We start from the raw sequence: 56080 nt of genomic DNA on the forward strand, positions 1-56080 counted from the left end.
AAGCCCAATGTGTGGGAGTTTACCTTAGATTAGTTAAATCCACGTGGTGTAATCTTCACTAAGTTTGCGAACAATAGTTGGCATCTTTGATTACTAAAGTGTTTGGTATTGCCAATAACCTTTGGGTGTGGTATAGATCGAGCACAATGATCAGTATCACTGATTTTATACTAGATAGTATGGGTCAGGCAATATATAACACTTTAAAATTTGAGTCAAGAAAACTCATGGTCTGAGATTAAGTGTGGGAGTTTTTGGCCAGGTGATCCCTCACAATTAGAGAGTGAGTCTAGCTTTAGTCACATGAATTGGACTCGTATATTTTAAATAGCTCATGGGTTTAGTCTAATGATATAAGAAGGGATACAAAGTGGTTGCATTACTTACAAGCATTTATATATTAGAATTGAGCTATGTGGCATTTTGGTTGTAAGGTTATTGCCTACTTTATTATGTAATTGCCACACTTTAATATGTTTTTTTAAGTTTCTTGGTTATTAAGATTATTTAATCTCACTCCAGTTAGGTAATATTTTCTAGAAGACAATAAGGTAAAGGGAAAGGATAAGGCATTGACGCCAAAGAGCTAAAGATATACTTGTAATGTATCTAGTCAGCATTTGTGTATTTAAGTGTTATTTTTCCAACTTTAGGACAAGTTCTATGTACTTATTGATTAGAAGATTTATAATTCATTTACATATGAGCCTAATTGTTAACTTAGGCAATTTAGTTGGTTGTTACCCTTATGGTTTGATTGAGAGGCTAGTCATGCAAATGCTTAGTTTTTGATGATTAACTAGTTAACTTTATGTGAAAGTAATTACATTCATGTTTTGAATCTTCAAGCATGATTTGAGTATTGATGTATGATTAAAATTGCTAGACTTGGTTTGACGAATGATGGGAGGTAGTTGTATTTGAACACAGAGTCTAAAGGCTCAAATTGTCCCATCGTGTCCCAGGATCCTTAAGTAGTATTAGATTGGATTATATAGTGTACTATTGTTAGATTGTTTTAATTGTTGTATAAGATGTAACATCTTGAATTTTAATCCCTAGATTGATTAAGCTTAATGATGATAATTAAGTAAATTAACGTAGTGTGTGATTATGGAGGTCTAATGATTGATTTGGGTTGTGTTTCAACCCTAATTATGGGTCTAGTATGAAGCCGGGCCAATCAGGCATTGAAAGGAGAAGAAAACAAGAAAGAAGTGCTTTTGTGCCACATGCTACAATATGTAATACGTCTTTCATGGTGCACAAACACAATTGAAGCAAGAAGGGACCTTTCTATGCCATGAATCGCAGTACGTGTAGCAGTCACAAATTAAGGCATAAAAAAGAAAGCAAAGAAAGAGAAAATAAAGAACCAACAAGGAGCTCTGTTAGAATTTATACTTAGGTAATATTTGGGACATTTTGGAGTTAGAAACACTTAAGGTAAGTGCCTTAAATTTTATTTTTTCTAATCTCTTTCACATTTATAAAGTTTGTGGGTAGGGTTTAATGGTGGAAGATGATTTTTGATCTATATAGATTATAAGTCCAAATCCATTGACTCAAATGAAGTTAATGAGAGTATATTTAAGTATTTAAACCTAAAACTAATGATTTTTTAGATTTTTTGTTGTTGTACTGTTGTACATTGTTAATATGTGAATTTAGCATTAATGAGAGTTGTTGCAAGAGTTGTAATGCCATTAATAAAAGTTTAATTGTTCATTAAGATTATTGGGGACTGAAGAAAGTTAATAAATCCAATGGGTAAGCCTAGAGGTGAAAATTGGGGATGTTGGGTATTGTAGAAGTGATAGTGTGAGAGTTGATAGTGTGCTCTTATCATGTTAATGAATTTAAAAATTTGTAAATTATAGATTGAATTCTTAAATCACCATTGTGATTTAGGAAGTCAAGTTTGGAAATTAGAATATTGAGAGGTAAATATTTGACCTCTCAAAAATTTGAAATAACCAGGAGACTTTATTTTAAGTAGTTCTTTATTAATTGCAATACAATGTGAAATGTGTGTTTAGCATGTGATTTGTGACTTGTGAAATGTGTAACATGCTATAAAACTATGTGTTTGCATAATTTCTTAAAAATGAATTTTAAAATTGCAAAAGTGATTTTGAAATGAGTTGCAATTTGTAATATGGTATGAAATTGAATAGTTGATGATGAATTTGACAAAAAGGAATGTGTTGCGTTTGAAAATGAGTATAGTTTATGTGATAAATGTTAAAATGAGTATTGTTGTTCACTTTAGTAGCGCATGATTGTGAGCCCATTGTGTTGATTCCAATAATGAATAAACGAAATTTGTAAAAATAAGTGAGCAATGTACATGGTATAATCAGTAGGCAGGAGTTCGCCTAGAGATTAGAAGTAGTTAAAATCCATATGATATTTCAATCGTCCTTCAATACACGGGATATAGCCTCGTTTTATAGTTTATTGAGGGACTAAAATCCAACTATCTCCACCAATTTATCAAGGAAAGTAGCCTAAGGTATATGACACCCTAGGGATTTGAGAGAAGGGAAAATCATGGTCCAAAAGTGAGTATTGTGATCTTTGTCCAAATGACACCTTACAATTAGTGAGCTTGGATGATCCAATCACACTAATGAAGTCCTATTTGATATTATAACCTATAGTTTCAGTTGGAAAAAATAAGGATGGTTGATCATTGCCTATGTAAATCTATGACATGTCGCATGATTGAGTTATGGCAAGTCATATTGATATCGGGTCATGGTCATATGTCTAAATCTCTCATGACCATGTACCTTGTGATTTAAAAAGGAAGAGAATTAGTTGAGAAGTGATGTGTTGTGTAATATGTGAAACAATATAATGTATGTTTTCAAGGAAATCTATTTCTCATACTCTTATGTTTATTTTAATTAATATATAATTGCATAAAGTAGGTTTTACCTTAGTTATTGAAAAGTTAGACTCACCTTTTTCATTTAATATTTTACAAGTTTTAGCTTTAGTGTTGAGAGGGACAAAGCTCCTGAGGCTTAAAAATTTGTGCATTTCTTTTTGTATGCCTTTAATATTCACTTACTTTGTGTAATAGTATATTATTGTCAATTTAGGATGCATTTGGTCACACTTACACTACATAATTTATTATGTTGTTTAGATTGTATTTTGGACCTTAAGAAATTGTGTTTGATAAGTTATATATATTGATAGGGCCAAAATACTAGTGCAAATGTAGAATTGTTGTTTTAAACATGATATGGTTGATTTGGAAAGCAATGCAATGAAATTACCTCCCCCTTTTATGTTGGTATTAAAGGGGTTAACGAGTAATTTTATGTTATTCAGATATTTGAGCGTATGTGATGTATTGTACTAATAGTCGCAGGTCTAATGAATATGGTTTGGGTGTTAGGAATGGTTTTTGACACTTGTGTTAGATTTTGGACACATTTTATTTGTGAAAAATGGTAAAAATATATTGAGTGTCTAACTTTTTAATGTGACTTGTTTTAGAAGTAAAACCTATGTTATTAACTAGTTATGAAAAAAGCTTTCCATCAACACCTAGATTAGTCATTTGGACGTCGGACAAAGATTTAGTGCTCGTCAAAAGTTCTTGATTCTGCTGTCAAATAATAATAGAATCTGCTATCAAAAACGTGCAATAGCGCATTGGTGCTTGAGCCACGATGCATGGCACAAAATGTAACAAGTTACAGCGTAAAGTGTACGAGCTGTGACACATTACTCTGTTTTTCAGCAAGCTTGATGTTTTTCAACTTCTTTCACTTCTCTGAGATATCTTATGCATCTATAACTTGTTTTTACTCTGATTAAAGAGTTAATGAATGGATTTAACTTATTTCAACTTATAAAAACTTGAGATCCTTTTATTTTGAAAGTACAACTTGGTAATCTCTTTATGGGTTTAACCCCTTGATTACCTTAGTTTATTGTCTTAATGGTGATTAAATAAAGGCGTATTATATAAGAAGGCTTGGATAGCTTTAGTTGGAGGTCTGAGTGATTAATTAGGAAGGTTTAAAGCTAGGTAATGCTTATTATTTTCTGTCGTGTCCACGTAGGGTTCCCCATGTCAAACAATGAGTTTAGCCGCTGCGAGCGAGCAACTTTGAGTTAGTAGTAGCAAGTGAGCACGTGGGAGCTAGCCACAATGAGTGAGTATTTCACTGCGACAATCATGTCAAACCGCAATTAGCCACAACAAACAAGTTCAATAAGACTATAAATAATTGTTTACCTTTCTTGTGTCCTTTTTAAATGCTATGCATTGTAATTCCATGTTTCTGGGTATTTCCAATATACGCTGATCTTTGGAAAAGAGTTTTAATTAACCTTGATTGATTCTTTAAGATCCCAAATTCCTAGTTACTCTTTAATAAATAATTTAATTAATTACTATGTGGTTGATCCATTTGTCAAGTCATTGACTTGTAGAGTTAATATAGACTAATGATGAAGGTCATTTTATTGTGGTCAAGTGTACATCTTAAAGTAAATTTTGGACGAATCATGGTATTAAAGTGGGAAAAGCATTGTTTGGACCCATTTTAGATATTGATGACTAACCTTATGTTTGAAAAGTATGGTCGTCCAACTAGAGTTTAATGTACTTGTTAGAGGTGTATATTTGAATCATTTTGTTGACTATTATATGTATTTGACATAATGTTTAGGATTAAACTACCTTAGGAACAACACTTTTTGCCTATTTATGTTTTTCCAATCAAATGGTAAATTTTTAAATATTTGTTTGCAATGGGATCCCATTGGGTACCTTTATTTGATATCAATTCCATTAATATCTATTTAATTACATTATTTAATTTCTAAATTATCATGATAGGCTTCTTTTGTTGTGTTTAAACATTTTCTACCATAATAGTTCATTTATAAAATATTTCATTGTAATGGAAGCTCTTTCTACCATGCTAGGGTTTAAAAAAAATAATATTTGAAGTTCTTTCTAACATGATAAATCATGGTTTACCATGGTAGTATTTTGAAAAATTTAGTTCCACTCTTTATTATAATGATAGACACTTTCCTATTATGGTTAATATTTTTAATAGTTAAGGTTGAATATTAAATTGTATTTTCATGAAAAATTAATGTAAATTTTTAGAGTGTTACACTGAGACAGTGGACAATGAATGACGAGCTTGGCTAAGAAGATGACAAGGAAGAAGGTTGATCTTCGAAGAATGATGAGGGCGACCACAATTGCAAAATAGTGGTAAAAAGAGCATAGGGAAATTTGGAATTAGGGCACTGAGTGATGAACGTGTGCAATTTGAGAGTTGAGAATAATTAAAAGAGGGGCCAAGATCCTTTCATGTTCAAAAAAAAAATAATTTTCCCTAGTTCAAGGCTGATTTGGGTAGTTCACTAAAAGTTCTTCCTCCCCTTCGTTTTGCCTTGCTTCTGGACCAATTGCCTGGTCGATTGTCAATTAAACCAGTTTAATAGGCTAGCTTGGATAACTTTGTTTAATATAGTGTTTCAATTTAAAATAAATGTAAAGTAATTTATTTATCATCGGCACTTTTGAAAAAAAAAACACATTAATTTCATTTTAAAACACTAAAAATATTTTATATTTTTGAACGCTAACCTTTCAAAAAATATCTTATATTTTTTAACGAAAAGAGTATCTAAAAATCATTTTAAGTTATCCAAAAAATATTTAAGGGATATATATTTTTTTATCTTTTTATTCATATTTTAAATTTTTTTAGTTATGAAAACTTATTTGTTTAGCATTTCTAAAGAATAAAATATATAAGTTGGCTAAAATAGTATTCCAACATATATGCACAACTTACTGAAATAGATATTTAATATAATAAGATATAAATTATTCAATATAATTTACGTTTATTTTCATATAAATTTTATAATTTTAATGTAATTTTTTAAAATTATTGTTTTAAATATTATTATACTTAATTATTTAAATTTATTTAAATTGGAGTTAGCAAGTGGACAATTAGATTGTAAAAAAATAATTTTAAAAATTTTAACATAATTACAAATAAAAAATTAAATACTTTAGAATCTTTAATAAAATATTCTTTACGGTGTTTATGTTTTGAAAACATAAGAAAGGCCTTTGTAATTTTAGTAATATAAAAGGGAAGTTAGTGTATTTTATTTCAAGATTTATTATAAAATAAATAATATATAAAAGATTTACATATATTAATTTGATTTGAAACAATTATCTTAAATACACAGAGCTAAATATATACTCCCTTCGTCTAAAAATATAAAACATTTTTTGAGAGATTTGATATTAAAAAATGTAAGGCATTTTTAGTCTTTCAAAGGTAATCATTAGTTTTCTTCAAAGTGTCCATATGAAATAAGTTATTTTATATTTATTTTAAGGTGAAATACTTTTTTAAATAAAGGTAAATATAAAAAAATATAATTAATTTGAAGACAAGTAATTACTTAATTAGAGGGTGAGATTCAATTAAAAATATCTTATATTTGTGAACGGAGGGGGTAAATTTTTTTTTTAATGTAAAATAAGTTATCCATGGTTAAGCCACGACAATCTACTGGTCACTTGGTTGTCTAATTTTTAGTTACATAATGCACAATTAAATAAAGTTTAGATTAAAGATAGTTAAATTAATAAAAATATAATAGAGTTTGAATTTTAAACTCTGGTTATGCATGTTCTCGTCCTAGCTATTGACACTCTAAATAAAGTGTCAAAAGGTTAGAGGTCCAATTGATCAATTTTTTAGTTAGTTTTTTTTTAATCAAAAAGTTGATCAAAATCCAATCTAAACATATGGAAATTAGATTAGATTCGATTCTTTTCACAAATAAAATCACGCGATTTGTTTAAACTGATCATTTTGCGCACGCACCTTGTTTTCATCCTACATGCACAGCGTCTAGCTATTGCGAAACACATGAACCCCAACCAAAGGACCAAACCGTGTTTTATATAGCTGGCAATTATATGGTCTTGATTGAAAACGTTGGAAAAGTATAAAAACCAAGTTGCTTAATGATACAAATTATAAGGAGTGATTTAACAGATTTAAACCTATAGGAATAGGAAATCCAATTAAAAACTTGTATACATAATACATTATAAGGATCAAATCATTGCTCTCTTCTTGGCCAAATAAATTATGATTTTCCCCCAAATATATCGATGGGTATGAATAACAAAATCAAATAAACATGTTAAGTTGCATGAGCATCATATCATATAAAATGAAAAACACGAACTTGATTGTTTGTGCGTAGCTCGTGCCATCACTGAAAACTCGAACTTCCACTCAACACCCCGTAAAGCTTCTCTTTCTCTATTCCTCCCGCTTCCCAACGGCTGCAACACTCCCGGAGATCCCGCCGGCGGCATTTTCACTCGGGAATTCCGTTCACGGCAAGTATCTGTTCTCTCATCATATCATAATCAGTTCAAGGTTGGTAATTCACGACGTTCTGAATTGAATTGAATCTCGTCTCTTCCCTTTTGTTTGGGAAAAAAAAAATCTTTGTAATTAGGAGTAAAACAGCACGCGGATCTTGTCATTTTCTACTACTTCTCAATGTTACCCTTCTGGATCTGAGAACCCTTTTTGGATCTCTCTCTGATGGATGTGAAAAATAAAGTTGGATTAGAGTTTTGTTTACATTGAGCTTAGAGTTGTTTTGCCTTTTCAAATCCTTATGGAATCAGCTTTGGACTCTTCAAGGTATCTTGGAGTTTAATGAATTTGGAATGGTTTCGGTTGGTATAATGGATCGAGTTGGACACATGGTTGCTTCCAAACGCGGTCGTTCAGTAAATCCACAATCTTTCTTTCTCAATGAATCCAAATTCTAATTGGAATTGGCATTTCATTCAAATGTGTGGTGTGTGCTGCCCTCGTTTTCCCTTTGTTGTGCAGCTTACAAGCTAAAATGATGCATCGCTCAGGGGGCTGTTTGCGGTAGAATAACATAGAAATGTGGTTATATGATGAGTGTTTTGGTCTGCGATCTATTTGGTTCAGTGATCTTTCGTTCCATTGTTTCTCAGTCGAATTCAATATAACATTAGTAGTAGCAATTAATGAGGCATGAGTAAGGGATTCACCATATAATTTATTAGATCTGTTGGTTCCTTGCTGAAACAGCTTTATAGCAGACAACGAAGTCTCATTTCGATGCTTGTTGAATATTCAATTAATTGTTTTAGAAGTACGATGGTGGCCTGAATTGTAGGCCACTCAAGCCTTGCTTTGCGAACTAATTTTTAAAGAAGTTACAGTATGATTCTGGAGATAACTAACCCCTACATCTCTTTATTCTTTTATAATTTGAAGTTTGTCAATTCATGACTAAACTTGTTTAATGGTGATAAATATATTTGAGGATATCAGTGAAAGGATCTTACATAGAAGTAGAATTTTACCATGGTCTTTGAATTGCAGCTGTAGTTGTGTTGTAGTGGCTGGTGATTGCATGTAAATGTGGTTAGCAAAAGTGAGTGTGGAACTCACATCACAGATCATCAATAGTGTGTGCGCATTTGCAATTGTTGACTGCTTTTGATTTGATTTACAGAGGGTAGAGTGACTGGTAGATGAGAAAATGGGAGAGTGTGCATTTGCAATTGTGGATTGCTTTTTATTTGATTTACAGAGGGTAGGGTGATTGACAGATGAGAAAATGAGAGTGTGTTGCTAGGGAAAAATCTCTTAAGGGTTGGTATTGGGCTGTTAAATTCTTAAATTAAGAGTATAAAGTGTTTTATTTCTTGACTGTATTTTAGGCTTGTGAATTTTTCATTCTGTAGTTCATGTTTTATTTGTTGTTGTTGTTGTTGTTGTTGTAGTTCATATTTTATCAGTGGGCAAAATTTTGACTATTGTGGACACTTTCCACAAATAAGAGGAAAGAATGAGGGAGATGCTAGATTTCAAAGCATTGATTAATTATTTCAAAACTCAAAATTTATCAATAAAAACATTACCAGTGGTTTATTGTTGAATTCACATATCTTAATATGGATTCTGACCCTTTTGATGGCCCTAAGATGAATTCAGATAATAATTGTTTTGACAGAGACTGTTGATATCGGTTTTTTAATGCTAGTGTTTTAAAGTGATTAAATGGCCCGATTCTCCATATATTCCAATTTATCTTAAATTTGCAAATCTCATGACCATCTTCATCTATTTTAGATTGCATTCTGCTAAGTGGGTTGGTTCTCAAGACTGGATCATCATAAGAATGTGGATTGAATGTTATGGCGGCTGTTAGAATAGACCAGTAGCAAGTTGTGAGAAACAAAAAGAAAATGGCTCCACCCACTAAGGCTGATAAGAAGGCGGCAGTTGATGCAGCTGCATGGATGTTCAATGTTGTCACTTCCGTTGGAATAATCATAGTAAACAAAGCCCTGATGGCCTCTTATGGCTTCAGTTTTGGTAAATTTCTTTTTTCTGACATTCCTTTTGTTGATCTATTATTCTGTTTCTTGGTTGATGCATTGGCATGCCTATATATTAAACTATTTTCTTTTAATTGCCTATACCATCTGCAGCTACAACATTAACAGGGATGCACTTTGTCACTACAACTTTGATGACGACCATACTAAGGTGTCTGGGATATGTCCAAGCCTCTCATTTACCACTCCCTGATCTTCTGAAATTTGTTCTCTTTGCTAACTTCTCCATTGTTGGAATGAACGTTAGTCTTATGTGGAACTCAGTTGGATTTTATCAAGTGAGTTGGCCTGTGTTTTAGCTAGTGGTCCATTCATGTGTGGCAGTTATTTATAATTTTTGACCATTGGCAGATTGCAAAGTTGAGCATGATTCCTGTATCCTGCTTATTGGAAGTTGTCTTTGACAAGATTCGCTACTCAAGAGACACAAAACTAAGCATATGTCTTGTTCTTTTGGGTGTTGGTGTTTGCACTGTTACGGATGTGAGCGTTAATGCAAAAGGATTCATCGCTGCCTTTATAGCAGTATGGAGCACTGCTCTGCAACAATACGTAAGCAGTACATTACATGACTTAGATTGTATCTGTTGAAACGTGAAACCTAATTGTTGGAATCAACTCATAAACAGATTCATGCACCAATTTACATGGAAGAGCAAAGGAAGAGGAAAAAAAGAGACCAACAAATCTGTGCAATATGATCTCTGTCTAAATATAGCAGCAATATTAACTCACAAAGTAGTTTCATGCACCAATTTCTGGTTCATATTGCATTATATACTGCAATATTCTGCTATGTCGTAATAAATATACCAAGCTCATGATGTTTCAAATTGGTGAGACTGACGCTAAACGGTCTGAGAAGTCTGGGTCTTAACTTGTATATTTACTGTTCACATCTTCACGACTCATGGAATCTCAAATATGTTATGTGCAGTACGTTCATTTTCTTCAACGGAAGTATTCATTGAGTTCTTTCAACCTTTTGGGGCATACAGCGCCTGCACAAGCAGCATCACTATTGTTAGTGGGCCCTTTACTAGATTATTTTTTGACGAACAAAAGAGTAGACAGATATGATTATAGCATTGGCTCTGTGGTAAGTACTGGCTCAAAAGCCATCCTACATATTTAAGTACATTCAATATTTGTTATGTGAAGATGAGAGGACGTATATGCAAATTTCAGAGATGCGTGTGCTTCTAGCTTCTTCCCGCATGCTGCAGAAACCGGAACCGGAATATGAGTGCGGAAAAAAATGAGAATTCTTTTTCGCTGCAATGATTATAATACCTTCGTTTTCATTCATCGACTGTAATTCCTTTTCATTTTTTTAGCACGAGAATCAATGTCATTTTCATTCACATGTTTATTTCCATTATACTGAACATAACTTGCTCTTTGCCATTGTCTAATATTGGTTGCCAATTGCTCAATGTTCACTAACCACCTCTTTTATGTGCTGGTTTTGGCAGATTTTCATATTCCTGTCATGCAGTATTGCAGTTGGGACCAATCTCAGCCAATTCATCTGCATCGGCCGATTTACCGCAGTTTCTTTCCAAGTTCTAGGTCACATGAAGACAATTCTTGTTTTGATTCTGGGGTTCTTCTTCTTTGGAAAGGAGGGTCTGAATCTGCAGGTGGTATTGGGGATGATAATAGCTGTTGCTGGAATGATCTGGTACGGCAATGCCTCTTCAAAGCCAGGAGGAAAAGAACGCCGTAGCCACTCTCTCCCCACCATGAAAACTGATACGCGATAGTTTCTTTTCATAGAATCCCACTGATATTTTGTGTTTATTAGGTGTTCTTGGTTTTCTTTGCATGAGTTGATGAGGATACAGAGGTAGCTGATTCTAGGAGAAGTGTTTAAATTAAAAACCACTTTTCGGTTCCAATTACTTTTAGTCAAATTCGGTAATTCATAAAATTTGAATTCTTGTTTTGGATCCCGAGAGGCTTTGGGTATTTCTTGTAGTTTTAGGTTCCATGAAAAAATTGATCTTTTCCCCATAGGATATATTCTTATTTTTTCTTGGCTCATTATACCCTGCATTGTGTGTGCTTGGAATTGATAAGACTAAAATTGACTGGTTCAATTCACCGGTTGTTGCCATGATTCTTTCAATTCACAGGTTTATATACATTTTTAATTTAGTCTTTATACTTCAATTTTGTGCAATTCACTTCTAATTTCAAATTACTTTATATATAGCATGTGGATGGATTACTCATTTCTCAACTCTATGTTAATGGTTTCGTGAATTTTTTTTCCCCCTCTCATGAGAATTCGCTAGATATTTAAATGAATTTTAATTTAATATAGTTTTTTGTACATTTTTCTTTGTTGTAAATTTATTCTGTTTGAGAGTAATGGAAGATTTAAATGACAAACTTAAACGCATAAAAAATTGATAAGTAATCCTAACACCTGCACATGATCGATTAATGCATGTGGATGCTAGATAAAAGAGAAAGAAAAAATGACATTACTACAAATTCTCTAGCTCATTCCCAAAACAGAGGGATTGAAAGGCAGTTATTAGTAAAAATTATCAAAATCCACAACACAATTATTACTTACTGACATGAATTACACTACAAATCATGCCTTAAAATATCATATTCATGATGAAATGCATGCTAGGCTCAACTTCACCGTTCCAATAAAGTAAGCTTTTTAAGCCAGTACTGCTGAAACCTCTGCCTTGCATACTCCTTGTAGTCAAAGTCAATCTTGTTGACATAACTCTGCAATTGCATGTGAGAATAATTGATTAATTCTTCAGCTCTTCAATTATATTCGCATAGCATAGTGATTAATTTTAAGAAATACTCCCTCTATTTATATTTATAGGAAAAACTATTATCTTTTACTTGTTTTTTTATATAAGTAAAATCATGTATTTCAATAAATATTTATTACACATTTTTTAAATCGTCCCTCGTAATATACATTAATGAGAAATAATTAATGCATGCTTATATTAATTAACATAGGGTATTTTAGTCTAATTTTTTTATTTTTCAGACATAATTATTATGGTTAACAAAGTTTTTTAAATTGTATGATGCAGTTTTTTTTTTCCTCATATATAAAAACATAAAGAGTAAAAATGAAACTTACAGAAATAAGTCCCCATAATCCCCAAAACAGGTGATTTGCGAGGGTGTACTTCTCTGAATTGTTCACTAATTGCTCCACTTCTGCATTGCTTGGCTTCTTGCCTACATGCAGTTCTACTTTTTATACCCTAAGTAACAGAGTGCAGAAAATGAAGATGAGGTTTGATGAGTGGACTCACTAACCTTCAGCACTGAGATAAATCTTCACAAACCCTTGACGCTCTTCAAAATCTGTCATGTTAATCTCGAAAGTGAAATTCATGTGATATTATCCAACAACAATAATAATAAAGGTAGGAATAATGGATTCACCTGGATATTTAGTGTAGTCAAGAAGATGAGGCGTGTCAGAGTGATAATCTGCTGTCATTTCACAGAAATGGTTTGCTAGGTCATATGCAATGGGATTGTAACTTGCATATTCATAATCCTATGTCATGAATAACAGAACTGGTAAGCATGGTAACATAATATTTATAATTACAAATTTTTATTAGGACATGAACAATTTTTGTAACGTTTGATTACTTACAATGATGGTGATGCTTCTGGAGTCTTTGTCCATCATAATGTTACCATATTGGAGGTCATTGTGACAAAAACCAATCTCTTGATGATACCCTTCAGAATCAGATATCAGATTCTCTAGCTTGTTTATTTCTTCATCCATTTCCTCCAACCCAAAATTCTTTGCGTCCTTTGTGCTACTTAAACTTTTTGCCAAATTAAGCCATTTCCTAGCGTATCAATAAATCTCCAAATTAACACTCAATATTTTCATTTCATTCATTAATCATCCGGATTTTTCATGGTGTCTATGTGAAAAGAGGTTTCTCCCTGAGTTTAGGGCCAAATAAATGGAGAAAGAAAAAACAAGGGACTTTAGGCATGTTTGATTTCTGTTTTCAAAAATTGTTCTCGGATTTTAAAAATAAAAAAAAATTAAAAACTTAAATAAATGTTTTTAATTTAATTGTTTTCAAAAATGTTGTGATCACACTAAATTTGATTATAGGAAATATACTTAGTTTAACAAAATTCTATCATAAACCATTATCATTAACCACCAACCATCATCATTATTAGCTTATTTTTTAATTTTAAGATTATTTTTAAATTAATACAGCTAAACAAATTTTTATTTTACTTTGTTTTGAAAAGCAATTCTAAAACTTGTATTGCAAAACAATTTTTAAAAATACAAAATGAGAATAAAAATTAAACAGACAATTTTAATTTTTTTAAAAATATAAAATATTTTTTTAATGTTAGATGTTAAAAAATATAAGACAATTTTAACTTTTAAATATATAATTAATGAGTTTTTTTAAAATATCTTTAATAAATAAATTATTTAATTTTTATTTTTAAATGAAATATTCTATTAAATGAAGTCAAATATAAAAATCATTTATATCTTTCTAACAGAGGAGTATATATAATACTCATACGTCTATTTTTCTCTCTCTATTTATAGTTTAGAAATCAATTATCTAAGTTTGTGCCAAATCTGGACTTTTCGGTCACCAGGCATACGAAGCTTATGAAACTCTCTCATCTTCGATGCAATGAGAGCAGATATTTCTGGATCACGGATGTCAGCTGCTGATAATGTCTAATCAACATAAAAAGTCCAATTAATTTATTTTCTAAGCATTTCGTTATATACATTTAGTTGGTGAGAATATACGACGTGATGTGCCGTCTTTAGATAACATTATTTGAGTTACCATTTTGTTACAACTTCCATGTGTGTGGCCAAAATTCTATCATTTTATCAGCTTTCTTAGTTAGAAAATTCAGTTCCGGATCAATGTAACATCTTTTGTGAGAAAGAGACGTGATTCCACCACACCCTCTAATCATTCAAATCTTAAAAGAGTTTGAAATGACTTTATGGTAAATATGCTAGTTGCTGACTACAAATTGTTCTATTCACACGTCAAAATTCACTTGAATTTATTAAAAAGATGTATATCAATCAGATTAATTATATAGAGCTTTTAAACTTTATTAAAATGGCAATTCGTTTGTTTACTCCAAAAAAATTTAAAAAAAAATCTTTTTTAAATCTAATTTTCAGTATCTGGCAATTCCAACCCTTCAGTCCTTGAAAGGAAAAAGGGAGTCACTCATTAGTAGAGCATATATTCGCCAAAGCTCTTAAACGCATGAATTTAATCATCACTTTGGATATGCATTCTCTCACTTTAGTGTTTAGCATTTTTCTTGAAGCTAATTATAAAGAGGAGAAAGAGGAGGGAAAAAAAAGTTTTCAAAGATAAACAAAAAGGTCAAAAGCGGAGACGAAAACAAAAAGGGGAACCAATCAGACCTTTCAACAAAAATTCAGACAACGAAATTCATATCCCATCTGGCCTTGAATCATTTGCCCATCCTTAATTTATTTTATGTGCAGATCCAAATATCTAATAAGAATATATAATCCATTAAATTAATATAAATAACTAAAGGAGAATTTTAATTAAGGACCACTATAGAAAATTAATTTGATATGGGTCCAAAAAAATTTTAAAATTTTAGTTCATGCTAAGAGAGAAAAATCAAAAGAATATCAATATTGAAAAGATTAAAATACCCTTAACTTATTATGCAGAATCACTAATTAATTTTCTTACCGCACTTGTTGATTTATCAATATCAATTATAAATTATATCTATTTGTCAGTAAATCAATAACATTAGTTGTTAATTTATTAATTTTATTTATTAATTTACTAGCATCAGTTATAAATTATAAAATCTGTCAATAATTTATAATTAATATTAGTAAATTACAAGACTTGTTTGTAATTTATAATTAATATAAGTAAATTAACAAGTAAAATTAACAATTTAACAATTGATACCGCTATTTATGATTGAAAAACTGATATCAGGTCTTATATAATTATTGACATATCAACTCATATTCCTAAATTAACAAGTAAAGTAATAAAATTAATAATTAGTGATTTTCTATAATAAGTAAAGGGTATTTTGATCATTTTATAATCAAAATTTTTTTAATTTTTTTCTCTGAACTGAATTGAAATTTTAATTTTTTTTTTAAATCCATCTAAAATTAATTCTCTACAATAATTTTTAACTAAAATTCTCCCAATAACTAAATATGGGTTATTATATAACATAAATTCTCATGAATTAATAGCACTCACTCTCTGTTTAATGAAAAGTATAGAATGTAGAATTGGGAGAACGACAATTAAGTCTTATAGCAGAGAACTTATGACAATTAATTTTTTATCAATTTTTTATAAAATAAGTTATAAATATTAATTGAAATGTTGAAAATAAGAATCTTAGCTATAAAGTAACAATTATATTTAGAATTTAGATGTATGATCTATAATTATAACTCTTAAATTTATTATTATTTAAATTAACATTTATAATTAGTTTTTTTAAAATTTTATTCGAGATTTAACTGTCATAAATTTATTAATAAAACTTATCTATTTTTTTTGAAAATAAACATAAAATAATTTCTATATTACAACTAAAAAATAATTTACTGAAAATTGAAACTTCAATCCTATTCAATTTCAATATTCATTTTATCATTTAAAGAGAGTTAAAGGAAAATTATTCAATTTTATATGAAACATATTAAAACATAAATAAACTAGTAGCTAGTAACACCAGCAACATAAATATAACTGTAGAGGTAAGAAAAGTGTGGTACAGTGAATACATACAGTGGCGTTGATGAACTCTTCAACTCTGCCGGCGGCAAAGCAGGCGAGAAGGCGGGGGCCCTGGCCGTGCTCCGCCACGCACTGAAACGTCCTGATCTCTTCCTCTCGGTTGAAGAAGATCTCTACTCCTCTTCCGTACAGCCTCACCAGCACTCTCCTCAATACGCAGTCGTTTTGGGACCACCACTTGATCTGAAACACCTCGTTCGTCATCGCACCCTTCAGCGGTATAACCTGCATCGTCTCCTCTGCCTCTTCTATGGCGTCCCCCAACTCCGCCGGCACCGTCGCCAGAACCTCCATTATCTCCTCCCCTGTCACCCCTCCTCCTTTCAACAGTTCCATCGTCTTTATCGCCATTTCAAGCTGATTTGATGCAGAGAAAACAGAGTCAGTAGAGTAAAGCTTTCGCGAATGGCTAAACCCAGAAAGAAGCGTCAGGAAAGATGGACACTTTTTAGACTGAAGTGCTATTTGGATTTTCAATTAAGGATTATTTGATCTTAAACGGATAAATGAAATGCAGAATTTTTAGTTTCCAAGCTAGTTAGATGGACAGAGCAAACTGAAACAGACGTTATAGAGCAGAGCTGTGCTTTGATGATTGAAAGAATCCAAAAGGATGCACCAGGAAAGAAGAAATTTTTCGGGAAGAGTACTGTTTAGACAATCAAATTTGCTTGTAAAGGTAGATGATCCTAAACTTTAGAAAATAATAATCATTTCAAAACATCAATACAGAGCATACCGACAAAGATGAAGTAAAATTCTAGAGACCAGAAAAACTGGAATAAATTCAATCATCCATACTTTCAATAACTCAGAAAGATTACTAGCTTCAGGAAACAGGTTGCAGAATTGCAATGCAATACAAACCCCTGTGTAGTGAAATGTTGATTCGGTGTTCAATCGAATCTGAAGAACAGAGGGAGACAAACAGAGCAAAGCCAAGCGTTCATGAAGGAACAACAGACAGACCCACTGAAACAAAGAAGAAAATTTCAACAGCCCAGCTGTGAATCCAATGAGAAAAAAGTCTAAAGGTTGAATTGGTGTTTTAGAAGCACGCCAAAGAATGAGAAAATAATATCAGGAACATAACTGGTTTGACTGAGATATTTTCAAGTCAAAGAAGAAACAGAGAAGTGCAGATATCAGAAGTGAAAAACATGAACAAAAGTGAGATGATTAGGGAACACAATTGTAATAGAAATCATCAAAAGTTGACAAAACATAAACTAAGAGAGAAAAACGGGAGAGGGAAATGGCGAACGGACCAAAGAAAGCAGAGAAAAGAGAAGAGTCGGAGCTGCGGAAGAAAGATTTTAGTATTTTCGCAGAGGGATGAGGACGGTGACGATCTCTATGGGAAAAGTCAGAAAATGGAACCAACAAATGCTTGAAAATAGGGAAGTCTGGACCAATCAGAACACACACACTCTAATTCTTTATTTACTGTACCTTCCTGTCATCATAACGATCAAAACATTGGTTTAAAAATCGATAACCAAAATGGTGGTTAAATTATGGTCAAACCTGGACAAATTATTTCATTAAATCAGATAAAATATTTTGGCCTGAAAAAAAAAATATCAGATTAAGTATTGGTCCAACTGGTTGGATTGAGTTGACTTTCAATAGTATGCTTTTACCAACAGAACAAGAAAATCACATTGCATTAAAAATGTTCCAATTTTTTTTTGGATTCCCCTGCACTTCTCCTCCTTTGTATTTAACTATTTTCTTTTTATATTTGAATAATATATGAGCTACCATTTATCTTATCAGATTTCCAATTTGAATTGTGGTATATAGTTTAAATCTACAAATAATAATGAGCATGGCATGTTTTTTTTTTTTTTGGTTTGATTAAACGGACCTTGTACAACTTTCAAAGGGAATTCCAATATTATATAAAAAAATTAGAGACTACCCAGATACCTTCTGATAATCATGAAAGTTGCTTACACTTTTGAAACTGAAAAGTAGAAATTTTAATTGAGAGGATCTCTGCTCAAAGAATGGATTGTGAAGCTCCTTTCATTCAAAATATAAATAGTTTTTAAACAAAATTTATATATCAATAAAGCACTCATTTTCATAAAAATACGTAATTTTTTTATCCTTAATTTTAATTACCAATGTAGTTTATGAATGAGAGATACATCTACACAAATATTTAAGTTAATAAATATAAAGATAAAATAAGAAAAAATTTATATATACCAAATTATTTATATTTTAAATCAAGATTAGCCAAAGGAAAAATGTTTGTATTTTGGGTTGAAAAAAATAATAATTAACAAGTGAATTTAAGTTTTGACGACAGCATGCATTCTGTCCAAAATGGTATCAGATTTTAAACTTTTTCAAGAATGATTCATTGATGCTCTCGCTGCATAACTTCCGTCTTTCGTGGTGGCAGATGTGTGGACTTTTTTTTTTTTTTTTGAATGAAAAGACACAGTCAAGACTGTATTAAGGTTATGAAAATCAGGATACATCAAAATTTAAGATATTCTTATATTTCATAGACAAAAAATTATAAATAAAAAAATCATAGTTGTCATGCAAAGTTTTTCGAATGAGCAAATCAGCGTATTTATTTATTTTTTTGAAGACATGTCTGGACTTTTATTGATTTATACAGATATCTAGACTTTAAAAGATATGAGTATTAATTCTATTTTAATTGATCACTCGAGTATGCTTCCCCCCATTAGTTTATTATCGTATGTGATTTATGAATGTGAGTGGGACGAAAAAAATATTTAATTTAATTGACTCAAATGTATTTTTCCCTTTCGACCAAAAAAAGTATTTTTCCCTTTTTATTATTTTTTCCTGATAACAAGTTTTCACATTTAATTAACTACTTCTAATGAATAATCATAATCTCAATTTCAAATTATAAGATAATTTTACAAGCATTTTATTATCTCAAGATATAAGATAATTTAATAAAAAATAAAATTTTATTAATAATATTTTTTTAATATTACTCTTTAAGTGGAACAAGAATTGAAATAAGTATAGCACATATAGGATTAAATGTATAAAGTTAAATAAATAATATTTTTAAAAGTTTATATTTTTATTTTTTTTAAAATAAATTTGAAAAATATTATTATTATATTTTCCTTATATACGCAATATTATTTTAACTTGTCCTGCAATTTAGAATAATGCAGTGCATATATTAATTCAGTTTAGTGGATATTTGCCCCCCGAAAAAAAAAAAAGTAAAATCTAACGCAATGATATTTTCCTATCCTCGTTCTTCCCTGGGTCACAGCCTGGTGATGTGATTACGATTCGTTTGACAGAGACAGGGTTGAGACACGTGGAAGGCACGTACGGTAAGTCTAAAAAACAATAGATATTTGTACCCCAATTCGGAATTTTCCTGATACGGTTTTATAGTTGATTTGTTTCTGTAAGTTATCTTCGACTTGTTATAGCTGATGAGCTTTTTTCTCTGACCGTGGCTTCTTCATGAATTGCTGCAATACGTCAAATCCTAACACTCCAGTTTGCTGGCGGAGCTCTGTAGCAGATGACGACTGGCTGGTGGTGCTGCTTCACAAATCTTTCCCCCTGCTGACGCTTTCCAAAGATGTCTCAGGCTTGTCCTTGTTGCACGTGTTGTTTGTTGAATTTTGGTGTCTTTGTTGGAGCCTCGTTTCTTTCGTAGTCTTGTCTTCTGTCCGGGTCTTTGTTCAAGTTGTCCGTTTGCTTTTCATGTGTCTCTGTTTTTTCTTTTTCTTTTTTAAATAAAGTTAAAGGGTATCGGTTCCTAAACTATATCAAACAAATAATATTTTAAATTTTAAATTCTTAAAATGTATACATTTTTTTTCAGTTTTTAATTTTTAAATGCCTAAAATCTTACCATCAAGTTAAAAATAATCATTATTTTTATTGTTATGAACCTAGTCGCACATTGATAAGTCACTCATCTTACCTCTTAAAAATAACAATCATTTTCTCTAATTTAATACAAAATTTCAGGGGTTCAAAATTTAAAAGTTAAAGAAAGTTGTTTTACATTTTAAAAATTTAAGGTCTAAGGTATTACTTACGTAATAATTTAAAATTTATGATATCTATTAACCTTTTTTAAATTAACCAAGGGCCTTTTGGTTGTTGTGGTTTTACTTTTTAAAAAATAAATTGTTTTTTTTTCAAAACAAAAAAAAAGTAACGAGGATTATTTTTAAATTTTTAAAAAGCACGATTAACTATGGTTTGAAAAGTAGTTAGGAATTAACCTTTTAAAGGAAATCTAAATCTAAATCAAAGGTCTCAAATGAAATTTCATTTCAAAAGAACTTTAATTTGTCTGACTTCAAAACCCAACGGGTCCAAAATTTTAGCATAATATCTCTTCCAGAATGTAGAATAGAACATTTTAATTTAAGTTTCAAACCATTGAATTCATTATAATTATCAGACATGCAATGAATTGATAACAAAGAAGGGGAAAAATTAAAATGACACTAGAGATGTTCTAGCAACTTTCTTACATTTATATATACATACATACATACATACATACATATATATATCAAAGCATACTCCCTATGTTCAAAAATATAAGTTTTTTAGAGATTAAATATTAAAAAATATAAGATATTTTTAGTGTTTCATGATATAATTATTATATTTTTTTTTTTCAAAAGTGCTTCTAATGAATAAATTACTTTACATATATTTTAAAATGAAATACCTATTAAATAAAATTAAATATAAAAAGATATTGTTAGTTTGAAGACAAACAACTATTTTATTAAGAGTCAGATTTGAAAGTATTACTATTTCTGCTCATCTACACTCAAGTGAATTGTAACAATTTTGTTAAAAAAAATATTTTGTATGTTAAAATATCATGTGGGCCTTATAGTAAAAAATAAATAAATGTGGGGTTCATGATAAAAATAATAATAATAGCAAATATAAGATTAATAGTTAAAATTATAGGTATGAGATATATTATTTGTTGTTTGTATTTTGTATGGATATAAGATAATAAATTGTACAATAAAATATAAAGTTAAATAAAAAATTATAATATAATATGTTTTATTGTTTAAATTTTAATTTACATGAGAATAACGCATATAGAAATAATAAATTATTTTTTTGTATTTTTAATATACATTAGTAACATATTTTTATATATAATTGTTCATGATTTAAAGTAAATTTATGTGAAGTTTGGCTTTTTAAGGAAGAAAGAAAAAATTTTATATTTTGCTATAAAAAATAAAAAAAAAATATTAAAAAAAGAAAAGTTCACTGAAATTTATAGATATTATTTTATATCATTTAAATACAATTTTTTAATATACAGGGGATGTTGTTCATGTTTTCAACATGTATGCAGGAAAAATTTAAAATATAACCAGTTATTTAAATTTTAATATATATACAATAATACAAATTTTAAAATTTAACTTATAAAATATAATTTTATTTCAAAATTAAAAAATTTAAAGTAAAAAAATTATCATTTAAATTTTAATTTATGTGAAAATAACACATCATATGATGTATAACGAATTGTTTATTACGTTTTTCATATACATAGGAGTAATAAATTATAAAATAGTATACCTAGAAACAAAATAAGTTATTGTCGATATTCTTAATATGCATGAGGTAGCAAATTTATTATTAATAAACTCCATGCATTTAAAAATATAAGGCATTTTTAAAGGGTTTGATATTAAAAGTTTAATATATTTTTAGTCTTTTAAAGTGTAATTATCATTTTTTTAAAGTAACCCTATTAAATAAATCACTTTATATTTATTTTATGATAAAATACCTCATTAAATAAGAATAAATATGAAAATATAAAATTAATTTGAAGACAAATAACTACTTTATTAAAGATAAAATTTGATTAAAAATGTATTACATTTTAAACGGATGAAGTATACAAGTATACCATAACTTAAAAACTTATTAAAAATATTGCAATCATATACTTCAAGTTTAATCCTGTGAGATTGATAAATTTATTTTTCATTGCACACCTCCTAACTCTAAATATCTCTTAGTTATTATTTTTTATCATTATAGGCATCTATATGATTAATAAATAATACTATAATATTGGTTATTCTACTTGCTTAATTTAAAATCATTATTCATATTTATTTTTACTTTTGGCTATAATCATGATTTATAGGTATTATTATGACATAAATTATAGTGCATGATTCATTAGGGTACATGGTTTATATTTCTCATGATGCATGGCCCAACAAATTCTTAAGAAAATAAGCTAATTTTATTTTGCATGATATGCTAAATTTTTAAAAAATATTTATAATTTTTAGTATGCATGAGGGAAACACATTGTAAAATAAAAATTGTCACTTGGAAATTTAGATGGAGCAAATAGTAACAAATTTAATAATATTTGTTGAAAAATAAATTTTCTTCTTCAATTAATTATGGGGTAAAATGTAAAGAAACTTTATTCTTTAACACAATTTCAGAGTTTCACCCTCATATCAATTGAAAGAAAAGCACAAATATAGGTGTTGCCTTCTTAAATCTATTATATGGGAGCATTATGTTTTAAAATAAAAATAAATTATTACTTATATCTTTAATATATTTATGTAAAGCAATTTTTAAAATAGAATTTTTTTTAATTAAAATTCACATAAAGCAACATATTACAAGTACACAAAAATAAGTTTTTTAAAAATTTTAATTTTTTTTATTTTATGCTTACCTTTCAAATGATAAAAGATCCTTATAAATACTCAAAAATATCTCAAGTAGGTTCTACCGTACTTATGCACGAGTGAAAATTCATTCCCGTGTATGTCAAGATCTAGTTTCTAAGAATACTAGATTTTTTTTTTTATTTCTCAATGAGACTAATCTCTTAAAAAATTTAAGCATCATTTAAGGAATTATTTTCTTTAAATAATACTCTCCATGAATACTTTCAAGAATCAAACTTTGAAATGATTCTTAAGCCAGAAATAGATTTTTTTATTTACAATGCAATTAGCATGAAATATGAAGTATTATCACACATCAAAATTTCGGTTTATTTACATGCACGAAATAATACATCCTTGGCAGAAACATATTCGTACAGTGAAAAAAACAGGCCAGAGTAGGCAATTTATTTTAACAAGGAAGTTTAAACCTTTCTCGCTTCACCCAAGAATTTTAGGAAGATAAAAATTTAGATATTTAAATTCATATATCTAATATTTTTAAATGAAGGCAAAACAATTGAATTTTTGTTCTCATACTTTGTCCTATATTCTGATGTCAATGGAAAAAACTGGAAAGTGTACTAAATTTTGCCGTTTTTATAAATTGTTGGAATGAGAAGGAAATTCTTTTTTAAAAAAATTGAAACATATGGTTTTTCTCTTTCAGGCAATCCACAGGTATCCTTTTAATAAAAACAATTGAAACTGTTGAGTATTAAACGTGACTATTTTTTATAATAAGAATTCAAGCTTAAGTTTGTTATATGTTGTTAAGGATAATACCAAAATGGGCCAGAAAACAGAGAACCAGAAGGCAGTTGCCAATGCCACAAGATGTCCCAGAACCCGAAGAATGAAAGGCCTAAAGAAGGCCGCTTTGATAAGAGAAAGCCCAAATGGTTGCAATTGACTCTTTAATGGGCTGAATTCTCAGCCCACACTTTTTTTGGGTACCGAAGAGGGCTGGAATAAAGCAATTGAAAAAGACTTATTCACAGACGCAACATATTCTGAGCAACATCTCATTCATGTTCTGAAGGAAGCACAGTGAGATAAAATGAGAACAGTGATGGGCAGGATAGCGGGAACATTTGCACGTGTCTATGTCTGGACAGTTTTTAGTCCTTGTAAAGTTCTGCTCAAATGTTGGTTTCATGTAGTTTTCTAATGAAGTGTTCACCCATAATCTAAACAGAAACGAAAGCCAGCTTCATGTTTTTGCGCATGTTAATGTCCACATGTCACGCAAGAAAAAGTTATTTGATTACCAATGAAATCAGATTTAGTGATAGGGACTAAGTTATTAAAATGTGATGAACTTATGTTTATTTTTCAAATTTTCATCGAGAAATATATTTATATTTAGTTCTTGACAATATTTTAAATAGAATTTACTGTCAATAAAAACATACCATGCGTGATAAAAAAATTACATGTTATTTATAAGTAATTAATAATGTGATTCATTTTAAACTCCATGTCAAAGCACCGTGGTGATGGAAATTACTTCACACATGCATGAGAAAAAAAATGCAGGACTGTTGTTATTATTATAGCATAATTTGATTAATTTGGATATCATTTGTGTTTTCATTGTGTCAGCTCTAATATAATAAATGATGTCAGAACATTTGAAACCTCAACCTTTATTACTTTTCAAAGCTTGTGATTTTTCATTTCTTTGCAACTTCTTTTTCCCGTTTAATTAAAATTTGTTTCACCTTTGAGTTGCGTTTTTAGGCTTCTTTAATTACTTTTGAAAATGAAATAGAGCGTTGAAGGTCGACACACTCACAGTTCATGACATGAGAAAATTAATGGCTTTGCTGGTAAATTTCGTGACGTGCCATTTTTTGAGTCAACATAATTCATGTCCTTAGCCCGTTCTGGGTGTTATTTTGAAATTCCTTTGATTAAATTTTACAAAATATACTAAGTATTTAGATATTTAGGATATACTCCCTCCATTAAAAAATGTAAGGCATTTTTAAAAAGTTAAATGTTGAAAAATATAAGACATTTTTAATCTTTTAAAATGTAATTATTATTATTTTTTAAAGTGCCTCTATTAATAATGATTTTATATTTATTGTAGGGTATTTAATAGGGATGAATATGAAAAAAAATGGTTAATTAATTTAAAAATAGATAACTATTTTATTGAAGGATGAAATTTGATTAAAAATGTCTTATATTTTTTAACGGAGGGAGTAAGTTAGAACGTGGACTTTTATTCCTATTAGCAAGAACATGCATTGGATTAAGATTATTGGAAGCGTTCCAATTTTAATTTATTCGGCATATTATGGGTTTCATGCAAATTAAACGACCCGCCGGTAAATTGCCTTCTTTGCTCAAAAGGGGAAAATCATCAGAAATTGCCTTCAACTAAATTTGAACAAGCAACACATGTCTCTCTAGTATCACGTGTGACTTCTAAACTCAAAATCCTCACTTTATAGTATACATAATTAAATTTGCCCACCTTAAAAACACCCTGCACCTAAAACATATTTGTTTGAAAAGAATAAGAAGAAATTAACAGCGTAAGTTTCAGATATTTATAAAGATTGTGACTCATAGTTCTCGCAAGCATTCTATTTTATTGTGGGGTCTTTCAATTTAAATCTTAACTTTAACCTGAATTATGGATGATTGTGATTTTTCAGTAGGAAAAGAGCCCATGGATTCATAGAAAACTGGGATTAGTCTTGGCAGTTGTAATTGTTAAACCATACTCCATACTAATTAGTTATTAATCAATTCCAGCATTACATCAACATCAACACGGGTGCTTATCTTAATTCTGAAGCCGTCCATTGCTCTTAAAATAACATTATCTTTTGCCGACACGGCCCCACCAAGCTTTATGTACAGTGATACGTGTACGTATATGGAGGCGACACGTTGTCCATATAGCAGCTCCACCGAGTAAATCAAACCGTAACCAACGAAGTAACTGTCTACTTTTGTCCTCTGACTTCTGGCCCCAATAAAAACAACCTCCTCTTTTGATTCTGGCCCCCTCTCCTTAACACTTGTATGCTCCTCAATTGGCCTTCATTTAATAATAATTTGAATCTTGATTTTTCTTGACCGACAGGTGATTAGATTCCCACCAAGACTTTTCTTTCGTTTTCCTTTCTAATTAAGATAATCTACTCCCTCTGTTCCAAATTTCAATGCTGCTTTGGTCTTTTAAAATTCTTGCATGATTAAATATATAAAAATATAATATAGTACTTTATTAAATTTATCCCTCGTTTAATTGCATTAGAATAACAAGCATGCGCATTTAACTTTATTAAATAAAATAGTTAAATTGTTAGATTAGATGAGCGTAGAGCAAGACAAATATTATTAATTTCTCTCTATTTCTAGCTATATGAGAAAAGTAATTAATTTCACAGTTAATGATAATTAATATCCTTAAACATATAAAAAATGTCGGACGGTTCACTTTCCCCCTTCACTAAAATTAATGACTGCAATTAAATTTATCTAGAAATTACGACTTAGTGCATTAAAGATGGACAGTATTAGAAAAGAAATAAGTATTATACCTTTACCTTATATTCAAAATTAAATAAAGTTTAAAACTTTGCCCACCATAATTAGGACTGGAAAAATATAGTCTTGAGATTCTAAAAGACTTGTAATGTAAAAAGCAACAAAAGACTTACCTCGAAAATACCGGTAGGAATATATCGATCAGACTTTTCCATCAAAGCCATGATTATTATTTTTATATAAACATATTTCATAACATATTATATACGATAGAGTAGCTTACTTGTCATGATTCTAGATTGTTCTTCCCCATGATCTTTTGCAGCTACCTTGTTACCTTGCCTAGTTTGATTTTTTTTTTTTTAATGTGAATATAGAAAAAAGGCCTAATATTGTTGGACTTGGGGACCATCGTATGCATGGTTTAGCTAAAAGAATTTAAAGAAAAGTAAAATGAACAATAATTCTAATATCTTATGATGATATATTAGTATGATATGATTTGTAGCGTTATGCATGATAAAACATTTTTCATCCAACAGGCCAGCCAAGGGTTTAATTATTTTTTAATACACCCTTTATCTCAAATTATAAAATACTTTTAAATAAAATCTTACATATCAATAACTCTCGTTAATTACATTTAACAATCTTATTTTTTTAAAATAAAAATATAATATTTTAAAAATACTCATCATTTAATATATTAAAAAGAAAACTGATGAAAATTAATTATAAAGAGAAAAATAATAATATTAAAATTGTTATATTTAATGAAATCTTAATTTACTCAAAATGTTTTATATTTTGGGATAAAAAAACTTATTTAAAAAATGCCTTATAATTTGAGACGGAGTGAGTAATTAATATCAAGAGATCTAAATTAGTTAATTAACAAAAACTTTAAATTAAAAAATTTGAAATGTTCTGCTTAACATTTGCTCACATACTATTATTATAATAAGATCCGATTAGATGTATATAGTGTATGGGTGGGTGCCAGATATGAGGTTGCCTCATTTAATTTAGCAAAAACCAGTGAGCTCTTTTGGATTTTGGTTGAGGCAAATCAAGTAAAGCCACTCAAACATAAACATACATCCATACATGTATATGTATGCCGGGTTCAACTTGATTTATGATTTCGCTCATTCACTTGGTCGGAATTCGTTTAGATATTTATGGTACGACTAAACAAGTTGACCCACTATACTAGTGTGAAGTGTTTTGAATAAATAGATCCCACTTCACCAAACATTTGATGGGGAAAAAGTCAACTCCTCCGTGTAGTGTGAAAATATGAATATATTTAAATTTAAATAATAAGTAATGAGTAATGCACACATAACTTTTAAAAACTAGGCACATAAATTGATATTCATTGGATGAAAGACACCACTCTGGTGCCACTTGATGGGTGATGATTCCCTTTATAAAGCATCATCTTTGCCCCATTCAGTCTGCATGATTAAAGGCTAACTAGACAACGAATAAGGAATAGGTAGTTATCTATCTATGCACGTAATTATTTCATTATTTTTTTTTAACGAAAGTATCTTTTGTCAATAGCAGAGTCGGAGACTAATTTACTTTCAGGAACAATAAATTAAATGACAAACCCCTCGCGGTTAGAAAAATATGCCGCTTATTTTCATGTTTATAAATGTTTGTTGTGTGATTTTAAATATATTACACACATTTAAGCTTGTGAATATAAAAATTGTTATTCAAAACAGTGTGTATTATTTGACGCAGAAGCATTAATCATCATATAATATTAACAATATTTGATGGATATGACGTGCCTTGCTAGCGTGTCACTGTGTCTTGTTCCCATATATGTGCCTCGTGGGTTCATGTTCAAGCTTCGGGAGATATTTGTGCAACACACAAGTTAGTAGTTTGTTCTTGTTCGTTCTGGCTTCTGGCAAACACAAACTAGCAGTTCAAGACTTTCAGGTTGGATGAAAAAGGAGACGCACGGGTATGATTGAGAAGTCCATCAATTAGACGGCATAAATAAACGTCAATAATACTTAGTGGTTTAGTGAAACTGGAGGGAAGCTGGCAAAGTCCAAATAAAACCACCCAGAAATATCTAGCACAAGCTGACAACGCAACAGGGAAGCACACCTTCCCTATTACTCTTATTTTATTTTTTTATTGCCTCCGTGTCCCCTCAACTCACCCTAGCTAGCTCCTCCGCACCGCCCATTTATTATTTAATTTTTCCTTTAAAGAAGTCAAATCTATTAAATTATTGGATTAACATTTTGACTTATTCAATGAATTGTTTTATTTACAATTCATTTCATCATGATTTAATTATGATTTTCACCATCAATTTTGAATTAATGTCTCAATTAATTTAATCATTAATCTGATTTTCAATACATTTATTTTAACACCCCGATTCTTTCGGCAATTTCGCTGCCCTAGTGTCTTTGTCCGTTTTTACCCACCTCAAGCAAGCATCTTCTCCTTGCATGCCTTTTCTCTTTTAAATTTGCAATGCCGAACCCGTAATTTAAAATTAATTAAGCCATGTTAATACTTTTCTTTGCATCTCTCTTGAGTTCCGTCTTTTATGATGCATTTTATTTGAATTTAATTGTTATAAACTATAAATAAATAATGATAACATAAATTCAAATTTAAATATTATTTAAAAAAATAGCAAAGCATTTTTAGTAAATGTTAGATGCCATAAAAATAAAAATAAATGCATGGGCTTTTTTATACAGTACATTAGTTTGAATTTATATATTTCTACTTCTCCATGATAAGAGAATGAATATTTCAGTTTCAAATTTAATTTTTATTTTTAATTTTTTTTTGGCCTGAAGAATTTTTATTTTTTAAATTGGCTTTTAGCATTTGAAGCAATATTTATATTTTTCTCTTTGGATGCCTGACGGACAGTGAATCAAATTCATGCATGTGAATGGAATGGAGCAAAGATTAGAGCATACACTATACATGGTCGGTACTGTAGACAAAGATGACGTGACACCCAGCCTCTGAGGCGACAGGAAAATATCATTGCCACGTCAGCTCACAATCCGAGCTTCTTAGAGCTCCTAAAGATCTTCTATATCTCTCTGCCCCTCCTCCTTTCTCTCAGTAAAACCTCCACCACCTCCTTAATTTTCCCAATTCATGCACCAAATATTTTTATTATAGAACTTACCACTCCCATTTTTCCAGGTTTTAGCATATCGCCCTCCAAATCAGAGTGATTAGTTTCTTAATCAATCGGTTCTTTATTCACGGAGTGCAAGGTACGGGTTCTTTTTTGGGAGTTATTCTGCTGCATTTTTTTGAACAAAATTTTTTGCTGTTCTCTTGTTTATTTTTGATGATGATTCCGTTTTCTTAGATTAGTGGATCTAATTTTCCCTTTGTTTATGTTCTTAGATATTTCAGTGATTGTTTTCTTTAAATTTCTTTCTTTCTGGCTGCTGAACTGTTTGGTTCTGAAGAAAACTGAGTAACTCTCCGGGAGGATTCAGTATCATTTTCCTTTCAGTTTTGTTCAGTTGTATTATTTCCCTAAGATTTGCTTGTTGTTTGGTCGAAATCTACTTTTTGCAGTAAATTGCTGCGTTTTTCTGGGAGATGCATTTGGTTGCCTCCTCACAAAAATAATTTCTTGTGTTTGGTTCCCACGAGAATGAAAAAAAAAGGAAGAAAGAAATATACAGCGATTCGCTTTGCTCGATTGATCCATTTTTCTTAGTAGACGGAAATACTAACATCTGTGGGCATTTCTAACAGGGAATGTTGAATTACGATATTTTAATCCTTGATTGGTAGCCGGTCGGCCGGATTCTGGGCTATTGGTTCTGGTATTAGAAGTATATTTCCTATTCCATGGCTGGTCCAAGTGAAAGGTGGATTGACCGTCTTCAGTTCTCCTCGTTGTTCTGGCCTCCCCCACGAGACAGTCAACAAAAAAAGGTACCTATTACTTCCAGTTTTCATTACAAATGTTTATCGGTCACTTCTGGATTTGAGCGAGAAATATTTCTAGCAGAATAGCAGATTATAAATAAAATTTCAACATTCAATATGAAGCATCTATTTCAAAGAATGGAAGAAGATTTTCAGGACTTTTATTTGGGTGGAGAACCTTCCACGTATTCTTCTTCTTTTCTTTTCTTTTCTTTCTTTTCTTTTTTGGTTTTTGGTTACGTTATTTCTAAGAGAAGGAGAAGTGATAAATTTTCTTTAAAATTTGGTACCCTATGTTTCCCATAGTTTGATATTCAAAATTCTTGAACTACAAGAACGAACTATGAAACACATACAACACAGTGAATAGTGTAACTCACTTCCAGCTCCATGTAAAGCACAATCCCACAATCTAGTTATCCTCATCAAGATTCTCTTATTTCATTGATGCTATATGCACTGAAGGCTGGAGTTCATCAAAACAACCATAGGAAACATGTATGAAGGGATGTCATTAGGTGGAAATCTTTAGAAGCTAATCAGCACATCAATATCATCAATATATGCGATAAAATTTATTGGGAGCTGCAATATTTACAAGTCATGAATAGTGCAGTTGATCTCAGATTCCATGCTAAGCCTGAGGCCCACAGTCTACTTGGGGGCGTGTTATTGTTAAGCATTTTCCTTTATTGTACTTAGCAGTATGAAGGTTTTGATTAATTTGGGAGGTCTTGCATCATCATTAGATCACACTAATGGCTATTTATCCAGACAAAATCTTTGTAGTACAGTAGGAGAATTAAATATGCAACTTTGTATCTGAACTCGCACCCACTTGAGCCAGCCTTGAGTTACTAACCTGAGAAATTTGGAGGTAATGCCTAATTGTAGAGGATACTGCTACAGAAAAGTTTAGAATCTGAAAAATTGAATTATGCAAATTAAAGGTGGATTTGTTCAGACATATAATTAGGAAGTCTTTCTAAACTGACACAGGCTAAACTGTGAAATAACTTGGAACTGGAAAATGATTTTGCTATCTTTTCTCCCTGTTGTTTCTCATCTATTTTTCCGATATATTCATAAGTTCTATTTCAGTAATTTTTCACGCCAAAGATTATTGGATAGCTATTTGCTCCATGCTTTAGATGTCAGATAACAGCATAATCATTTTGTGAATAAGTGTTCCCGAGTCTATATTCATGGTTTCTCTTATATTCTTCCATTTCGAAAGCTCATAATTATCATTCCATATCCTCGTTTCTTATGATATAATTTAATGTTTTCCTAGGATCAAATTGCTGCCTATGTTGAGTTCTTTGGTCAGTTCACGTCAGAACAATTCCCTGATGATATTGCTGAGGTCTGGCGAATGCAACTTCATTTATAGACAATATTTAAAGTTTCAAGAGAAATATTCACAAATTAATCTTATTTTCAAATCAATCAAAATTTTGGTTTTTTTTTCCCATACAAGAGTTGTATCAAATGTTCACTTGCTCAATAATCTGTATGACTTTGGCAGTTAATCCGGAACCGGTATCCATCGAGGGAGACACTCCTCTTTGATGATGTTCTGGGTACTTATGCTTTAACTCATGTTAGTTTATGCTGTGTCTGATTCAACGAAAATATTTTGACGATGAACCTACTTTTGTTCCATGCATAACAACTACTTATGTATTGACATGTTCATTCAGCAACTTTCGTCCTTCATCATCCTGAGCATGGTCATGCGGTTGTGCTTCCAATGATTTCATCTGTTATTGATGGGACTCTAGTCTATGATAAGACTAGTCCTCCATTTGCTTCTTTCATTTCCTTATTCTGCCCACAAAGTGAGGTAAAATCCCTTGGCTGATGTTCTAATTTTATTCACAAGATTTAATTTAACAGGACATATGGCTTGTTCATTATAAGCAGTATGATTCATGGTTTGAAGTTTATTATTTAGAATGTTCATTCTGTCTTTCAGTTTCTTATTGCTTAATCAAGGCATCTTCACTCTGCTTCCCTATCAATAATTTTATTTGTTTTTTTTTTATTTGGCAGAATGAATATTCAGAGCAATGGGCTCTGGCATGTGGTGAAATTTTGAGAATTTTAACTCATTATAATCGTCCCATATTCAAAACGGAAAGACAGTGCAGTGAAACAGAAAGAAGCACTAGTGGCAGCCATGCAACAACAAGCAATTCTGTTGATGGGAAACGTGACCGTAGCTGTTTGACACAACTGGAGAGGAAACCTATAAGGCCCTTGTCTCCTTGGATAACTGATATATTGTTGGCTGCACCTCTGGGCATTAGAAGTGATTATTTCCGGTGGTGGGTATTTTTTTTTTTACAACATAGAGATGAATATTTTGGTTCTTCTTTTGGTTTGGGAAGATGGTATATTTCCTCTATTGGTATATTTCCTCTATTTTTGGTTTTTCCTTCCTAAACTGATTGACTTCTAAATCATAATGTAATTTTCTCAAAACCCTTTTCATTGCTATATTAAAGGATATAAAATAATCTGGGATTATGATCACCCATCCTTCATCTAAAAATTAGGAGTTTACAAGAATATAAAGTTCTGTAGTTTATCATCTGTTCTTTTTTTTAATGTAATTGTCAGCATTTTTCACAGCAGCATATAAATAAGAAAAAGGAGGTTGTTGTCAATTAGCAAGTGTTCCAGTTCATTAAATTATTCCTTTTACCATGAATTTCATCATTTAGGTCCACAAAATTATTGAATATATTCGATTTGTCTGAAGAACGAAGATCAAATTGTTGACATTCCAAATCTTAGTTTTCCTCAGTCTTTTCTCCCCTTGAACTGAGAACAAGTGATGGACATATATCTTAACTATGATGAATACCTTTTGTCAACTGTTTTTTCTATTTTTTTTTGCATATAATAGTTATTCACTGTTGTGGGCTTAGGCACTGAGCACCGAGTAAGTTTCCTTTCCCTTAAATTGATGGATATTGTCATGCATCAACAGGTGCAGTGGAGTCATGGGTAAATATGCCGCTGGAGAACTTAAGCCTCCTATAACTGGTAATTTTAATCTTGATTCATTAATATAGAATGCTTTCCTCATAATGGCTCAATACAATGTTGTGTGTTATGTAACCTTTTTTCTTCTATCCTATTAACCTATCCTCACAGGGAAGGGGGTTCCACACACACGCATCATACACACATTGCACATACAGCACACACATCACCTACAACACCTACCACACACGCACACAATTTTTTCCCTATTTTGAACCACTTGGGGAATGATCCTAATTAAAGGGGGGGGGGGAGATCATGCCATTTGAGCTATAGCTCATTGGCTGGCTTTTTTTTTATTATTATTTGAATAGCAGTTAACTTGGTTTAATTTTCTCTTTCTTGTTATATTAAACTCCATTCCAACTACTCTGATATTACATTTGCCAAAATACTCTTTTCCATATTACCCTTAACCTTTAAATGGTCCCTGTCCTCGAGAATCAAACTTCTAAATGATAAAATGATGTAGGTTTTTTATCCTTTTCTTTTTCTTTTTGGAAAGTCTTTTTCTAACCTCCCAAGGTAACCAAACAAAAGATATAGGATAGGGTCCTTTTACTTTGAGTTTGCCTCTTGTCAATGCCATTTTCATTCAAATTTCCCAGTTTATTGGGCTTGTCCATTCTTCCTCAACTATTTGGATTCTTCAACGAGCCAAATTCCATACTCCACGCAAGTCCTCACTTCAACACCATTGTTCCTTACCCAGCTGACTAGAGCGTGAGATGGATGATAATACCACGTGACTATGCCTGATGCATCTGCTCCCTGTGTTTGCTCACCCTTTATGAGCTTCAAGCATGTGCTTGATCTGATACCATGTGTAATTTCAATGTTGAGAATAATGTCAATCTTGTTATTCATTGCAGCAGAAGAGCATAGATCTACAGGGAAGTTGATAACATAGGATCTCCCAATTGATCCCATACATTCAGTGAATTCAAAAAACCAAAATAACTCTTACTAATATCTCATAAAAACTGAAATGCAGTGGGAATGATTACAATGGAATAATCTGGTAAATTGAAAGCTAATTAAGAGAGAATAAAATATGAGGAAATTGAAATCATGTGATCATAACACATGTCTCCAAGAATTTGACATCATATTTGTGCTTGTGTATATGATCTTAATACATTATTGAAGATTTTCTTTGATAATGATTTGTTCTAAGATTGTTGGAACTTTTTTTCCCCCTTGTAGCTTCTTCTTGTGGTTCTGGAAAGCATCCTCAGCTCGTGCCTTCAACTCCTAGGTGGGCTGTTGCCAATGGTGCTGGTGTTATATTAAGTGTTTGTGATGATGAAGTTGCTCGCTATGAAACTGCCACTTTAACAGCCGCTGCCGTCCCTGCACTTTTGCTTCCTCCTCCCACGACAGCTTTGGATGAGCATTTAGTTGCAGGATTACCAGCTCTTGAACCATATGCACGATTGTTTCATAGGTTATTCTCAACTCATCTATTGTATTGTTCATTATGTTTTTTATTGAGTTCATCTCCCTGAGTAAATGTTTATATCTAATTCATTTAGATATTATGCCATTGCTACTCCAAGTGCCACACAAAGACTTCTTCTTGGACTTCTAGAAGCCCCACCATCATGGGCTCCAGATGCACTCGATGCTGCTGTGCAGCTTGTGGAACTCCTTCGAGCTGCTGAAGATTATGCATCTGGCATAAGGGTAAGCTGTGTATTTTGGTGCATAGATACAGCTAAGCTGGTAATCTTTATTCATAATAATTTTAAATGCACACACTTGCATGCACACAATTTTCATTTTAAGGTATTCATCAATACCTTTATGAGAGAATGGGAGACGACTGTCGCTCCATACATGCTATTAATACCCAGAAGAAATCTCAAATATGCATTATAGGGTTAAAGTAGTTCTTAACTCATTTGTTTATTTTGATGATTTAATATTTGGTTCTGCAGCCAGATATAAGTGAATTGGTTTTCTGAATCTGCTCCTTAGATGTCTTCAGATTTTGCCATGTCAACTAGGGGATGGAAATTAGTTTTTAACTGAATCTCAGTCCTGTTGACCCTGCTTGTTTGCATGTGTTGCCACTTTTTTGGATTGGGAGGTTGGAAATTTTATTTCCTAGCCCTAGAATAACTTGCTGCAAATGTCTGCCTGTTAAGTGTTGTCTCATAATTCTCCCTTTGTTGCCTTTTTTGTATTGTTTCCACTTCCACGTAGTCAACATTTCATTTCTGCCATTACTAGGGTTAATTTCCCCCCTTTATTTTTTGGGATTGGATTTACCAAATTACTTGTTGCCAACACCCAAATTTGCTATTTGTATCAGCTTCTTAACTGAATGATAATAATGAATAACCAGTTCCTTCATCTGGTTTTCTTCAATTCTGTTTTCCCAAAAAAAAAAAAAAAGATGTTTCTATACCTGAAGCCATTTTTGGGCCTTGGTTAAACAGCTTATTCTTTCAGGGCAGGCAATACATTGATGTGGTATGTTGGTGGAGGTGATCAAACACAATAGATTTGAGTTCTTGCCACCCTCATTCTACTATATAAAATTTTGGTCTGTAATTTTGTAAGCCTTATCTACATGTCAGATGTCAGTCTGTTTTTCCTCAATTCTTTCTCAATGATTTTTATTTTTCATAAAGATGTGTTATATTATGAAAACAATTTTTAGGGGTTCTCATTTTGTGATCTATTTAATCCTCTGTTTTTTTTTTCTTGTTGAAAAACAAAGAAAAGAAAATCCTCTGTTTTATTGATGATTGATTATGCCCACTGTTGTAATCTAATTTAGTCCTCTAATATGGCATTATAATTCCCTTAATATTTAAAATGGATTTCAGCACATTATGCAAGCCCATGATTTATTATTTTTGAGTCCTGTAGTGTTTGGCATTAATTCTGTCTTTGATGGAAGGATTGCAGCGGCAGGCGGAAAAAATTAAATAGTGGTGGTTTAATCCCAGTAGTCTTCTCAGTCATTGCTAGTGGGAAATCCAAACCTTGTTTAGTGCATTGAGGTTATAACAAGGGGATGCTTACTGTTTCTTTGATTCTTTCCTTTTCTAAAGTTGATGTCTGAATGGTATTCCAAAAAGGGCTATTGTTGGTCTCATTGTTGTTGCTGAGCCTTATTAGTTATTGCCAAGGTACAATGTGTTTTGTAATAACTAAACATTACATGCCTGGACAGTCCTAATAGATCTAAGGAAATATTGACTTGATTGTGTAGAGAAGTGATACATTTATTATAATTTGTAGCATATGCAAAATTATTTTAATTAATGATCTACTCATCATAAAAAATCCCTTACACTCTGTTGTGCATTGCGTTGCAGTTACTTACTAAGGATGCCATTCTATGGTGCTTTTTGGAAATTTGCAGGTGGTTTTGTGAAAGGTTAATATATATTTAACTGATGTTTTATTCTGTTTATTTTATTTATATGTCAATACAGCTTCCTAGAAATTGGATGCATTTGCATTTCTTGCGTGCTATAGGGACTGCGATGTCCATGAGAGCTGGCATAGCTGCTGATACTGCAGCTGCTTTGCTTTTCCGGATACTTTCACAGCCAGCATTACTGTTTCCTCCACTTAGGCAGGTTGATGGGGTTGAAGTTCAGCATGAACCTTTGGGAGGGTATATTTCATCCTATAGAAAGCAGGTACTGTTCCATCATTGTTAGTTTTTCTTCACTGGTGCGGATATGTTCCTTAGCTTAATGTATATAATGCTCGTTCAGATAGAAGTTCCTGCAGCTGAAGCCACCATTGAGGCTACTGCCCAAGGCATTGCATCAATGCTATGTGCCCATGGTCCTGAGGTTGAATGGAGAATCTGTACCATTTGGGAAGCTGCTTATGGCTTGATTCCCTTAAGTTCCTCAGCTGTTGATCTGCCGGAAATTGTAGTTGCAACCCCATTGCAACCTCCCTTACTTTCATGGAATTTGTACATACCCCTAGTTAAGGTTCTGGAATATCTCCCTCGTGGAAGTCCATCTGAAGCGTGTCTCATGAAAATATTTGTTGCTACTGTGGAAGCCATTCTTCAGAGAACATTTCCTTCTGAGTCTATTAGAAGGCAGAACAGAACTAGATACCACTCTAGCTTGGGGTCTTCCTCCAAAAACCTAGCTGTGGCTGAACTTCGTACTATGGTTCATTCGCTTTTCTTAGAATCATGCGCATCTGTAGAGCTTGCTTCACGCCTCCTTTTTGTTGTCTTGACTGTCTGCCTTAGTCACGAAGCTCAATTCAATGGAAGCAAGAAACCAAGAGGTGAAGATAGTTATTTGGCTGAAGAAATGATCGAAGAATTGGAGGCAATGTCTGAAAGGCAGAAAGAGGAAAAAAATAAGAAATTGAAAAAACAGGGGCCTGTAGCAGCATTTGATTCTTATGTTCTGGCTGCAGTTTGTGCACTTGCTTGTGAGCTTCAGTTATTTCCTTTGGTTTCACGAGGTAGTGATCATCCAATCTCCAACAACGTAAGAGATACAATTAACCCTGTTAAAATAAATGGATCTTCACATGAGTTACAGAATGGTATAGATTCAGCAATACGCCATACTCACAGAATTTTAGCAATTTTGGAGGCACTGTTTTCACTGAAGCCATCTTCTGTTGGCACCTCATGGAGTTACAGCTCAAATGAGATAGTTGCAGCTGCTATGGTTGCTGCCCATGTTTCTGAGCTATTTAGACAGTCAAAAGCTTGCATGCATGCTCTATCAGTTTTGAGGCGTTGCAAGTGGGACAATGAAATTCACTCCAGAGCGTCATCTTTGTATAACCTTATAGATATTCACAGCAAAACTGTTGCATCTATCGTTAACAAGGCAGAGCCATTGGAAGCAAATTTAATCCTCACACCTAGTTGGAAAGATTCCCTTGCTTGTTTTCAATCTGGAAAAAATGGCTACTGTAGTACTGAGCAGACATCTGTCTCACCTTCTGAGGTTTCAGCTATTTCTAAACCTGATTGTGAATCTGAGAGATCTTCGCATTCAAATGAAGCATCTGGTTATGCCTTGGGTAACAGCATCGCAAGTTTTCCATTGGATGCTTCTGATTTAGCCAACTTCCTCACAATGGACAGGCACATAGGGTTTAATTGCAATGCCCAAATTTTGCTAAGATCCATGCTGACAGAGAAACAAGAACTGTGTTTCTCTGTAGTTTCACTACTATGGCACAAGTTGATTGCATCTCCTGAAACTCAGCCATGTGCGGAAAGCACTTCGGCCCAACAAGGATGGAGACAGGTATTCTAAGTATAACAACTAATTTTATAAAAGAATGAGTATTTTGTTTAAGTATTCCAAATTGAGTGACATACAATTAATTGAGTGACATACAATTAATGGGCTATGTGAATGAAACAGATACATTTAATTGCGGCACATGAATGTAATTTACAGTTAAAAAAATGTATATGCGTGCATGTGGGTGTCTATGCTTCTATATATCTGGTTTACGCCCATATGTTTTCCCCAAAGAGGTTCATTAGCTGACCATTGCATGTGGATCTAATGCAGGTTGTTGATGCATTATGTAACGTTGTTTCAGCATCACCATCCAAAGCCGCAACAGCAGTTGTTCTCCAGGTCCACATTTTCGTCTTTTTATGAACTAATTACTTAAAATTACTTCGGCCACTGGCTTTGACAAGTTTTTTATTTAAGCTAAACTTGTCATTATTTCTTGAATACTTCAAAAGTTTCATTTTTACCATCTCTGAGCACATGACATTAGCTTAACTTGTCTGCAAAGCTTAAATATTTTCTGGTGAAGATCTCATCAAAAAAATATTGAAAGTTTTTATTTTTTAGAATATTGTTTTTTTTTGTTTCATTTATTTAGTCAGTTTCCTTGGTTTATTTCTTGTCAGGCGGACAGGGAGTTGCAGCCTTGGATTGCAAAAGATGATGACCTCGGTCAGAAGATGTGGAGAATCAACCAGAGGATTGTAAAATTGATAGTGGAACTTATGAGGAATCATGACAGGATAGAATCATTGGTGATTGTGGCGAGTGCATCAGATTTACTTCTACGAGCCACAGATGGCATGCTTGTTGATGGGGAAGCCTGCACTTTACCACAACTGGAGGTAGCATTTTACACTTGTTTTTAGAGTTGAATGAGTTCTGCAATATTTACATAGCATAATCAATCGGAAGGGAGGAGGGGAGAGTGGGAGGAGGGAAGCCAATTCTGGAAGGTTAAATATTTTAATTTTGTATTTATTAAAATAAAAAATTATAAATTTTTTTATTAAATCTAATAAGCAATCTATATAGTTTAGATTTAATATAGGTGGTTTAAATTTAATGTTAATTTTTTTATAATTTTAACATTAAATATGTATTGTCCAAAGTATATCTAGATAGTCAATTTATAAAAATTAAAAAAAAATTATTAAATCTAATCATTAGTCGGATAGTCTAGATTTAATATAGATTATTCAAATTTAATATTAATTTTTCATAATTTTAATGTTAAATTTTATATCTGGATAATTAATTTATAAAATTTATAAAAAATTAAATTTAGATCATCTATATTAAATTTGGACTGCTCAAATTAGTAATGAAACATATTTGTTAAATTTTTTTATAATTTTTTAATAAATATTAAAAAATAAATATATTTAATCTAGAGTGTCTAGATCTAATCTAGATGATCCAGATTTAATAGGAGGTGGGAGGAGGATAGGAGGAGGGAAGAGTGGGAGGAGAGAACCCAAGTCCTAATCAATCCAGGTCTCTGATTGCTGCATCAGAATAAACCATGTTGAAGTATTTACTGATAGTATATTATCATCATTAATTCCAAATTTTAACTTGAAAATATTTACATTAACTGAGCATCATATTTTCTAATACTCATAAACAGTCATGTGTTTTTACTTAATACTCATAAACAGTCATGTGTTTTTACTTTTGCAGAAACACGTCCTTTTTTTCTCTCACGTGGCATCTATGCATGAAATTATGGATTTTAAATCTTTCTTTTTTGGATTTCTTCCTAGAAGTAGAAGGATAAATCTTTTTTGTTTCATGTTACATACTATTGATTGGGATGCATTATACATGGAAATAAATTCTTATGATTAAGTGTTTGAAGTGTACTCAACTATGATCTCTTAGTTCAAAGTGTTGAATTTGTACTTTTTGATGGAATTTGAGTCTCCAGTTTTATATAAATTGAGCTACAAATTGTTGTCCTATAATGGGTTTGATATTTCGTATGTTTTCAATTTGATCCAGTCTTCATTGATATTCATATATAAACTTTTAATCTAAATGGCCAGCTATTGGAAGCAACAGCTAGAGCAGTTCAGCCAGTGCTGGAGTTGGGAGAATCGGGATTTGCCGTGGCTGATGGCCTTTCAAACCTGTTAAAGGTAAACAAACTTATTTTTCATTTTTTCAACTCCTATGCTGAATGAATTTCATAAAAGCTAAACATTACCAATCTGATTTTCAACTTATTATTCTCATTATTTGAATTTTTTTTTTTCACAATTAAGCCTTGGATGTTGAATAATCCACGTCCCATTATCATTGCTGCCATTTAGTGCTTGCAATTGCATATGCTGAAATGCATTCAAATCCAAATCAGAAGCTACACCAGTCCATCCAGCATTCAAATCGTATGTGAAACTTTTTCGTTTTTGGTTATATAAATAAGGTGGGTCTAGACTAGAAAGCTTGCATTTTCCATTGATTGGGTGATTGCGAGTGTTAACACTTGTGTAAGTCACTCATTTCTTCCTGGGCTTCACAATCTTCACCTGATACTGTCTTCTTGAATAAATCTTGTCTTTATGTGATATACCTGTAAATAAAGTGTCCCGAGAGACCACATTTTATTGAATTGTTTCCTCAACCACCTTTAGGAACTTCCTAGAGCACCCCACTCAATATAAAAACAGAATTAGTTACCATTTGATAAGCTGTTTCTGTTATCTTTTTATCTTTAGTGCAACAAGCTTTATCCCACTTTGTGAGATTGACTATATGTATTGCACGACACTATTTTGCTTTATCATCAACCAAACTCTTCGAAATATTGTTAACCAACTCTTTTTATCTTGAGTACCGGGTTGAAAATTGGATGGGCTTCATGGACTTGATCACAAAAGGAAGAGCATGGTAAGCATGCCCTTCAAAAGGGAGCTGTGTAAAAGGTCCATGCTTGAATCTATTTCTTCAAGCTTCAACGTAGTGTCTAAACAATCCTCCTCTTACCCTGTTTCTGGTTTTGTTTTCGTGCAAATTACATGTTCGAATGTTTGATGTGGCTTCTGATTTGATTTTCGATGTTTTGCCATTTTTGCATCCATTTTGCAAAGTCAGCCTATGTAGAAAGTGCATGGTTAGAGATTTAACATTGAGGATCTGATTAAAAAGAAGTTTAAACTGTGAGGATTCTATCGAAATTTTTTATTATAAAAATCTATCCAAAAATGGAAGGAAATGTATAGTATATATAATCAAAATAAATGAATCCTGTAGAATTTTTGTTGCAGCAGGCGCTTTTTTCTCGTCTTTTGTGGAATGAGTTGATATAAAAATTTCTCTGGAATTTCTGATTCAAGTAGAACCGAGGACTACATGTACTGAGTATTTATTTGAGTAGTTTGGTTTATCTTTGTAAACGGGGTTTATTTGAAAAACTCTCTGGAGTTGTAACTGATTGGCTTGTGCAACCACGTGCAGTGTCGCATACCTGCTACTGTTCGTTGCCTCTCTCATCCAAGTGCACATGTCCGTGCTCTAAGCACATCAGTTCTCCGTGACATTCTGCACACTGGTTCAATCAGACCGAGTCATAAACCACCGCATATGAATGGCATCCACAAGCACCCTTATGAGTACTTCAATACGGAGGTCACTGATTGGCTAGCTGATATAGAAAAATGCTTGACATGGGAAGCTCGCGGTCGACTATCACATGGAATGTCTATTAATTTTCTTGATATTGCTGCAAAAGAACTAGGCTGTACTATTTCCATATGAATTGAAAACCATGCAGACTTGGCTTATGTGAACTTTCCTTTTCCAAAGACTCGTAGGAACATGTGTTGTTTTTAGTTTGAAACAAATGGGTTTGCTAATAAATAAATTTTCATTCTGCTAATAATGTTTCCAATTTTCTTCTGGCTAAGCATGACATACAAAGAAATTGAATGGATGGGGTTAGGTTTGATGGATAGTTGAGATATCAACCTTCCCAAGCTGATGGAGCTTGGACAGAGAGAAGAACAAAAAATATGAACTGAATATTTCTTTCTTTATTGAATTGCTTGAGAAAAAAGACTTTGATATATATATATATATATATATATATAAGCAAAATAGAATAAACTGAAAATAAAATAATAATAATAATTAGGTATAACTAATTAACAGAAATCACGTGCTTAGTTAATTGACTATAGCATTAGTAACTAAATTAGACTTGGACTTTACTTTGGGCTTCACTTTGGGCTTAGACTCAGATATTGGTTGGGCCACATGATTATCTGCTCTATCATCTCCCCTCAAACGAGTGGGTGGTATGGCCAAGTCGAGTTTGTTACGCAAAGAAATAAATCGAGTGGAGCCCAGTGGTTTAGTTAAACAGTCAGCAAGCTGGTCTTTAGAGGGAACATAACGTATGGAAACATGACCATTGAGAATATGATCTCGTAGAAAATGAGCATCAATCTCGATATGCTTTGTGTGGGCATGAAACACTGGGTTAGAAGCTAAGGAAGTGGCATTGGTGTTATCACACCAGATAACTGATGGCAGACGACAAGGAAAGTTAATCTCAGATAATAAAGAATGAAGCCAAAGTATCTCAGCAAATGTGTTGGCAAGAGAACGATACTTAGATTCAGTACTCAAGCGAGCCACAACATGTTGCTTTTTGGAAGATCAAGAAACAAGAGAATCACTGAAATATACCAGATAACCACCAGTGGAGCGACGATCATCAACACTAAAAGCCCAATCAGCATTTGAAAAAGCAGTTAAAGTTAAAGGGGAAGCCTTCTTCAAATGAACTCCAAGACTAGAGGTACCTTTAAGATACTGAAAGAGACGCTTAAGAGCTTGCCAGTGAATATCTAGAGGAGTTTGCATGAACTGACTTAACTTGTTGACAGCAAAGCTAATATCAGGTCGTGAATAGCAGAGATACTGTAAAGCACCAATAGCCTGACGATACATAGTCGGAGTAGGAAAAACAGAACCATTATAAGCTGAAAGTGAGGAAGTCGAACACATAGGTGTGGGACAAGGCTTAGAGTCAAGCATATCAAAATGTTGTGGTAAATCAGATGTATATTTGCATTGAGTTAGATAGAATCCAGTAGAATCACGAAAAACTTCAAACCCCAGGAAATAGTGAATAGGACCTATATCTTTTAATGCATAACAGGAGTGCAACTTGGCAGTAAACTTAGAAATACTCGAAGCATCATTACCCATAATCAGTATATCATCAACTTAAATTAATGCTAAAAGTATCTAAGTTTGAGAGGTGAAAATAAACAGAGATGAATCACTACGACTTCGATTAAATCCCCAGTCAAGCAAAGTGCCTTTAAGCTGATCATACCAGGCACAAAGAGCCTGTTTAAGACCATAGAGAGCTTTTTCAAGCTTACAAACATGAGTAGGATTTGAAGAATCCATAAAACCTGCAGGCTGCACCATATAAACAGTTTCATGAAGCACTCCATTCAAAAATGCATTATTAATGTCCATTTGATGCACAGGCCAGTTAAAAGATGCAGCCAGAGTTAAGACAACATGAATGGTTGAAGGTTTGATAACAGGACTAAATGTTTCCCCAAATTCGAGTCCAGGCTCTTGATGAAAGCCTTTTGCAACTAAACGAGCCTTATGAGTGAGCACTGAACCATCAGGATTGTACTTAGTGCGCCAAATCCATTTACAACCAACCAAATTATAATGAGGTTGATAAGGAACTAAGACCCAAGTCTTGTTGTGAATTAAAGCATCATATTCACATTGCATAGATTGTTTCCAACAAGTACGTTAAAGAGCTTTTGAGACTAAACGAGGTTCAATATTATCGGGTCCAACAACTATTCCCATAAATAGATGCTTAGGTTTAAAAATACCATTCCGTGATTGAGTAACCATGGAGTATGTGGAAATAGGAGTAGTAGAAAGTTGAGTAGACTAATCCTAAATAGCAGAATCAAAAGATACTGATATTAGTAGTGAAGCAGAACCAGTCTGAGAAGAAGTAAAGGTAGTCATAACAGGAAACGAGGAAGATGAAGATGAGTCAGTAACTGAATCAGACTAAGTAAACTCAGAGACTTCAAACCATTCAGAAGACTGTCCGATAGACTGAACAATCAGAGCCTCATTATTTTGAGGAATAAAGGGTCCTGAAAAAGGAAAAGCACCTTCATTAAAAATAACATGGCGAGAAATATAAACCCGACCAGCTGAGTTCATGCACTTAAAGCCTTTATGACTACCACTGTAGCCTAGAAAAATGCATCGATCACTGTGAAACTGAAGTTTATGTTGGTTGTAAGGTTTGAGACATGGATAGCACTCACAACCAAATACTTTGAGATTACCATAATTAGGTACTTTATTCTATAAAACTTCAAATGGTGACTTATTTGACAAAACTGGAGTGGGTAATCTATTGATGATATGTACACTTTTAGAAAAAGCTTCCCACCAGTGCACGAAAGGCATATGAGCCTGAGCCAAACGACTTAGTCCCATTTCTATAACATGACAATGTTTTCTCTCTGCTCGGCCATTTTGAGCTGATGTATATAGACAGGAATATTGAGGAATTATTCCAGCTTCATGAAATATGGGAACAAATCGTTTGTATTCACCATCGTTGTCACTACGGAATTGTTTGATTTTCAGATTAAACTAATTTTCTACCATTTGCTTAAAATGGATAAAAGCAGACAAAGCATCACTTTTGGCTTTTAGTGGATATAACTATGTGTAGCGGCTAAAATCATCTATAAAGCTAACATAGTAGCAAAACCCATGAGAAGAAACAATCGATGCTGGTCCCTATAAGTCTGAATGTATTAGTTCACGTGGAACAGAGGCTCTTGAATCAGAAAGAGAAAAGGGGAGAGAATGTGATTTTTCGTACTGACATGCAGAACAAAAATCAAGTTTCTCATTGATGGTGGAAAGAATGTTACATTGACTTGATACATTCTTTAATGTTCTAGTAGAACAATGACCAAGTCGCCTATGCCATGACTCAAGAGCATTTTGAAGAGCAACGTTGTACACCTGTGCATTGCTTTCTTGATTTTTAGCAAACACTGGCATTTGATCAGCACGATATAGACCTCCTTCATGAGGTTTCCCTGCTGCGACTACTTTGTTCGGGACTTTGTCCTTAACATAACAACCAGAAGCATAAAAAACAATGGAAACATTATTATCAAATGCTATTTTATGAACACTCATGAGATTCTTTTGTATATCAGGTACCACAAGAATATTTTTCAACTTGAGACAAGTATCTTTATCATTAGAAAACTAAGCATGAGAAATGTGCTTTATAGGAAGTTTATGATTACCTCCTACTTCAAGATTTCCAGAACCAGAGGAAAAGGAACTTGTAGCATTATTAGTGTCATGGTGAGTAGCACCACTGTCAAAATACCAGGCTGGATCATTCACAACTTCGAGTGAAGCAAAATAGGCAGTAGATAGTTGACTTTCTCGCTTAGCAAAATTTTTGTCGTACCTATAAAAGCAATCAAAGGCAATATGACTAGACTTAGTACAGACTTGACAAACTAGTTTATTATTTTTACCACTATATCGTCCTCGTCCACGATATCCATGATTACCACCGCGAGATAATCCCCTGTTTGAAGCACTAGGAGCATATGAGTCAGTTTGAATAGACAAATTAGCAAAAGCATTGCCTATATCTGTTGTAGCAGAACGATGAACTCGTTCCAGGCGTGATTCATATGTCAAGAGTTTTGTCTGCATTTCAAGCCAAGAAAGGTTTTCTTTATCTCCAAGTTGCACAACAATTAGAGTATATTCTGAATCTAGTCCTGCCAATGTTGCCATTATTAACTCAGCTGTAGAAATTGGACTTCCTGATAAAGCTAGATTATCAGATAAAACCTTCATCTTATCAATATACTTTTCCATGCTCAGACTTCCTTTTTGAGCTCACTGCAAATCTCCTTTAAGTTGCAAGGAACGTGATCTTGTTTGTGCACCAATGAGTTACTGAACTCCAATCCAGAGTTCGACAGCAGTTCTATAATGAAGTAAGTGTGTACTGACATTAGTATTCATGGATCCGAGAAGCCATCCGTATAACAGCTGATCTGTTGCTATCCAATCTTCATACTCTGAGTTAACTTGTACTTGTTCATCAATCACCATGTATTCATTAGGACATTGCTTTAAACCAAGCAAGTAACCATCCAGTGTCCTCTAACAATGGAGAGAACATGTGAACTCTAAAGAATATAATTCGTGCGATCCAGCTTGACCGCACTAGCTTGATTCAAGCTGCTAAGGAGTGGAGTGACTTTGATTGTCATTGTCAGGACTTGTGAATTGACCAGTACGGCTGTAGAAGGACTACCAGAGGTGCCAACCAGCGGAACGGAGTGAGAGGTTGCCATTGTCGAAGCTGCTCTGATACCAAGCTTGAACAGAGAGAAGAACAGAAAATATAAATTGAATAATTCTTTCTTTATTAAATTGCTTGAGAAGAAAGACTCTGATACATATATATAAGCAAAACAAAATAAACTAAAAATAAAATAATAACAATAATCAGGTATAACTAATTAACAGAAATCACGTGCTTAGTTAATTGGCTATAGCATCAGTAACTAAATCAGACTTGGACTTCACTTTGGGTTTCACTTTGGGCTTAGACTTAGATATTGGTTGGGCCACACGATTATCTGCTCTATCAGATGGCACTCTCTTGGAGACTGAAATCTTGGGTGTAAGGGCCTTTTAAAATTCTTAGCCAGTTTATACAGATTGATGCCAAAAAAAAAAAAAAAGAAAAGAAAAACAAAGAAGGTTGGCGTGTGCGTGTGAATCTATTTTTCTCTTTCTTTAAATTATGAAATTTCAATTTTCTTACTGTACCCCATTAATCTCGGGTTTTATTCCCTGTAATCACTCGCTTTAATTATTTAGTAGTGTTGTTTTTAGGTAATCAAAATATAACAGAGCCTATCATGTCTTCCACGCGAGACTCCTATTCCATTTCTGTAAACTCGAATGAAAGCAACATGTGCGGTGCAGCTAAACTATCTTGTTTGCTAATTGTCTAGAGTTAGGCATCGATTTTGGAAAAAAAAAAAAGCATTGAATGAAATTAAAAAAAATAAAAGGAACAAAAATTAAAGGATGAAATGAAGTGTTTATTTCTTTGCACGACCTTCTGTAATAAAACTTGTATGTATTCATTTGTTCAAAAACTTGCTTTTTATTATCAAATAAAAATTAAATAAAAATTGTCAAACAAAAAAATAACATGCAATTTGAATGTTAGGACAGGAATTCTCTAAGTTTTACTCCTCTTCGTAAAATTATATGACAATTTGAGATAAAATTATACATACTAATAAAATACAATAATAATATTTTAAAAATTTACTTTTTTAAAATAAAATTACAAACTTTTAAAAATGCTCCTACACAATTAATCATTACACTATAATATCATTTTAATTCTCTCTCTATTTGGAGGGCAAAACTAAAAAAAAAATATTAATGAAGTCTTATGTTTTTAAATTATTTTATAATTTGAAACAATGAAATTCTTTAAAATTATCTTATAATTTGATATGGAGGAAGTATTAAAAAAAAAGGTTTATTTAACACTGATAAGTGTATCTCGATTTAACTTGAATTGACTGGAACTTTAAGCTACCGAGAATGGTTTGATACCTGAAAACATGTGCCTCATTTTTTTCCTAGTAAAGTTATTTAGGATTTATTCTTGGAGATATGTTGTCTTTTGTTTGTTTGTTTTATTGTGATTTCTTAATATCACTAGTGGATCCACAACATGCAATAGCTTTTATCACTGACGAGTTCAATAATTCTATCAATTAATTCATGGCTAATGACTATTAGAGTTTGTATGACCTCTGGGACGAATCTTTCGATTATTCATAAGTATTTTTTTATTAAATTTAATTTTATTTAAGAAATGATCAAATATTAAATGTGTATATATATTTTAACGGAAATTTGAACATTGAATGTTTGACAAGTTTTAATGAAAACAAGAAAGGCAACTATTTTGACATTTAGCCCCACATTGGGGTCCAGTCCAGACATCCAAAGGGTAAAATCGTCATTTCCTTATTAATTTGAGCGCCAAACCCTAGCGAAGAGAATATAAATATATATTGCAATTTTCCCTGCAATTTCCCACCAGTGGTAGCATTTCAAATAAATCCTGTACACTAGCTGCTATCAGCCTTCCTATTTGTGGACAGCTACTTCTTTACAGTTTGACAACAGTGGTAGTGATGCCTTCTGTTTGCGTCTCTATCTGTGATGTTGATTGTGGGGGAATTATGTTTCTGATTTAAAGGATATTTTAGTACGTAAACGGCAATTTGGAAACTATATTTGAAGTTTTCGCCTGGGTTTTGATTTCTGCTTCTGGACTTCACAGTCTTTGGTTGCAAACGAAGATTTTACGGCACATTTTGCGGCAGAAGACTCAGGACCCATTTAGATAACCCTAAAAAATAAATTTAAATCATATTTAGATATCGAACATTTGCTGTTATAAGAAGGCCGATATCGACATGAACAAGAGGTTTTTTTTTAACTTTCTTCTCTGAAGAAGGTTAATGGAAAATTTATTGACCAGTAAGATTTGTCTAGCTTTTAGTTGAATTGTATTGGACTGCATTGTTTTATTGGTTAGTTTTCGCCATGCTAACTTGCCTTTTTGTAATCTCTCATTTTTCTTGTTTGTTATGCTGTAGAGCTGGTGAACTTAGTGCCGCGGAGCTTGATCAACTCATGGTGGTTGCTGCCAACCCTCGACAATTTAAGATTCCCGACTGGTTTGTAAACAGGAAGAAGGATTCCAAGGATGGGAAGTATTAATCCACAGGTGCTGTCAAATGATTTGGACATGAAATTGAGGGATGATTTGGAGCGATTGAAGAAAATCAGGTGACCCATTTGCATAATCCTTGTTATAAACTTCTACCTGATATTGAACTGCTATTTTATTGGTTATATAAGAACATACGGTGCATCAATGTCAACTAACAAGTATGCTTCACTTTAAATTAAAGGAGCAACTTTTCAGTCCATTTGTTGTTCTCTTTCCTTGCATGTCTATAATATCTCATGCAGTTATTTGTTCGAGACAAGCTTGTATTTATATTTCATCACAAGATATGCATGGAATGACTTCCATGACATGATGATATCATAATAGGAATGATTCTCATTACCTTGAAGCGCAGAAATAATGTCTGCTTTGACGTCATGCAGAAGCCTGTCACCCTGTTAGTAGTGAATTCGAAGTAGCAGCCCAAAAGACTTGATCTTGTTAGAATTACAGTGTTACAGGGGATTCAATCTCCTGGCCTCAGAATAATTTACATACTTATAATTTAGCTGGACCCACTTTCTTGGTGTGATTTTCTGTTGGAGAAATGATTTACATATGCAATGAATGATTGGAGTCAATATTGGCCGGTGTAATATGAGGATTCTAGTCACTTTTGAGGAAGAAAATGGCCATCATTTTGAGCAAATTAAGATCTCATGGCCCAAAAAACATGAGTTACGTGACTTTTTCACTTCAGTAGAAGAAGAGATCTATTCTGATTGCATTGATCGTTTGACAAATGTAATGGAGAGACGCTGAACCGCTCACATTCTTAATATCATGCAGAAATCATCGGGGTTTAAGGCACTACCGGGCCTTCCAGTTCGTGGCCGCAGGGCAAAGACTGTTGGTGTCTCTCAGAAGCGTTGATCTCTTTCTATCTTGTGAGTTATTAAGAAATAGCAATTGTTGAGGATGCAGATTCGCATGCCAATTTTGTACTGCCTCGTGACAATTTCAATTTTGTCTGTTTGCTCAGTTTGTTCTGTGCCCAACCTAATACTTGCACCTTGTGATTTTGGTCTTTTTTTTTTTTTAAAAAAAAAGGAAATCAGAGACCTGTCTCCCTGGTCTTGACTTACAAGTATTTTCTTTTGAAAATAACGTGGGTCCATTTGCTGGAACCGAAAACAGTAATCGTATATATAGAGCATTACTATCACTGCCACAAAAAAAAAATATATATATATATATATGTTCCCAATATATAATGATTATTTTAAAATAAACGTCAACAGTTATTTCAAAATAATCTTGGATAGTTAGAACTATACAGAAATTATTTCAAACAATCAAGATATAATTCCAACTATACAGTAATTAGTTTAAAATAATCGTTATATATTTGATTTTTTTTAAAAAAATATGGGGCTGTATTTCTAAGAGCTTCCTGTATTATATGGTGTGGAAACAAATTCTAACAACAAATCTAGCAATAAAATTCTAAAAAATGAAGTATTTCTAATCCTGGGTATATGAATATCTCATCTAGCAAAATAAGAGTATTACTTCTATTGAAATACATGCAAATTTCTTCAACTAACTTGTCGGCATTTGAAAATAACTGGACAAGAAAATGATGAGGCTGGAATTAAAGGCTGAAACATGATCATGGACAAAGGTTAGAACCAAGCTATTTGGGATTGGGGCTGTAACGTGTGGACGAGCTTCAAATCTAGACGAGCTTCGGCAACTTTAGCTCTTGACAAGTGTAATATAATTTTTATTTTTAATATTTAAGTAATATTAGGATGAGATTTCATGTTAATTAGAATTTACTATGTAATTGTTTGTGTAAAAATAATTTATTCCAAAAGGAGTTAAATACATTTTTTTAGAAAAAAATGAGAAATTAATAAGATTTGATTGGCTTAGCTAAAAGTATTCAAAATAGTGTTACAACTTAATATATTTTAGTTATTTAAATATTAAGAAAGTCATATTTGAACAACTAATAAACTTTTTGAGTTAGGAAAAGTTATATTCTAAAAGAAGTTTCAAGGATTTATGAGAAACACAAGATTATAATGTTAAAAGAAATTACGCCAAGATACATATAAAAAAATAGATGAACGATTATATATATATATATATATATATAAATATATAGATATAGATGCGAAATATATTATAATATAGATATATTATATACTTCAATTGACCATTAATTGTTAACAAGATTGTTAAAATCGTGAATTTAAATAAATTTATGATAAAAATATAAATTTGAAATGTAAGTTTGTAAGAATTTATTTTTATTAATAAATATCTTTTAAAAATATATAATTAAATAATTAAAATATAAAATATAATCATAATTTAATTTAAATATATTTTAAGTATAAATTAATGAAATTAAATATATCTATAATTATAGATTATTATATTTAGTATCGAAATTTTAAAATATGGCAACTTATTTTTAGTATTTTTTGTTTTCTTTTTTATTAATATCAAGTTTTGGTTTTTTTAGTTTTATTTTTCATTAAACCAAATCTCACTGCTTCTATAAATTAATTTCTATATAATGTACATCTATCTTGCTCAAAAAGTTTATGAGTGTATTGATATGATTTTATAAATTAAAAATATTAAAACAGTAAATTCAGAGAGTCAACTAATAAATTTAACCGAGTTTTATTTAATTTAAATTTATAAGTAAGTTAATATAATTTTATAAGTTAAAAATATAAAAATAATAAATTTATAAAGTTAACTCGAATGTTTTACAACAATAATTACCAATACCACTCACGCGTGCGCTGTACGCATAACCAATAGGAGTGACATTATGCAATCATCCTTGCAGCACCGTAACGAAGCGCAGCGTGAGACGGAGAGATGTATACCTTGAGAGATTCATCTGCTGGCGGTTGTTTTCAATAAAGTTATTTGGTTGATTTCAATGCTTCTAATCGTGAGTGATCTAATATTTCATCTAACTTTTCTTCTTTGATGTTTTTGGGTTCTGATAGGAAAGAAAATATAGACCTAGATATATTTTACATTTTTAGGTGTTTTCTGCTTATGATAAATAAATAATGATTTATTTATGACTTAATGAGCTAGAAAAAATTTTTAAAACTTAAATTTATTTTCAAACAAATTGAATATAAGGATTAAGGTTGAATATATGAAACCGGGAAATTAGAAGGTAAATTTTAGAGATAAAGTTTGAGTCTTTTGGAAAAATTTAGGTATAAGGAGTTTATTATTAAATTTATAGAGGTTAAAAAGCGGGAAATTTATATAAATTAATTTAATTTAAAGGATAAAATAGTTTAAAAATCAACTGTAGAACGTTGGGGATTATTAGAGTTGGTTTTTAGATAAAAAAAATTATTGAGACTTAGCAATAAATATTATTTATTATTATTATTTTTTCTGGACGAGTATTTTTGTTGGTAGTGTTGAGCACGTTTATGCAAATATAGTTTAGCTTGGAGAAAAGGTAACAATGGTTATTTTTTTTATATTGAAAAACTTATCTTATACTATTAGATGTATATAAATTGTTTTGGGAATGTTTTGCCAATTGAGGGGTTGTTTAATTGATTCTGAATTGGAGATACATGTTTTGAATTGTCTAGCATTCTTCTATGATATTTGAAAATATATTATTACTTTATTCATTTTGAGCAAGCTATTTTTTGTTGAATGATCATTGTAAAATTAATTTTTCACGACAGTTTAATTCTGTCAAGTATGATTGATTGCTTTATAAATTGAAAATAATATGATTTAAACTTTTCAAGTATGCTTGTGTGTTTGGAATTGTTTTGAATGCGATGCCTTTATAGGAAGTATAAGGGAGGATATAATTGTGCTAGATGTAAAGGGCATCTAAATTAGGACTTAATCATTATACTAATCATAATTAATCAAGGACTAACCCAAATGGATTATCCAATACGAGATTAACCCAAATGAATTTTAATATATATATTTTTTCAAACTATTTAATATAAAGGGATCCTAAGTCTTTAAAATATTTTAAAAACTCATATCATTTAATTAAACCTATACGGAAGCATGATAATAACTATTTTTACTTGCATAAATATTTTAGCTCGTAATTATAGCACAAGCATCAAACCACATTTCCCAGGGCCTAAAATACATTTCCCCAACACAAAACCCATAATGCAAGTGGATCAAGAATATATTATCCTAGTTGGCAATATCATAAACTAAATACACATATCAAATAAAAGGAGAGAGGCCTACAGAAGTGATTATTATCACTTGGCCTAATGTTCCTTTCCTCTGTTCTTCTCAGATGAGCTAGCTCTTGTAATATGTTAAAAGAAAGGGATGGGTACAACCACTCAGTAACTAAGGTATATCTAAGTTATACAAATGCATGGTAATTAATCATGAATGCAAGTGGCTAATAAGTTTATGAAAGTGACTATGTAAACAATCATATTAATAACATGTTAATCACATTAACATCTAACTCATGTGAATAATCTTAAGAATAAAGTCAAGTACAAACTTTGTACAAATGGCTATATATACATTATTCACAAAATTAATACATATTCTCATTTTCACAATTATAATCATATTCTCAACATAGTCATCAATCACTCAAATGGCATGATAATAATAATATGTATGATCAATCTCTTCCTTATATCCCCCCTTATTTCCTCTGACATGAAATTCGTGGGCCAACAACTGGAAGGGATCGTTCATATGGTGAGACTACCCAAGGCCTTAATCATATCATGAAGGGCTATTGGGTCAGGGTTACCTTACTTATGAACACGGTTTTTCCCAAATCACACACTATGAGGTGTTATATCTAAAACTAGCTCTACCTAAAACTCCAGGTAGGCCAGTAGGGTCAAGTCCCTTAATAGGAACAATGCTACAGTACCTTACAAGGTAAGTAGCGGATATAACCCCTAGGATTATTGGTTAATAGCTAAGTATCATATGGATTTTGCATAACCGCTAACTCCTTCACTAAGGCGAACTCCTACCATATGATCATGCTCATGAAAAAATGCATTTCAAAAAAAAACTCATATATATAATTCAAAATTATCCCACATGCTCATCAACTTTCTTGCTCAACAAACATTAAGAATCATCATATTTCAATCATGTCTCTTGCATCAATTTTTATATTATCATACAAAACCACATTAGCATCATATAAAACTCAACATGCTCATACAATTCATCACTGTACATAATTCACAACTTATAACCAAGAGTGTACATATAATCATCAACCATCAATCTCATTACTCACACCAAGTCATAATTAACTTGGTCACAAGTCATAGAGTCTCAACAAACCACATGTATTACAAACAACCATTTCAAAATTTAGACACACACACACACACACATATATATATTCTTTTATTTTACCAACATAATTAATTAAGTAACATACAAATGTATAAAATAAATTTCCCCCAGTTACCTCAACTTTTGAGAGGTCAAATGTTACCCCTCAAGTTACAACACTTCCAAAGCTTTTCAAAACTTGAATGGTGTCAAAAGAAAATTAATCTACAATTGATCATATCCCAATGTGTCAATAATATTATTAACACAATTTTTACTTATACTCTAACACCTAAGTATTTATTTTATTTTATTTTATATTTTTTTAAGAACTTAGTCTTAGTCTCTTGAATTTTAAAATTTAATTTCATGTATTTGAACCTATCTACTTGGTTCAATAGTCTCCTTCACAATAATTTCATTAAAATAATTTTTTAATATCAAAATTTCTCTTTTTATTCCAAAAATTCGCACATAAAAATATTCAAAAATTACAAACTTAATTTCAAGCCTAAATCATTATTTTATAGCCATAATAATTTATTTTTCATCTCAAATAATCATCTAAATATCAACAAATTAATTTATATTTTCAAATTTAGCCAAAAATCTACCCATAGGGATCTATGGATAAACTCAAATGCCTCAAATTTTAATTCTATCAATAAAATAATACTCTAGAATATTTATTACACTACCAGCAATCTCAACAATTAAATTTTCTCACCAAAAATTCATCCCTCTTTCAAACCCTAAATTTTTCAAAATCTCAAAATCTGCAGTCTCAGGAAAAAAAAACGACTAAAAAAATATTTAGAACACTTATCTAGTCTTAAAATACATAAAATCTCATCTGAAGTATCCTATTATAAAGCTTTACCTTCTAAACAGTTCCTATTGCCAGCGACGCTCTCGCTTTGTTCTTCTTTTCTTTTTCAAACTTCTCTGTTTCGCACACGGAGAGATGAGGAACGGATCAGGAGAAATGAAAAAAACTTGTGTGTTTT

At 31.7% G+C, this 56080-nt stretch overlaps 3 protein-coding genes and 1 pseudogene across 8 annotated transcripts; 3 read left to right on the forward strand and 1 right to left on the reverse strand.

The window, feature by feature from the left end:
* The first annotated feature begins 7243 nt into the window (after positions 1-7243).
* Positions 7244-11618, forward strand: LOC129293771 (UDP-rhamnose/UDP-galactose transporter 6-like). 2 transcript variants are annotated; one of them, XM_054931880.1, is made up of 6 exons: positions 7244-7472; positions 9219-9464; positions 9581-9765; positions 9839-10039; positions 10425-10586; positions 10963-11618. In XM_054931880.1, the coding sequence occupies exons 2-6, from the start codon at positions 9335-9337 to the stop codon at positions 11251-11253; spliced, it is 969 nt and encodes a 322-aa protein (XP_054787855.1). In that variant the 5' UTR covers positions 7244-7472; positions 9219-9334; the 3' UTR covers positions 11254-11618. The 2 variants fall into 2 exon arrangements, with proteins under 2 accessions (XP_054787855.1, XP_054787856.1); XM_054931881.1 differs by having other exon boundaries at positions 7244-7432.
* A 361-nt stretch (positions 11619-11979) lies between these two features.
* LOC129293770 (probable choline kinase 2) lies at positions 11980-17744 on the reverse strand. Of its 3 annotated transcripts, none has more exons than XM_054931878.1 (8): positions 17613-17744; positions 16336-16701; positions 14115-14231; positions 13149-13358; positions 12929-13046; positions 12800-12847; positions 12618-12718; positions 11980-12241 (listed from the first exon to the last, which is right to left on the reverse strand). In XM_054931878.1, exons 2-8 carry the CDS (start codon positions 16693-16695, stop codon positions 12146-12148), a joined length of 1050 nt encoding a protein of 349 aa, XP_054787853.1. In that variant the 5' UTR covers positions 16696-16701; positions 17613-17744; the 3' UTR covers positions 11980-12145. The 3 variants fall into 3 exon arrangements, with proteins under 3 accessions (XP_054787853.1, XP_054787851.1, XP_054787854.1); XM_054931876.1 differs by lacking the exon at positions 17613-17744 and adding an exon at positions 17146-17600; XM_054931879.1 differs by lacking the exons at positions 12618-12718; positions 17613-17744 and adding an exon at positions 17146-17602.
* An 11963-nt stretch (positions 17745-29707) lies between these two features.
* On the forward strand, positions 29708-42749 carry LOC129293989 (protein GIGANTEA). Of its 3 annotated transcripts, XM_054932158.1 has the most exons (15): positions 29708-29875; positions 30372-30554; positions 31843-31914; positions 32077-32131; positions 32252-32394; positions 32604-32878; positions 33547-33602; positions 34809-35049; positions 35138-35288; positions 37055-37264; positions 37343-38866; positions 39140-39208; positions 39493-39711; positions 40915-41007; positions 42326-42749. In XM_054932158.1, the coding sequence occupies exons 2-15, from the start codon at positions 30468-30470 to the stop codon at positions 42623-42625; spliced, it is 3495 nt and encodes a 1164-aa protein (XP_054788133.1). In that variant the 5' UTR covers positions 29708-29875; positions 30372-30467; the 3' UTR covers positions 42626-42749. The 3 variants fall into 3 exon arrangements, with proteins under 3 accessions (XP_054788133.1, XP_054788135.1, XP_054788134.1); XM_054932160.1 differs by lacking the exon at positions 29708-29875 and having other exon boundaries at positions 30420-30553; positions 31841-31914; XM_054932159.1 differs by lacking the exons at positions 29708-29875; positions 30372-30554; positions 31843-31914 and having other exon boundaries at positions 32077-32151.
* Positions 42750-49158: 6409 nt separating this feature from the next.
* Positions 49159-50728, forward strand: LOC129292481 (40S ribosomal protein S18-like; annotated as a pseudogene).
* The last annotated feature ends 5352 nt before the right edge of the window (positions 50729-56080 follow it).

Source organism: Prosopis cineraria, unplaced genomic scaffold (genome assembly GCF_029017545.1).
Source record: "Prosopis cineraria cultivar Desert tree isolate PC_DT_omini unplaced genomic scaffold, ASM2901754v1 PC14, whole genome shotgun sequence".
Lineage (NCBI taxonomy): Eukaryota > Viridiplantae > Streptophyta > Magnoliopsida > Fabales > Fabaceae > Prosopis > Prosopis cineraria.

Coding starts and splice junctions, on each gene's coding strand:
- LOC129293989 (XM_054932158.1), top strand. CDS start 30,468: ATGGCTGGTCCAAGTGAAAGGTGGATTGACCGTCTTCAGTTCTCCTCG. Junction 30,555..31,842: donor GAGACAGTCAACAAAAAAAG/GTACCTATTACT, acceptor ATGTTTTCCTAG/GATCAAATTGCTGCCTATGT. Junction 31,915..32,076: donor TCCCTGATGATATTGCTGAG/GTCTGGCGAATG, acceptor TGACTTTGGCAG/TTAATCCGGAACCGGTATCC.
- LOC129293770 (XM_054931878.1), bottom strand. CDS start 16,695: ATGGCGATAAAGACGATGGAACTGTTGAAAGGAGGAGGGGTGACAGGG. Junction 14,232..16,335: donor AAGAGTTCATCAACGCCACT/GTATGTATTCAC, acceptor TATGTTGATTAG/ACATTATCAGCAGCTGACAT. Junction 12,848..12,928: donor TGACTACACTAAATATCCAG/GTGAATCCATTA, acceptor TTAACATGACAG/ATTTTGAAGAGCGTCAAGGG.
- LOC129293771 (XM_054931880.1), top strand. CDS start 9,335: ATGGCTCCACCCACTAAGGCTGATAAGAAGGCGGCAGTTGATGCAGCT. Junction 9,465..9,580: donor CTCTTATGGCTTCAGTTTTG/GTAAATTTCTTT, acceptor TACCATCTGCAG/CTACAACATTAACAGGGATG. Junction 10,587..10,962: donor ATTATAGCATTGGCTCTGTG/GTAAGTACTGGC, acceptor TGGTTTTGGCAG/ATTTTCATATTCCTGTCATG.